Below are 60,948 nucleotides of genomic sequence, written 5' to 3'. Positions count from 1 at the left end.
AATTATAGCTTCTCTGCCTCCAGCATGGGCCTCAGCCCTTCTACAGGGCTAGCTGCATTCTCCAAGCTCACCCCATCTCCTGCCCATATAAACCTGGACCTCTGGGCCAGGCAGCTGCTGAGAGGCTGCGCTACTCTATCAGCCTCCCTCCTACCCCAGCCAGGAACTACTACCTTACCATCCTCCCCGCCCCTATTCTGCGCATGCGCGTCCCTGCACCAGGCGCATGCGCACTACCAGCCAGGTGGCGGGAACACAGGAGCGCTTTTCCAACACCGGCTCTGTGAGAAAACGCATGCGCACTCCGCATCTCCTCCGGGGTGGCCCGTGCGGCTTGCGGCGCATGCGCGCTACCGCGCTGTCTGGCGCGGGGCACTGTGGGAAGGAGGCGGCTCTGTCCCGGCGGAGGGTGGCGGTGAATCCTCCCGGCCGCTCACAGCAGTGTAGAGCCGCTTCCCCCACCCACCCCCGCGGCCGGAGGGAGCGCGGATTTAAAGGGGCAGAGACCCCGGCACGGGGACCATGCCGAACTTCTGCGCGGCTCCCAACTGCACCCGCAAGAGCACCCAGTCCGACCTGGCCTTCTTCCGCTTCCCCCGGGACCCGGTCAGGTGAGACCCACGGGCGGCCCCGCTCCGGCCAGGCCGCGGCCCCCGCGTGCGGGCCCGGCCCGGCCCGGCCGGGAGGAGACCCCGGGAGCGCCCAGCCGGGGCTGCCGCCCTCCCGTTCTGGGGCCGCTCCTCACCTGGGCGCCGAGCCGGGCCGGGCCCTCCCCGCCAGGCCGCCGTGTGGGCAGGGACGGGCTGGCGCCTGCCCCGCTCGCCTGAGGACTCGGGAGGCCTCGCGCACTGCTCCCGGGGGGCGGGGCCCCAGGCCACCCTCCGCCGGCCCGTGGCTGGGAGGCGGACGGGCGGCTGCGCAGACCCGTCCTGGGGGCGGAGGGGGGGGTGTCTCGGGGCGCGCGGGGAGAGCGCGTGTCTGAAGGAGCCTGGGGGGGGCAGAGCCGGCGAGCGGGGGAGCGCTGGGGGTGGATGGAGGGGTGAGGCGGGCAGAGGCCCGGCGTGGGAGTGTGAGGCGGGGGCATGAGAAGTGAGATAAAAACAAGGAGGAGTCCGGTGACGCCTTAAAGACTAACAGACTTACTTGGGCACAAGCTTTCGTGGGTGAAAACCCCACTTCTTTAGCTGCTTGGCGTCAGATCGGAGGGGGAAGGTGATAGTCATGAGCTCCCACGCAAGAGCTCCCGTGTGACAGAGGTAGACACAGGCTCCTTTGTGAAACACAGATACAGGCTCCCCGGAAGCATTTAACTTCATTTAACTCCATAGTCGTGGATCTTGGTACACGTGGGCTGTGCACTTCAAAGGCCGATGTTCTGTTTTCTCTAGTCTAAATTTTCACTGATTTGGGTTCTCTCTCTCTCTTCTTGGTTGCTTGCTTGAAGCCTCATTTTCAGAGGAGTTGCAATTCTAGATGATTTCAGTGGGAATTATGGATGCTCAGCACTTCTGAAAATCGGTCCCAGACTGTCCCAAGTTGAGCACTCCATAACTCAAGCACTCGAAGGCAATGGTCACTTTTGAAAATGTGGTTCTAAGGGAGGTTGTCAAACTTGCCCAGTTGAATATGATGCTGTCTATTTAAACTAGGGTGGTCAAAGTGCATTCCACTTGTCATATACAGACTGCAGAATTCTGTAATGCAATCTGGCAAATCTACCCTTTAATATACTGGAAGAGTTGTCTCCTTGAATCAACAGTCCTCTGCCTGCTGAGCGTGCATCATCTCTACAGTCTGCCCCTTGACTCAAGATGGAATAGTGCTTGCTGAGACCCATCATCTCTGCGGACTACACTTTCCTACTAAATTACAAAGCTGGCTGCAATTTCTGCAAAATGGAGGAGATTTGGTGCTGTCTGTTGAGTTGCACTGTTAATTTGCCAGGAGCCATTGTTGCAAGGTCTGGATGATGACAGGTTGAAAAAGCACATGTGCCATACAGCTTTTATATATACATACATATATAGTGTGTGTGTATATCTTCCCCAAATTCACTAACTCATACACATTTTTTGATTGCTGGCTATTGAGTGGCAGTTCGATATGGATACGCTCTGTGTGGCAGTATAGACATTTTTGAAAAACATACAGTTTACCCTGGATAGTATGCCTGTTAGAAAGTAGTATATGTTAATGTGTTTGAATATATTTCAAATTAACAACACTACCCTTTGCAGTTTTTTTTCACGTGAAAGTTATCAGTTGTTTGAAGTCCCTTAGAAAAATAAACTATATTGTATCTCAACTGTAATGTGTCACATATCTGTTCCTGTTTAAAGCAGACACATGTATATAAATGCATTAGTTTGCTTTTAAGTTGAAAACGTTATGTGTATCTTGGTTGCTGCACTTACATCCTTTTTGTACTCAGGTGTAGTGTAGTCATTATAGATATGAACATAGCTGTAGGTGTTTTGGCACATTCTGTCTTCAGTGCCATAAACTCAGTACTAACTACATTTTATTGCAAATCTGTTTGTTCTAAAATAGCTGATCTTCATGATTTGTGCCTTTTCATCTTGGGTTGTTGTACTGTGCCTAGAAGAAAGAATAATGAGGACAGCTGTCCTCCCATTATGCACAATTATAAGAAAAGGGGCTAAATATTATCGTGATGGGGGGGATTTCCTTTGAGAACTGTGCTCTTTGGAAACAAATGTAGTATTATAGGCCCCAAATATGCAAAAACTCAGGCATGTGCTTAACTTGACATACTGTGCGTAATCCCACTGAGGTCACAAAGCAAGTCGTCTTCTTGTAAAATTAAGCAAATATATAAGTTTTTTGCATCATTAGGATAATAAGTATTTGAGCTGAGTCTTGATAGTCTAATTGAAAAGTGATAGGAAGAGGCTGGAAAAGGATTTTAGTCTAATACGTTAAAATGACACTGAGTTTTACCATATTTTTAGTGGAGTGTCTAATTATCCCCTTCATAAGAATATTTGTTTCGTGCTTCACATTTTCCTCTTCTCTTCCACTCAATACTTTAGCACTTAAGAAAGGCTTACAACAATTACGTGACCCACTCAGAAAACTGGGAGGTAGGTAGTGTGTCATGCAAGTATTACATAGAAGTAGCTCTCAACAGTTTCTGTTTTTTCTGAAACCTATGCAGTTCTGCTTTGGTCACATTTTTCATTTTAATTATATTTAATATTTATATAGTGCTTCCAAGTCATAGAATCATAGAAATGTAGGGCTGGAAGGGACCTTAAGAGGTCATCTATAGCCCTCTTCCTGAGGCAGGGCTAGGTATATCCAGACCATTCCTCCCTTGGAAGTCCTTTTTATAATTATCAAGTAATTAGAATAAATTCATTTTGTTTTATCACTCTCTCTTTTTATTGCTAAAGCAGCTTTGTTCAGAGGTTCCCAGATTGGTCTTTAGAGTAGTGGTTTTCAAACTTTTTTGGGGGGGACCCAGTTGAAGAAAATTGTTGATGCCCGTGACCCAACTGAGCTGGGGATGAGAGGTTTGGAGTGTGGGAGGGGCTCAGGGCTGGAGCAGAGGGTTGGGGTGTGGGGATGAGGGCTGCGGGGTGGAGCTGGGAATGAGGGGTTCGGGGTGTGGGAGGGAGCTTTGGGCTGGGGTAGGGGGTCTGGGCTTGGGGTACAGGCTCTGGGGGGAGGCTGGGGATGAGGGGTTTAGGATGCAGGAAGGGGTTCTGGGTTTGGGGGGAGCTCAGGGCTGGGACAGAGGATTGGGGCACAGACTTACCTCTGGTGGCTTCCAGTCAGTGGTGCAGCTGAGGTGCAGAAGCAGGCTTCCCGCCTGTCTTGGCACCGCAAACCGCACTGCACCCCGGAAGCAGCCAGCAACAGGTCCTACTCCTAGGCAGAGGCTCACGAGCGGCTCCGTGCGGCTCTCGCCTGCAGGCACCACCACCCCCAGCTCCCATTGGCCGATTCCCAGCCAGTGGGAGTGCGGATCTGGTGCTCGGAGCGGGGGCAGTGCATGGAACCCTGTGGCCCCCCTGCCTAGAAGCCGGCCCCCCTGCCTAGAAGCCAGACCTGCTGCTGGCTGCTTCCGGGGCTCAGCGCGGTGTCAGAACAGGTAGGCACTAGCCTGCCTTAGCAGAGCAGCACCACTGATGGGACTTCTAACGTCCCAGTTGGCGCTGCTGACCAGAGCTGCTAGGGTCCCTGGGTGCTGAGCAAGGCGACCCAGTGCCTTACATGCAACGACCCAGTACTGAATCGCCACCCGAACTTTGAAAAACAGTGCTTTAGAGCACTTGTTGGCCTCTGGCAGGATGGTTAAAAATCAATGATTTTTCTTTAAAAAACAAAACTTTTTTTTTTTTAGTTTAAATTTATAATTTATTCCTTTAAAACTGTTCAAAATGAAATCTGAATTTAATACAAAATACATTAAGGCCTAGACTTGTATTCTCTCAAAACATTTAAATAAAAAATAAATAGGCTGAATCCATGAACCTCTATCAAAAACTTTGAGTTAACAGGTGCTTTTCTATATAAAGAAAGAATTGGGGAAAAACATTTAACAGTAGGTCATGCATTCTATTAAGGGCTTGTTTTGTTTTAATAAAAAACACAAAATAGCATATCAGATTATTTAAATTTCAGTTACCATCCTAAAGCAGTTTGATGCAAATTGTGAGTAATGCTGCAAGTTTGTCACGGACTCTGTGACTTCTGCAGTGGCCACTGTGATTGGCTTTGGGGCTGCCCAAGAAGCTCAGACAGCCCCTGGGCCAGTCGCACTGGCCACTGCCTACCCCACCCCAACAGCAGCAGGATGAGTTTGGGTGTGGGAGGAGGTTGAATTTGGGTGTGGGGGTTGAGGTGTGGGCAGGGGTAAAGGCTCTGGGTGGTGCTTACCTCTGGGGGGCTCCCCTGAAGCAGCAATGTGTCCCTCCTTCAGCTCCTAGCTCTGTGTGCTGCCTCCACCTGCAGGCCCAGCTCCTGTTGGCTGTTGTTCCCGGCCAGTGGGAGCTGGCAGAGTTAGGAGCTTAGGGAGGGACATGTTGCCGCTTCCGAGAAGCTGGATAGTGAGCCTGCCAACCCCCACCCCCGAGACTGCCCCCTCCCAGCACCTGTGCTTCCCCTTGGGCCACCCCAGCACCCATGGCACTCCCAAGATTTAGTCAGGGATATGGTACAAGTCATGGTCAGGTCACAGTAACAGGCCGTGAATTTGTTTACTGCCCGTGACCTGTCCATGACTTTTACTAAAAATACCCATGACTAAAACGTAGCCTTAATTATGAGTAGAAGTATAAGTAAGCAATTTATTATTCGCCATTTTCTAAGGTACTAAAAATCTACAGTTAATAAGAATCTGAAAATATTAAGTGATATCATTTTTTAAATGTGTATATAGTTATAGTGTATCCTCTTATGTTGCAAAAAGATGTACTAAAACTAATGTAAAGGTTGTAAATGAACTTGTATTAATGGTTATATCAACCAGTGCGAATGCAACTTTTTTTAGAAAATAACTGAAGTACAAATGGAAAAGATGATTTAAATTGAGGCTTCCACTTGGTGATTTCAATCAATGATGCACCTTGTCTGTGGAGAGCTGACTTGGCAGTTACGACTAGCTGTACTCCATCTTTCCACCTGCGAGAAACAGAACAGGTGGAAAAGGGAGAAGGAATGAAAAGTGAAAGTGGACAGTGTCCTTAATTAAAAAACCTAAGACACTTGCTACTTTAAGACATTTAAAATACATATGTACTTGCTTAACATATATGTAAGCAATGGCTGTAGTTGCTTCAGTAAGGATATTTATGTGATTCCAAATGAGATGGTAGATGATCCATGGGGACAATCTTTCTGATTGTGACTCCTTACTGTTCTTCATAGCAGACACGCTATGGCTTTAGATGAGGTGTAAGCAATAGGAAAAGAAGAACTCCTAAATAAAGGCTCCTGTTTTCATGCTAATAAGGCAAGAGAAGCAGAACGGATTGATGTAAGTAAATCAGTTATTTGAATAATTGGCTTTAATCTTGTTTTTGAATTTTGTATTCTTTTTAGTTATTTTTCTAAAGCAAGGTTGATTCTCGGTGGTTGGTAACTGTTAAAACACATTGTCTTGCTTCTAAACATAGCCTTTATACTAAATTTGGTACTACCACCAGTTAACCAGGAGAATAAACTATAGCTGTACATTTAAGCAATTGTATATCTTCACATAAATTTAGTCAAATTAATTCCTCAGAAAATGGCGAATAATACACTTATTTACTAGATAATTATTCTTATAATTTGTGTCAAGCTCTATTTGGATGGAAATTTGGAATTCGGTTGCAAACGCACACAACAAAAATTTGAAAATTGTTTTAGTTTAAATTAAAACTACCTGGGATGTGCTGGATACTTTTTTCTTATTGATCAAAACATGTTTTACATTTAAAATGTATCTGTTTATTAAACAAAGAAAGTAGGCAGTGACTTTAACTGATCGTATCCTCTTACCGCTTGTTCTTAGCTTGTATCCTCTCACAACTAGTTCTTATTTGAAGATTGGAATTGGGGAAAACCAAGCTTTCCTGATCTTTCAACTTCCAATCAGCTTCTTAACTTTCAATGACTTGGTCATTGAATTGAATTAGTTGTGTAAACTGAAATGAAGAAAATATTCTCTCTGCACCCGCAGAAGAGGCTGCTGTCAAAACCTGATTGAGCGCTTCCACAAAATTTGATACCAAGTGCTTTAGGCAAATATGTATAACTTAACACCATTTTTATTTAATTTAAATGGTTTTAATAGATTATGGTAAATTAAGACATAAACAGGTTATTAAAATTTAATTTTAAATCATTTTAAAAAGAAAATTGTTTTAATCTGATTTTTTTATCATTGATTTTTATCCACCCTGTAGAGAAATAATTTATACTTCATCCGTCAATAGAACGTTTCCTAAATAAAATGGTCTTTCACTCTTATGAGATGTCATCAGATACTTAAAAACAATCCTTTTAAAGATCCATGACTGAAGAAGAGGTTCTCAAATCTTAGAGCTAAAAAGACTGGTAATCAAAACAGCAGTGCAAACTCTTGTGGTAGGACTGGTCTTGTTCTGTGCCAATGAAGCACTTACAGAACAAATGCTGCATGATTACAGGTGTACCAGTGACCATCTACGTTTATTTGCTACATGAATTGTCTAGTACCACTTGGTTTAACAGATTTCTGTACTAAGTTACTGATTGCGTTCTTTTGAACTTGAAAGAAAGTTTTGCATTTTCTGGCATCACCTAAAATGTGTGGGTTTTGCCATGTTTCCACAGTGGTATATAAATGAGCTACTTACTGAAAGTATCAGTACGAAATTTCTCCATTCTGCTAAAATAAGCACTTTTTAAAATTAATTGCTGTTTGGGAGATACACTGTCACAGGTATGCTGTGTAGTTACTGGGTGTTTGAGTTCTAGGCTTCTGCTGTGTATTTTTCCTGTTTTGGTTCCTCAGAGTTAGCCTGTTCTATTTGAGACTAAGGTTTTCTCTCCACGGAATAGAGAATGCATCCTTTAAACCTCTTATATCTGAACCAAAAGTTACTGCAGAAGACTGACGACATTCTTCTGACTGAATACAGGATGGGAACAGGATACATTAGTGCTGAAGTGGAAGTAGGCAGTGACTGTAGGATCTGCCACTTCTGCTTCTCTTCACCCCCATACCTCCTGCAAGTCAGTTTATTAAAAGTAATCTGTGTATAACCCCACAGATTGCACATAACATTCCTTTCACATTCTTTACACCTTCCACTGGTATGTCACCAATCTGTTGCACCTACAGCATGTATGAAACTTGAAACTGCTACAGACATTGTGGTCCAAAAAGAGTGCAAGCCTAATTGTCTTTCTCATTCAGCCTAATAAATCTAAGTCTCTGGGGCTCAGTGACAGAAACTTCAAATTTCACATGCACCAAACAGCCAAACTTTTGGACCTCTCGTTCTGTAGTTTATAAAGTAGGGTGAGGGTGAAAGGATGAATTAATTGAATCTGGGAGGGTCCTGAGGATAAGAAAAGTCAGCAGAGATAAGGATATTTCTCATTACACTTTGAACTAAAGATCCTTAGCTTGTATGTCATTTTTTTATTAGTTATCTTGCAACATGTTTGTTAATATTTTCCCCTCCTTTCCCCCAGTTTTGCAAAAAGTACACTTTTCTTAACAAGGACTCTGTATTTACTTTTTGAAATTGTCAATTGTAAGTGCAAAGCAGGGATCTGAGGGGTTTTTGTTTTGTTTTTTTTACAGTGGACTGAAGATTTTATTTTTAATAGCTGAATGGATTTCAGTAGTGAATAGACTGAGGTAGGATGCAGTGAATTTTAGTAAAATTGTATATATTTTGTTTGTAAATCTCTACACACTCTTCCTATAACTTTTTGGAGAAGGGAATGTGTCTTCTGTGTTTGTGGGAAGGACAGTCCCATGACCACTGGGGACCAGAATACAAGCAATAACTTTTAAAAAGAGCTCTAGACTAAGTGTGAAATTTTGAGCTCCGCTTAACTTGTGGGGAGTGGCTAGAAGTTGGATCAGTTGAAGTAAAATTGTCACTGAAAATGAGAGTTGTAATGAAAATTCCTTCTGAGTTACTGCTCTGGTGTCCGCCATAATGCTGTAATTCTATATAGTCATCTGTGGTCCTCTTTGATTTTGTTTAGGTTGGAGCATACATCAGGGAGGAGCTGGTGGATATAGAACAGCTAATTATAGGATTATGATAGTGACCCAGTCATTACTCTTGTTTGGGAGTTGTGTAGGTTTTCAGGCATCATATTGTATCTCAAAGGCTGAACATAAGAATGGCCATACTGGGTCAGACCAGTGGTCCATTTAGCCCAGTATCCTGTCTTCCGATAGTGGCCAATGCCAGGTGCTTCAGAGGGAATGAACAGAACAGGTAATCATCAAGTGATTCATCCCCCGTCACCCATTCCCAGGTTCTGGCAAACAGAGGCCAGGGACACTTCAGAGCAGGGGTGGCCAACCTGAGCCTGAGAAGGAGCCAGAATTTACCAGTGTACATGGCCAGAGAGCCACAGTAATACATCAGCAGCCTGCCATCACCTCTCCCACCCGCCAGCAGCCCTGCTGATCAGCACCTCCCTGCGCCTCCTGCCCACTGTGATCAACTGTTTCATGGCATCCAGGAGGCTGGGGGTGGCGAGGGGGGAGGGGACAAGGACCTGTCAGGCTTGGGGGAGGTGGCAGGAGCCTTTGGGGAAGGGGTGGAATGGGGGCAGAGCCGGGGGTTGAGCAGTGAGTACTTCCCGGCACACTGGAAAGTTGGCGCCTGCAGCTCCAGCCCCAGAGTTGGCACCTGTGCAAGGAGCCGCCTATTAACTTCTGAAGAGCCGCACGTGGGCCACCGCTGCTTCAGAAAAGCATGGTTTGCATGCCTGCCTAAACTGGCTAATAGCCATTGGTGGACCTATCCTCCAGGAACTTACTTAGTTCTATTTTGAATCCTATTATAGTCTTAACCTTCACAGCATCCCCTGGCAAAGAGTTCCACAAGTTGACTGTGTGTTGGATGAAAAAATACTTCCTTTTGTTTGTTTTAAACCTGCTGCCTATTAATTTTATTTGGTGACCCCTAGTTCTTGTGTTAGGAGAAGGAGTAAATAACACTTCCTTATTTACTTTCTCCACACCAATCATGATTTTATAGACCTCTATCATATCCCCCCCCCTTAGTCGTCTCTTTTCCAAGCTGAAAAGTTCCAGTCTTCTGATATGGAAACTGTTCCATAGCCCTAATTTTTGTTGCCCTTCTCTGTACTTTTTCCAGTACATCTTTTTTGAGATGGAGCGACCAAATCTGCACACAGTATTCAAAATGTGGGCGTACCATGGATTTATATAGAGCAGTAGTTCTCAACCAGGGGTCTGGAGCCCACTAGGGGGCCTCAAGCAGATTTCAAGGAGGCCTCCAAGCAGGGCCAGCATTAGACTTGCTGGGGCCCAGGGCAGAAAGCTGAAGTCCCACTGCATGGGGCTGAAGCCCAGGTCCCGGAGCCCCGCCACTTCGCGTTGAAGATGAAGCCTGAGTAATGTAGCTTCATGGGGGCCCCTGTGGCATGGGGCCCCAGGCAATTGCCTGGCTTGCTATCCCGTAATGCCACCCTGGCTTTTATATACAGAAAACCACGTATTGCGGCACAGGTGGGCTGTGGAGTTTTTATGGCATGTTGGGGTAGCCTCAGAAAGAAAAAGGTTGAGAACCCCTGATACCGAGGCAATATGATAGTTGATGTCTTCTTATCCGTCCCTTTCCTCATGATTCCCAACGTTCTGTTAGATTTTTGACGGCTGCTGCACGTTGACTGAGTGTTTTCAGAGGACTATCCACAGTGACTCCAAGCTCTTTCTTGAGTGGTAACAGCTAATTAGATCCCCATTATTTTATATGTTTAGTTGGGATTATGTTTTCAAATGTGCATTACTTTGCATTTATCAACATTGAATTCCGTCTGCCATTTTGTTGCCCGCTCACCCAGTTTTGTGAGATCCCTTTGTATCTTCGCCATCTGCTTTGGACTTAACTATCTAGAGTAGTTTTGTATCATTTGCAAATTTTGCCACCTCACTGTTTATCCCTTTTTCCAGATCACTTATGAATATGTTGAACAGCACTGATCCCAGTACAGACCCCTGGGGGACACCACTATTTACCTCTCTCCATTCTGAAAACTGACGATTTATTCCTACCCTTTGTTTCCTATCTTTTAAGCAGTTACTGATCCATGAGCAGACCTTCCCGCTTATCCCATGACAACTTATCTTGCTGAAGAGCCTTTGGTGAGGCACCTTTGTCAAAGGCCTTCTGAAAATCTAAGTACACTATACCCACTGGATCACCCTTGTCCAGATGCTTGTTGACCCCTCAAAGAATTCTAGTAGATCGGCAAGGCATGATTTCCCTTTACAAAAAGCATGTTGACTCTTCCCCAACAAATTATGTTCATCTATGTGCCTGACAATTCTGTTCTTTACTATAGTTTCAACCAATTTGCCTGGTACTGATAATTGGCTTCTGTGGTGTCATGCAGTGAAGACTTCATAATACCAATAAGCATATATCTATAGATTATACTCCTTCCATAGAATTCTATTTGTTGGTAGTCAATTTTTTAGAAAATAATAAGATATAATAGCTGCCAGAAATTGTTGATTTAATGACATTTTTCTGAGGGACATGCACAAATGAAATAGCAGATGAGCTTCATTATAGTAATTTTGCACTCAGTCTTGTGCATGTGCTGGTTCAAAAAGTCCTTGGCAAAGACTTGATTAAATATATCCGTTGGGATAAATGGAAAGCCAACTAATACGTTTATATCATTTGCTCCTTGACATGTCTTATGCACAAGAGAAAATACTGTCTTCCAGATTTAAAAGGGGTCTTATTAAGAGCAAGACTTCTTCCAAGCCCTATGATGTGTGGCACAAAAGTAAGCAAGGTTCTTGAGATGGCACAAAACCAAACATTTTATAATTACACTATATATAGTGTATGTCTATTGAATATTTATTTCAAACTGAGATGATTCTCTGGATTTCCTGTCTTCTACTTTAGTGTTCAAAGATCCATTGTAAATGTATAGCTTTGCCCTTGGAGATCACCAACAAGAAAAATACTCTCAATTGTATTTTGTGTCAAAAAATCTACTTTTTAAAAACTTGTCAGATTTATTAAGAGAGGAGGGAAATGGTTTTTCTTCAGGAATAAAATTTTTGCATGTCTTCACTCATGAACAACTGCACAACAAATCATTGTGTTTCTGAGGTGTAGTTAGAAAAATATTGCTTAGAGGAAAAGATTGAAATATTTAAGCATCTGAGGTGGCGTTAAAAGTGAATAAAAAGAGAAAATCAAATTTTTACAATGGTTCAAACAGGAACATGTTTGGGGTTCCCCCCCCTTCCTTGTAATTTGACTATAATCCCAAAACCCCACCTGAAAATGAATAAAAAGGCTAATTTCAAACATTAATGTAAAAAAATGTTGTTTATGGTGATTGTTTTAGAAATTATAGGGGGCTTTTTTGTTTAAACTTAAACTATTAAAGTAACTAAAGTTTGGTGTTTCACATGCAGATGTCAGAGGTGGGTGGAGAACTGTCGAAGGGCAGATTTAGAAGATAAAACTCCAGATCAGCTGAACAAGCACTACAGATTATGTGCCAAACACTTTGAGACCTCTATGATATGTAGAAGCGTAAGTAAAGGCAACTAAACCTCTATTTCACATTGTGTAAAATGTACCTAAGTTCATTTTCCTGCTTTAAACATTAACCTTAGGATCAAGAAGTCTTTCTACTTTTTTTTTTTTTTAAATAGAGATTCATGTCTTATCAAAGAGAAATTTTTAAAGTGAAGATAACTGTTTCACTCCTAATTTTATGTAGTATCTTTAGCTAACGGAGTGACATCTAAACTGTTCCCATGACCGTGGGAAATAGGATCATGGGTTTCGCAGCAAACTTAAATCTGTGGGCAGAATTCTATTTCTTGATTTTTAGTGCATGACTCATAGAATCATAGGAAAGTAGGGTTGGAAGAGACCTCAGGAGGTCATCTAGTCCAATCCCCTGGTCAAAGCAGGACCAACACCAACTAAATCATCCCAGCCAGGGCTTTGTCAAGTTGGGCCTTAAAAACCTCTAAGGATGGAGATTCCACCACCTCCCTAGGTAAGCCATTCTAGTGCTTCACCACCCTCCTAGTGAAATAGAGTTTCCTAATATCCAACCTAAACCTCCCCCACTGCACTTGAGACCATTGCTTCTTGTTCTGTCATCTGCCACCACTGAGAACAGCCAAGCTCCATCCTCTTTGAAACCCCCCTTCAGGTAGTTGAAGGCTGCTATCAAATCCCTCCCTCACTCTTCTCTTCTGCAGACTAAATAAGCCCAGTTCCCTCAGCCTCTCCTCATAGGTCATGCCCCAGCCCCCTAATCATTTTTGTTGCTCTCCGCTGGACTCATTCCAATTTGTCCACATCCCATCTGAAGTGGTGGGACCAAAACTGGATGCAATACTCCAGATGTGGCCTCGCCAGTGCCAAATAGAGGGGAATAATTACTTCCCTCGATCTGCTGGCAATGCTCCTATTAATACAGCCCAATATGCTGTTGGCCTGCTTGGCAACGAGGGCACACTGCTGACTCATATCCAGCTTCTCATCCACTGTAATCCCCAAGTCCTTTTCTGCAGAACTGCGGCTTAGCCAGTTGATCCCCAGCCTGTAGCAGTGCATGGGATTCTTCCTTCCTAAGTGCAGGACTCTGCACTTGTCCTTGTTGAACCTCATCAGATTTCTTTTGGCCCAATCCTCCAATTTGTCTAGGTCACCCTGGACTCTATCCTTACCCTCCAGCGTATCTACCTCACCCCACAGCTTAGTGTCATCTGCAGACTTGCTGAGGGTGCAATTAATCCCATCATCCAGATCATTGATAAAGATGTTGAACAAAATCAGCCCCAGGACCGACCCCTGGGGCACTCTGCTTGATATCAGCTGCCAACTAGACATCGAGCCATTGATCTCTACCCGTTGAGCCCAACAATCTAGCCAGCTTTCTGTCCACCTTATAGTCCATTCATCCAATCCATACTTTTAATTTGCTGGCAAGAATACTGTGGGAGATGGTACCAAAAGCTTTGCTAAAGTCAAGATATATCACGTCCACCGCTTTCCCCATATCCACAGAGTCAGTTATCTCATCATAGAGGGCAATCGGGTTGATCAGGCATGACTTACCCTTGGTGAATCCATGTTGACTGTGCCTGATCACCTTCCTCGCCTCCAAGTGTTTCAAAATGGATTCCTTCAGGACCTGCTCCATGATTTTGCCAGGGGCTGAAGTGAGGCTGACCCATCTGTAGTTCCTCACGTTCTCTTTCTTCTGTTTTTTAAATATGGGCACTATATTTGCCTTTTTCCAATAGTCTGGGACCTCCCCCGATAGCCACGAATTTTCAAGAATAATGGCTAGTGGCTCTGCAATCACAGCAGCCAACTCCCTCAGCACCCTTGGATGCATTAGATCTGGACCCATGGACTTCTGCATGTCCAGCTTTTCTAGATAGTCCTTAACCTGTTCTTTCACCACTGAGGGCTGCTTACCTCCTCTCCATACTGTGTTGCCCAGTGCAGCAGTCTGGGAGCTGACCTTGTCTGTGAAGACCGAGGCAAAAAAAGCTTTGAGTACTTCAGCTTTTTCCACATCATCTGTCATTATGTTGCCTCCCCCATTCAGTAAGGGTCCCACACTTTCTCTGACCACCTTTGTGTTGCTAACATACCTGTAGAAACCCTTCTTGTTACCCTTCGCATCCCTTGCTAGCTGCAACTCCAATTGTGCCTTGGCCTTCCTGATTACACCCCTGCATGTTCTAGCAATATTTTTATACTCCTCCCTAGTCATCTGTCCAAATTTCCACTTCTTGTAAGCTTCCTTTTTGAGTTTAAGCTCACCGAAGATTTCACTGTTAAGCCAAGCTGGTGGCCTGCCATATGTGCTATTCTATGTTTTAAATGGGCTTTCAACCACATAATGTTACTTAATATAAAAATATGCAGGGCAGAGTTTTAGCTCTGGGAGTCAAAGCAGCCAGTGTCCGAGAAAAAACTATTTTAGGGACTAATATGTAATCAAACTTTGGAATTTCCTGAAGTTTAGTTTGGATGATTTTTTTTAAGCAGTAATACATATTTGAGCGTGATCATCTGAATCCAGTTGCTAGCAAAATATAATCAGTTTTGCTAGCTTATGTTTTCTCTGTATAGAATACTGTACTTAAAGAGCATCTGATGCCTTATGCAAAACTATGAAAATATATTCTGTACAGGAAATGTGAGCAGAAAGTTTTTCTTAGTAGAGACATTTGTATGAAAAAACTATGTAGAAGACTTCTGCTACAACTTATTCTGCAATTAAAATCATTTTTTGTTAAAATATTCCACTACAGCATCAAACAATCAAAGCGAAACTATCTGGAAACAGACCAGCCTAGCTTTAATGCCCAAGTAAAGTTCAGAATGACAGACTTCCAAATATAAATGGTAAAATGTAAGCCTAATCTTTGAAATTGTTATTTTTAATAATTTTTGTACTGAGACAGAACATTTTTAAAGGAAATTTCTGATCTAGACATCTTTCTCTTTACAGAGTCCTTACAGAACAGTTTTACGAGATAATGCTGTGCCAACTATATTTGACCTTACAAGTCACTTGAACAATCCACACAGCAGGCACAGAAAGAGAATAAAAGAGTTGGTATGTTTAAATTGAATCTTCTTGTACTAAAGCAGTAAAAGCAAGCAAGTGCAAATAAGAGATGCCCAAATAACAGCAATACCTTGCACTTGTGTACCCTTCTGAGTGTCATTATGAAGACAATATCGTAGTGGGCATTATTGGAAAATTTAAATACTAAAATCTTAAGCTAATATTATAACTACTTATAGAATTAGGGAAAATGTAAGGAAATGAAAATAATAAAACAAAGAAGTGTTGCTCAGAGCTGGTTTAGAAGAAACTTGATACCGATTATGGGTGTATTTCATAGATTTTTCCACTGAAAATCTTGCAGTATGTGGATTTGCATGATCACCATTTTACCTTCTAACATTTTGAACTAGGCAGAATTCCAGAGTTATGGGTTTATGGTTTTTTTAAGTTCATTTTTGAACAATAGTGTCCACCTTTTTAAATGCTTGAAATCAGAAGTAAGCAGCTTCTGCTGAAATAGCAGATTGCCAATGGCTCCATCGTATGTTTCACAGAGACCTTGTCTGCAGGTTTTGTGTGGCCTAAATGTTTGTGTAACGGAAATTAAGAGCTATAACATTTCTTAATTATAGTGGCATTTGCAAAACATTACAGCTGATTTCTAAAAATTTCTTTATAGTTTTGATAAGCCTACGTAATGATGATCAAATAAATCCTAGCAATTAGAATTGAAAAAGTTCTGCTAGTTAGTACATCTCCCTGCCAGAACAAAATTCTTCCATAAAATTTTCTGGTTCTTTCGAAATTACAACTGTACAATCTTTTTAATGACAGGGCTCTCTCCCACTTACTTTGGGGTACTGTTCCACTATGTGATAGATCAGCACATCTTCAGATAGACTTGACATTATTGCTGTCCCCTCACTGAGATATCTGAAAACATTCAGATTCTTATGAATGCATAGTAGCTGTCTACTAAGTATTAGGACTCTGAAAACAGCTTTATTTAAAATTTTAGTAGCTAGTCTTGAAGTTCTTCAGCAATTTGAGACCATATGCCAGACAGTATCGTAACTTTTTTTTCTTCCCCAAGAGTGAAGATGAAATAAGAACACTGAAGCAGCAAAAGAGTAAGTGGCCAATATATTTAAGTTTGAGTTCGTAGTGATGAATAGACTTTTAGGTATAGCACTAGCTTAGGCAAATAAGGTAGTGTGAAATAAATTATTGTTACCTTGTACAGTAAGGATAGGTAAAACACTTTAATTCTGTTCAAAAATATTACAAATAGTGTCCCACACTGACACTGCTTAATTAAAATGTAAATACTATGGATTTTCCAGTCAGCAATTGTTTAAATATAGTTGTTGTGGGGGAAGTAAATGCTGCAAACTTTCTATATGAAGAAGTCTTAGGCTTGTGATGTCTTTCATTTTGTAGTTGATGAAGCCTTTGAACGGGAACAGGCAAATCAAGAGTTGAATGAGAGCAGTGCTCAGAATACTGTTTCAGAAGAAGGAGGAGAAGAGCAAGAAGAGGAAGTTGTTCCTCTAACGCTGGAAGAGAGGGAAAACAAAGATTACCTTAAATCTTTATTTGAAATTTTGATCCTCATGGGCAAACAAAATATTCCTTTGGATGGCCATAATGCTAATGAACTTCCAGAAGGTATCTTCACCCCAGATAACTTTCAAGCTCTGTTGGAATGCAGAATAAATGCTGGAGATGAAGTTCTGAGAAAACGATTTGAGATGGCTGCAGTAAATCTGGAGTATTGTTCTAAAACTCAACAGAAACAGATGCTTGAGATCTGTGAGAGCTGTGTAAGAGAAGAGACGCTCAGGGAAGTAAGAGACTCCCACTTCTTTTCCATTGTCACTGATGAGGTAGTAGATATAGCAGGTGAGGAACATTTACCGGTGTTGGTGAGGTTTGTTGATGAGTCCCACAATCTGAGAGAAGAATTTGTAGGGTTTTTGCCTTATGAGGCAGATGCTGAAATTTTAGCTGTTAAGTTCCATACAACTATTATTGAAAAATGGGGTCTAAACATGGAGTACTGTCGAGGTCAAGCCTATATTGTCTCCAGTGGATTTGCTTCAAAAATGAAAATTGTAGCTACAAGACTCTTGGAAAAGTATCCACAGGCTGTGTACACGCTCTGTTCCTCTTGTGCTCTAAATGTATGGTTGGCAAAATCAGTCCCTGTTGTTGGAGTTTCTATTGCTCTAGGGATGATAGAAGAAGTTTGTTCGTTTTTTAATCAGTCACCACAGTTGTTAGTAGAACTGGACAATATAATCTCTGTTCTTTTTCAGAACAATGAGGAAAAGAGTAATGAACTGAAAGAGATTTGCCATTCTCAGTGGACAGGTAGACACGATACTTTTGAGATTTTAGTGGACCTAATGCAAGCACTCGTACTGTGCTTGGATGGTATAAGCAGTGATGTGTCTGTCAAGTGGAGTAACTTCGTTGTTGGTCGAGCATTTGTACTTTCAAGTGCATTAACAGATTTTGACTTCATCGTCACTGTTGTGGTTCTGAAAAACATTCTGTCTTTTACAAGAGCCTTTGGAAAAAATCTCCAAGGCCAAACATCGGATGTGTTCTTTGCAGCCAGCAGCTTAACAGCAGTGTTGCATTCGCTGAATGAAGTGATGGAGAATATTGAAGTTTATCATGAATTTTGGTTTGAAGAAGCAACAAATTTGGCCACAAAGCTGGATGTACAAATTAAACTCCCTGGAAAATTTCGCAGGGCACAGCAAGGTAATTTGGACTCTGATGTAACATCAGAAAATTACTACAAAGAAGCACTTAGTGTTCCAACTGTAGAGCACATTATTCAGGAATTAAAAGATATATTCTCAGAACAACACCTAAGAGCTCTTAAATGTTTATCTTTAGTGCCCTCAGTCATGGGACAACTAAAATTTAATACATCTGAGGAACATCATGCTGATATGTATAAAAATGACCTACCTAATCCAGATACACTTTGTGCAGAACTTCATTGTTGGAGAATCAAATGGAAGCATAGAGGAAAAGATATAGAGCTTCCAGCTACCATTTATGAAGCGCTTCATTTGCCTGACATAAAGTTTTTCCCTAATGTGTATGCATTGCTTAAAGTTCTGTGCATACTTCCAGTGATGAAAGTGGAGAATGAGAAATATGAAGTAGGACGAAAGCGCTTGAAGGCATACCTGAAGAACACCTTGACAGAACAGAGGTCAAGCAACTTAGCTTTGCTTAACATAAACTTTGATATAAAACATGACTTGGATTTAATGGTGGACACCTACATCAAACTCTATCCAGACAAAGTAGAATTTCAAGAAGACTTTCTTCCCGCAAACAATTCAGAAGTAACTGAAGATGCTTAGAAAAAAAAATCTTTAATCAGTTTGTTGAAACAGTTTTTCTGTTTAGACTTTAACATCAAGAGGAAAAACTATAAAATGTATGTAACCTACTTAATCATTGCAATTGTATTTCCATTTTAGACCTCAGATTGAACAAGCAGTGGCCAGTGACACAAGTTATGTTCTGTTGATCCACATTAAAGTACTATTATGTGAACAAAAACACCTTTGAAAATAAACCAGTGTGCTTCACAAAGACAGTACTCAAACTCTTCGTCTGATTTGACATGACTAGGTGCTCATTTTTGTTGTCATTTTGGAAAAGTAATTTGTGATCACTGTGGATCCTATGGGGTTGTTTCATACTTATGCATAAAAAATGCAGGAAAACAAGGTAGAATGAAATCCATTGCTTACCAGTTACTAGGGTTTTTGGTTTATTTGGAAACTGTTTAAAAATATGGAAATGGTATATTTGAATAACTTAGCGGAGAGTGAATTCTTCTATCACAGTCATCACACTGTGGACTGTGTTCTGCACATCAAGTGAATATTAATGAGTGTGAAGGTACGTTAAGGTTTCTGTGGAAGAGCTAGCCTTTCGCAATCACCTGGTTGTATTGTTTACATTCCTTTGTGTGAGCCACACAACTATTTTTTCTTTTTAAGCTTTTAACAAGTATGAATTGAATATTAAATCTAAAATCCTGAAAGATGCTGACTGTAAAAATTATTCCATAAGCATCTATACTTATTTGTTTTTGTCCTTACTGTTACACACAAGTGTATCTATTGCCTCCATCGTTATTTGTAAACATACCCTGGAAAAATTAGAAATAAGTTTGTTTGTCAAGAAGTGACTTGGAAAATATTGCTGTTATTTTTGGCACAAAGTAAACAATTTTGTATAGTTTTATTTCAATCTGAAATAAAATGTGAATTTGCTTTTTTTTTCTTTTTTTTAAAGTAGTCCTGATATTTATTAGTAAAGCAATGTTTCCTGAGGGGGGAGAGTGTTTGTTTTTTATAAAGTAATTTTTGTCTTATATTGTTCATACAGTTCCATCCAGTGGCATTACATTTAAAATGTTAGATGGGAGTAAATTTCAATTTCTCGTTAGTTTGGGAATGATACATGTGGTATCACTTTTCATGTATACGGTACTCTTACATTGTGTAAGAGTTTTTAAAAATTTCTTGTAGCATAGCTTTAAATATAACATTCTTCAGTATAAAAATACTTTATTTGAATGGGACATGTAGTCATTTTTAAAAATTACTAAAATGTAACTTTAGTTACTACACCTGAGTTTCCCCTGGCCAGTTTTTGTAGGTTTTTTTTTTTTACTTACGGTCACACTTAATTTCTTTTTAAAAAGAAATAAAAATGTTTCTCTCCCAAATTGCAGTGGGAAAGATTCCCACAAACAGGGAAAACTAACTATACATGAAAAAGTGTGACACAATGTACATAGTGCTATAAAACATACAAAGTGGAAAAACATGGAGAAAGTAGCATTTTCCAATCTTAATCATTGTCATAGGAATCTTAAATCTCTCAAATCAGTGCCAATACCATTGTTCCCAGTTTTGGCAGGCATTGCACCTGCCAACATCAGGTGAGACGCTGCTGTGATCTGGGAGTACAAGAAGATCCTGGCTGCTACACCAAGACCTCAATTCACTGCCACTCTTGCATCTCAAATCCAGGAAGCCTTTCTGGCTCCATGTGTCAATGCAACTGGTCAACGTAAAGGATGCTAGCACTTGCTGGCTTGAATCATGGGCCGTTTGTGATGTCCCAAACGAAGACTTGTTTGAAGATCCAGTGAGAAGTCCCAGGATTCTGCCTTCCTCATAGGCAGTGGGCTGAACTCAATCACAGTCAGACAACCTATGGGAAGGTGTAGATCTCTCCTCCGCAAATGGAAAATTAGAGAATCACTAAATTGTGACTGGTGAGGTACAAACCATGCGACACATCACGTACAACTGCCCCCGTTCACACTTACAGTGGTGGCACAGGGGCCTTTTTGTTTGGTTGTTTTGTCTGTATTTTGTAACTGATACTACTTTATGAATTGGAACCTGCACAGAAAATCATGACACATTTTTGAAAACCTGTTGAACTTGGACCATCTCTGGTCTGACCCTTCCTCATTTTTATTAATATGGGAAGGGCAAAATGATCATGTCCCGCAGGATGAACTCCCCAAACTGACTTATCTTAATCTCCTTTAAAGTGCATTCCCAATTATAGTTATTTGGTAAAAACTTATGAGCATTTTCATTTGTTTTTCAGTGTTGAAATGTAGCTATCTAACAAACTGAAGAGCAATTCTGGTGACGTTTATTGAGTTTCCTGATGCACAACATCAGGCAAAGTTGTTTTGGTGGGATACTTTTTAATGCACTGTATGTATGTTAATAGAATGCTGCTAACACCATATAATTTATGACCAATAGTGAGCTGGAGACAGCAACTTACAGGCCCCTTAAAAAAAGAATTTTAGCAGGCAAGCTGAGACGAAGGATTAGTGAGCAGAAGGGGGAAACAAGTGGCCTGCTCACTCTGAGCCGCTGAAATAGTTTATATACAGTAATGGCAAAAGACAAGAGGTAGAGGAATGAGGGAATGGCAAATCGCCATAGTAGGCCTCCTAACTTGGAAGACTTGGGTGGAAATCTATATAGTAACTTAATGGAAGTAGGAGTAACTTCCAACTCACCTCTGTGCCTTCTGGAGAAAGGGAGTTAAGATGCAACTTCAGTGAAATTGGTCAGTGATACCATAGCTTCAAAGAGAGCTTTACTGCCACCATAAGGTAGATAGTAGCAGAGGGGAAAAGTAATGGACTAGGTTTGTGCCCTCCTTTTCCCATGGACCTTTGGGATCCATGCTGTTTGCAATTCTGCAGACTTCCCCTACTTCGGGGAGTATGCATTTCCAAAGTAAATCTGAATTTTGTTTTTTTGTTTTCTGCATGATCAAATAACTTACCCATTTAAACCAATTTAAATATAATTACTCTGATAGTCTGCTTTCACTGAAATATAGAGGATGAATGTCCTAACTCACTAGTTGATTCTAACTTAGCTAGTCCTAGCTGGTTGACTTCTGTTAATGACAATAATTCTTGTTTTAAGAATATGCTGCTTTTATTTCCTTTTCCTATATCCGTATCAAATACTTCACCACAGCAGAGAACTCCCATTACAATTCACTGTTCTTTGAAAAATAGCACAGAGATTTTTATCTCCTGGAACACACTTTCGAACACTGACTGTAGAAAACCTTTCACTTCTTGTTTGGCTGCTAGAGCACGGCTGTAAAGGAACAGAGAACCAGAACCACTTAATGATTCTAGATGCAGCTATCTGGCTGTCAGTGCACTCAAAAGTTGCTGTGAATACCAGACCAGAGTTGCCAGAAACAGCCAAATTACTTTAATATAGACGAAAATAAATCTCTTTACTGGATCAGTTTCAAGAAGCAATTACTAACTTAAAAATAAGTGTGATCCCAAAGTAGGCTTAACGTTGGATAATGTCCAGACCTTTAATACTCCCTCCTTCCCCCTCAAGGAAAGAGGTCTTACAGTATGCACATTATAATTCCATATGTCTTGCCTGTAAAAGTAGCAAGACATCAGAAAGAATTAGTAGGTATATTTATAATTTTTAAAAATTATTTTAAAGTATTTGATACAGCTTTTTAAAAAGCTTCTAGATACAGTATTTAAGAGAGCATACATATTGCATGGTTAAGCACTCAGTACAATAATGCAACCTGAATGCTGTCCTGTTTTGTATATTCATTACAACAGTCTTTAATTATGTGATTACATTATTATCAAGTAGAAAAATTTGTATAATACTCTTATAATAAATATACATGTATCCTAATGAAATATTTTGGTTTTTATACTTGTTAATTGTATTGCCATAAGGGTCCAGTATATCTTTGAATTAGACTTTTTGTGGTAAGTTCTCTTCTTTAAGATTGGTGTCACATTTCCCCTTTTAATTCAGCAGCACAGTGGTCTTAAAATGTAATGCAGGGGATGAGGCCGGTAATTGTGAAACTCATTAACTAGACTGAGGAGGAGGAAAGCTATGGAGATACCTATTTCTTCTGTCCCCAGTATTTGCAGCAGCCATTGGGAGGTAGGAGGGGGAGTGCTGGACCCCATGCCTAACCCTGTTAGGATTTGTTGTGCAGGTGTATGCAACTTTTGTGGGGTACTTTTTGAGCTGTGGGGAAAAAATTCTACTTTATACTGAGTATGAGATTTTCAATGGCAAATACTTTGGACAAATTGAGCCAGTTTATTACAGAACAAGCATTGCTTCTTAGTAAAGGGTCAGGGCTATTTTTTCCCATGCTGTATTTCACCTTCCACACTTCAGCCATTTTGGCCACGTAGTGCTCATCCTAAAAATAAAATAAATGGGAAAACTTGGATTTCTTTTGCTTTCTCCTTCCCCACTGTCTTAGCACTCCATAATTGCTATACCATTTTTGTTCAGACCCCCCACCCCTCCCACCCACACACACACACTTTTATATATAAATTCACCTAGGGGCAGAGGTCAAGCCTGGAAAAATTTAGCTCAGTAGTTGAAAAGCTTTAGAAAGTTATGAATGACTGAGAACCAGAGGCTAGAAGATAAATTGTTATGCAACCTTAACTACAGGGGTTACAGCAAACTAATAAGGGACAGAAATTTGCCATAATTCTGAAATCAGAAATGTTTGAAGCTATTTCAAAACTGTCATCTGAATGGTTGCTGTTGGATTTCTTCCAAATGTAATAATATTTTCATTTTAATGAGCTGTTTTATTATGGGCACCCCTTCTGACTAGTACAAGTGGTTGTACTGATATAGCAGTATGGGTGAAAACCGAACAGTCCCACCTATCTGCCCAAATTTGAACCTTCCCTTCTAACATAACATTAGAAATGGCAGACTTAATATAGCTTTTATCTAATTTGGGTAATTTTAGGCCAAATCAGTGGGATTTTCATTAATCTGACAGAATTGAAGATACTGGTGTTTGTTAATACAATTTTATTATAGTAGCACCTAGCTAAGATTGGGTCCTTATCATGCTAGACGCTATACAAACATGCTAATGGACAGTCCATATCCTGAAGAGCATCTTCCTAGAAATCAAACAAAAAACCCAACAACACAGGATAAATTCCTGCAAACTGATTATCATGGGCAGATCCCTACAGCCAGAGAGAACCCCAGACAAGTATAGACTCAGATGTCTGCACACACATATTGGCTTACAGGATTTGGCAAGAGTTCATTTATCAAGCGTTTTAGATATGCAAGAGACCTATACAAGGTACAGTGTTCTGTCACCTAGGTTGCGATATCTGTAATTAAACAATTATAAGTATTTTATCCCACAGTGAGTTCCATTGACTTCACGGTGATTGCTTGTTTTCTAAGGGTATGTCTATGCTACAGTTAGATGCTTGGGGCTGGCCCATGCCAGCTGACTTGGACTTGCAGGGCTCGGGCAAAGGGGCTATTTAACTGCAGTTCAGATGTTTGGGCTTGGGCTGCAGCCTGGGATCTAGGACGTTCCCACCTCACAGGATCCCAGAGCCCAGGCTGCTGCCTGAGCCTAAATGTCTACATAGCAATTAAACAGCCCTTAGCCCGAGTCAGCTGACTTGAGGCAGCCACGGGTTTTTAATTGCAGTGTAGACATACTCTTGCTCACATTGAAGAGTATATTAGGGTATCACAGACTGGCCTATATATATATTTTTTTCTCTTGAGGAAATACAGGCTGATGATACAGTTGTAGGAGTTGTTTGGAACACTGGACATTATAAAGGAATCTACCAAAAAGGGAGAAAGTAGTTTTATAATAAAACTAATGGAAAGCCATCAGAGCCAGGAACTTTACTGAGAAAAGAGGTTTTATAGACTAAAGTGTTTCTCCCGCTGTGTAATAAGCTCTGAAAGTGAACTTTCAGTAAATTGATATTTGGACGGTATCTGAAATAACTAGTACTTTGACTGCTTGCTCATGTCCATTCCATGGTAGATGTGTGCATACTGCTTGCACTGTTGCCAGAGATTTTTTCCCCTCAGTGGTATCCATCAGGCTGGCTCTGGTACTGCATGCTTATGTGCTGGTATAAGGGGTGCCACCAGCTCCGCACCCTCTCCTTTCCTTCTTGCCGCCTGTGACAGTTGCTGTAACATCTCCTCTTGCGTTAGCAGAGCGATTACCCGTGGTTTCTTTCTGTTTAATAGTTTAGTGTATATATTGTAAGTAGTTTTACTGTAGATTAGTACTTCTTCCCCTATTACTAAGGGGCTCCCTTCGCCCCTGGGGCAAGCCTTCTGTGGCAAGCCTATGCCCATGAACAACCCACACTCTAGTTGTCTGAAGTGTCTGGGAGACTCTTACATGAAAAACTATTGCCAAATTTGTTGGGACTTTAAACTTCGTACAAATGACAAAGTAGTCAGACTTAAGGCTATCTTAATGGGAGCTGCTCTTAGACTGGCTTCGGAAGCAAGCCACTTCGCTTCAACACCGGGCACTTAAGCCTTAGTGTGAAGCATGCCTCTGGTGCCGAGAGAGAAGTATAAAAAGCAGCACACCAACAGGGCTCTCGCCGGTGCTGAAGAAAGGCAAGCCAGGAGAAAGCAGTGGAATACAACCTGCACTGGGTCACTCCTCCACCCTGGTCTCATGATGGCACCATCTACTCCATTGAGATCGTTGAGTCCAGCATGGGACCCAACACCGGGAAGTCATGGTGGTATCAGTGGAATTGTGATGCCTTCAACCTAAGAGGCCTTTGCAACAGCCAGACACTTGTCATTCTCAGTCCCACTGACCATGATAGGTCAGCCACTGGCTTCATCATCCTCAAGCAGGAGAGAGCCTGGTGCCCTGAGCTCCTTCCTGGCATCAGGCCTACCAGCTCCTTCTAGTAGCAAGCCGACTCTTCTGTCCTCTGTGAGGTCAATCACTGGCCTGCTATCTGTCACAGGACCCTCAGCAATGATCAGAGGCAGTGAGAGGTACTGCTCTTCTGTGGTCACCTAGGGAGGATTCTGAGTCTGATGCGGAGCCCTGTGTTCAACTTAAGGGTCACTGGTACCCATCCTACATGCCACTAGACCTTGGTGCGGATCCCCCGCTGGTACCTGGACAAGAGGACAGTAGCCTATGCAATAGCCATTCTGGAACCTTTGGGGGTTTCCCCCAGAACCAGGTCCACCCTCTCATTGTTCATACTTGGTTGCTTCCAAGAGGCGGGTTCAGCACCAAACCCTGATTCCAGTACCAACCCTGCTACTGAGTTGCAGGACGTGGCGCCTATGAAGGTTATTGAGCCTGAAGAAGAGGAAGAAGCTCCTCCTCCTCCTCTTCCCCAGACGAGGCTGTCTTGGGGCCAAGCAGCTTGTTTCCCCAAGATGACTTTCGGGCTCATCAAGAGCTTCTAAAGCAGATACAGCTAACCTGGGGCTTGAGATTGAGGAGCTCAAAGAATCATTTCACAGCCTCACTGACATTCTGGCTGCAACCAGCTCCATATAAAGTGGCCTGACCCATTAATGAGGTGGTAATGGGTCTGGTCAGAGCCTTGGCTGACCCCATCTTGCCTCCTCCCTACTTTGAAGAGGGCAGGGAAGAAATGTTATGTGCAAGCCTGTGGGTACGGGTATCTGTGCTCTCACCATCCTCCGGGGTCGCTTGTGTATCAGCAGCTAATGAAAGGGACATACCGTGTCAGTCTGAGCACCCCCAAACAGGGATGCAAAGAAACATGTTCTGTTTGGGAGTCAAGGTTATTTGACAGTGATCTACAGCTAATTATCTCAAACCAGCAAGCCTTATTGGGGAGATAAGATACAATTTGTGGGACTCCTTGGCCAAATTAAAGGACTCCAGGCCCCAAAACTTACGGCAGGAATTCTCAGCCCTCCTTCTGTCTCCAGGCAGCACTGGACGCAACAGCCACGGTGGCCTCCACTGTCACCATGAGACAATGCTGTTAGCTGCAGTTCTTGGGACTCCCTCAGGAGGTCCAGCAGTCTATCCAGGACCTCCCTTTTGAAGGCTCCTCGCTATTTTCAGAACAGACGGACATGAGGCTACATGGCCTTAAGGATTCAAGGGTTACTCTCAGGTCCCTGGGCCTCTATGCTCAGTCCACTTTGAGGAAGCACTTCAGGCCCCAATAGCTGCCACGCTTCTCAGCTCTGACTCCAAGACAGGACCCCTATAAGAGAAAAAGGAGAGGTTACAAGCACCGTCAACCACTTCTGTCCACCTCAACCTCCCAGCGGTGGTCACATAGGTGCTATGGTGGGCCCAAGCAGGCCTTTTTGAAGGTGCACCTGAGGGTACTGTACCAGTTCTTGCTTCAAATCCTGCCTCCCCTTTTATTTTTTCACTGACTGTCCCACTTCAGCCTGGCATGGTCTTGCATAACCCTTAAGTTTTCATCCATATCTCCCTCCTACCCCATCCCTCTTCAGGGACCCTTCTCACAAGTCACTCCTTGCTCAGGAGGTGCAGACCCCCCTACGGTTGGGGGCTGTGGAGGAGGTGCCTTGCAATTTGAGAAGGAAGGGGTTTTACTCTTGTTGTTTCCTAATCCCAAAGGCCAGAGGGTGCCTTCGTTCTCTCCTGGAGCTGTCACCTGAACAGGAAACTGAGGTGCCATATGGTCTCCCTGTCTTCCATCATTCCCTCCCTGGATCCAGGGAACTGGTATGCCGCCCTAGATTTGAAGGATGCTTACTTTCACATTTCTATCTTCCATGGCTGCAGAAGATTTCTCAGGTTTATTGTAAACCAGACTCATTACCAATTCACTGATCTTCCCTTCAGCTTGTCTGCAGCCCCCCAGGGTTTTCATGAAGTGCATGATGGTGGTAGCTGCCTGCCTCTGACCGCGAGACATTCAGGTCTACCCATATCTTGAAGACTGGCTGATCAAGGGTCGTTCAGAGGCTCAAGTAAAGAACAGCATTAATCTGGTCCAAGCCACCTTTCAAGCACTGGGGCCTGTTGATAAATCTGCAAAAGTCAGCTCTTAAACTCTATTCTCCGAATTGGAGTATTGGGACAGGGCTCGATTCAATCCAAGCCAGAGCCATCCTTCCTTCCGGAGGCCCGGTTCCAGACTGTCAGATTTGATATCCAAGGTCATGGTGCACTCAATCATGACAGCCCGGATTTGACTCAAGCTAGCGGGACACATGGCCACCAGCATGTACATGGTCCAGCATGCAAGGCTACGCCTCAGGTCCCTGCAGACATGGATAGTTTCAGTTCACTCTCCGAATAGACACCACTTGGACTCTGCGCTTACTGTTCCAATCCCAGTCCTCACCTCCCTCAGCTGGTGGAAGGACCCATGGTCGATGATGATGAGGGGTTTGTTGCTGCCCCTCCTCTTGCCCCCCAACCTCCAAGCCATCAATGTCCCTAGTCTCAGATGCATTGGACCTAGGTTGGGGAGTGCACCTCAACAGCCTCTAGACTTGAGGCCCGTGGTTCTAGGGAAAAAAACTCCCTGCATAAAGACATCAGGGAGCTCAGAGTGGTCTGCTTAGCTTGCCAAGTGTTCCTTCCCCGGATCGCAAGCAAGGTTGTGCAAGTTCTGATGGACAATACCACAGCCATCTTCTACATCAACAAGCAGGGAAGTGCTCACTCCTCCACCCTCTGTCAGGAGGCCGTCCATCTATGGGACTTGTGCATGAAGGTTTCAGACTTTCTGGGAACCTAGAATGCACTGGCAGATCACCTCTGCAGATTCTACTCCTCTCACCATGAGTGGTGCCTTTGTTACCCCTCTTTGTTTAATATGCGGGTGGAAGAGGTTGATCAGGTCTGAGGCCTACACCTTCACCCAGAGGTCACCAAGGTTATCTTCCAAAGGGGGAGTCTCCCCAGGTGGACCTGTTTGCAGAACAGGAAGTGCCATCAGTTTTGCTCACTGAGCGGGCACAGCCTGGCCTTCCTCTCCAATGCCTTCCTGCTTCCTTGGATAGAATTCCTATTGTACACATTCTCCCCGGTTCCTCTGGTTCACAGGGTCCTTCTGAAAATCAAACGCAAGAAAGCGAGAGTTATTTGTAGAGCCCCGACATGGCCGCACCAATACTGGTTCGACATACTGCTAGATCTACCAGTAGCAACCCCATTTCCACTCCTGCTCCATCCAGATTTGATCTCTCAAGACCACAGTCGGTTACTGCACCCAAACCTCTGCTCCCTTCACCTAACTGCCTGGATGTTATATGGCTGAACCTGGAGTAGCAAGCTTGTTCAGAACAAGTTTGACAGGTCTTGCTGGGCAGTAGGTAGCCCTAATGGATGGCTTCCTACCTCACTAAATGGAAGTGTTTTTTGATAGAGGCATCCTAACAAGACCTCTCTCTGACTTAGTCTTCCCTTCAATCTATCATGGATTACTTGCTCCATCTTAAGCAACAAGGTCTGGCCCTTGCATCTATCAAGGTGCATTTAGCAGCAATTTCAGCTTTTCACCCACAGGTGAACAGCAGGTCAGTGTTCTCTGATGAAATTACAGTCCGCTTTCTTAAAGTCCTGGAGAGATTTTTATCCTCAGGTTCGTGAGCCAATCTCTTCTTCCCCTCTCCGGAAATGTGTTGAAGTTCATGGGTCCTCCCCAGATGTTGGTATCGTGCACTCTACTGCTTCTCTCTTGGAAGGTCGCCTTCCTGGTAGCAATCACCTCAGCCAGAAAGGTCTCTGAAATCAAGGCCATTACACCAGAGTCACCGTACCCGGTGTACTTCAAGGACAAGGTCCAACTGCGCCCCAACCAGACCTTCCTACCAAAGGTGGTTTCTCAGTTCCATAGCAACCAGGACATTTTCCTGCCAGTCTTCTTCCCGAAGCCTCACAAGAATTCAGAACAGTGGTGGCTTCACTCATTGGATGCTAGGTGTGCCCTCACCCTCTGCCCTCTTTCGCAGATCTACAGAACTCTTTGTGGCAGTAGCAGAAAGGATGTCAGCCCAGAGAATCTCATCCTGGATAATGTCCTGTATTCAGGCATGCTATGAGCAGGTGAATGTCCCACCTCTAGCTATTATGATGGCTCACTCTACGAGAGCTCAGGCCTCTTCAGTAGTGTTCCTCACCCAGATTCTGATCCAAGACATCCGCAGGGCCGCAACCTGGTCGTCAGTGCATAACCTGTCATCCCGCTATGCCATCACCTAACAGGCTTGAGACTGATGCTAGGTTCAGGAGAGCTGGTTTGCAGTCCCCATGTTCATGAACTCTGATCCCATCTCTGGCTACTGCTTGTGAGTCACTTAACATGGAAAAAATGGTTACTAACCTTTCTGTAACTGTTGTTCTTTGAGATGTGTTCCTTATGTCCGTTTCAAAACCCATCCTCCTACCCCTCTGTGGGAGTTGACTGGCAAGAAGGAACTGAGAGGGTGCGGGGCTGGTGGCGCCCTTTATACCCGCATATAAGCGCAGGGCACCAGAGGACGCTAGAGCCAGCCCAATGAATAGTACTGGTAGAAAAATCTCCGGCAACAGTGTACGTGGCACACACAGACACCTAACGTGGAATGGACATGAGCAACACGTCTCAAAGAACAGTAGTTTAGGAAAGGTTAGTAATCCATTTTATTTAAGGAAGTTACATATTTGTCTTGCAAAAGTCAACTTTGGTTAGTGACTCTAATTAAAAAGTAGGTTTATGTGGAATCTACACAGCTTGTTTCTAAGAAATTTAAAGCACACTATGCAAGCCCTTCTGTACCCTTTTACTGAAGATCTGAGATCTCAGCATTGTTATGCTAGCAAAACACATGAGTAGAAAAACATGGAATTTATTAGATTGTTTCTGTTTCATAGTACTGAAAGATTGTGTAAGTATGCAGTCGAGCATTGCTTTTAAGACTTTCACCAAGTACATGATACAGAACTATAGATCCCACATCAGTGTCATACATAATACAGGGTACCCTGGTCAGTATCAGAAATTATTGTGGAAAGCTTGAAAGAATTACTACTTAGCAGGTGAGCAGAGTTCTCCCCATTTAGCTGTTGTTGTAAATTTTAATCTCCATAAGTAGATCAGCTTTATAGAAGACATATTTACTGAGAAATCTGTGGTTAGGGTAGAGACCTTGGCATTTGGTAAAGTGCCATTTCCTGTTACTGTAAAAGCTTGGTTTGGCAAGTACTTGGTATGTGTACAATTTAACTTAATGTATTCTAGTTTTTCCATAGTTTTTCACATCTCATACAAACAAAATGGCTGTTAAGTCAGATTTACCAGTACGATCCAACCTCTATACCTCGCAGGCAGCAAGAAAAAGCAGAGTCTGGATGTAGCTGGCTGGTTGAGATTTCCCCTATCAATGGGGAGCTCTCAGCAGGAATAAAGCCTGCAGAGCCAGCTCTGGCTTTCCATTGGGACGTTTGGATGTTGATCCTCAGCTGTCATATGGTCCTTGAGGGCTGACTATTGCTCCATCGAGCTTGGTAGCATGTTCCAAAAACAGTGCCCTCTATCTTCAAAGAAGGTGAATTTTCCTCAATGTATCGGGCCCATTTTGTAGGAGTGGGTGGAACTTTCCTGAGCCTCGTTGACTTATGCCTACAGTAATGTCCTGTAAGGTCAAGATTTTGGAAAGTGGCTAATAATGATTTTGGGGTGCCTAACTTGAGACTCTGTAAAGGGGCCTGACTTTCAGAAAGTGCTAAGTACCCTCCCTTAAAGATGTGTCAAACTGGCCATCCAAAATCCGAGACACTGAAATCACTAGTCACTTTCTAAAATCTTGGCCTAAATTGTTAATTCAGCTAGTGAAGTTGTAAATGTTTTCCCTATTCATTTAAAATGTTAAATATTTTTAGCACCCAATCTTGCAAACCTCAACATGTGCCTAACTTTACTTTGACAAACGGGACTACTCATGGTAAGTAAAGCTAAATGTGTGTAAATCTTTGCAGGATCAGGGCTGTATTTTGCTTAACTACCTGAATATTATTTGAATTGCACAGGTTGATTATAGTATGTATTTTGATGATGAAATCTCTTTAATCTTTTTTAAACTTGCTGCCTTGAATGTCAAATGTCTCCTTTTATTCTCTTTTTAATCTCTTTATATGTAAAACCGTATCTTCTGTTCCCTTCCTCATAATACTCTAATCCAGGGGTTCTCAAACTCGGGGTTGGGACCTCTCAGGGGGTCGTGAGGTTATTACATGTGGGGTTGCGAGCTGTCAGCCTCCTCCCCAAACCCCACTTTACCTCCAGCATTTATAATGGTATTAAATATTTTAAAAAGTGTTTTTAATTTATAAGGGGGGGAGGTCGGATTCAGGGCCTTGCTATGTGAAAGAGGTCACCAGTTCAAAAGTTTGAGAACCACTGCTCTATCCTGTTAGCCTTCACTGAAGCTTTCCTATTTTGACTGACCAGTTTGAGAGACGGTGATCACTGTAGCAACGGTAGGAAGTGTGGATGGGCATGAATTCTATAATACAATTATAATTGTTTCTGCATAGATAGCCTTTATTTTCTTCGCGTAACAGTCATATTTCTGGCTGCTAAAAACAGATGCTACATAAGCCTGAAGAAATTCATGGGATCAGTGGCTAATAGGAAGAGAGGTGTAGTAACCCACCTCCTGGCACTTCCATGTGCTGCAGCAGGGATGCTGTCCTGGGGAGAGAGAGGGCCAATGAGAGGGGAGCTTGAGCTGGGGCCACGGGCTTGGAATCCGCCCGAAGGGGCAGTTGGAAAAAGCCATTGGAGGAGGTGAAGAATTGAGTTGCTGAGCTAGTGGATGAACCAGAGCCTGGCTAGGCGGTCGGGGATACAAGAAAAGAAGAACAGGAGAATAAAAGTAGGGGACTGGGAAGTGAGGAGGAGGAAAGAAGGAAAATAGGAAAGATTTCAGGTCAGGAGAAGCGCAAAAAAAAAAAAAACCCAAAAACAAAACCTGGATACGTGAGCAGACACTTAAAGAAGAAGAGGGAAATAAGCTCTTAAGACTTACCAGAGAGTGAGCCTCAAAGGGAAAAAACTGAAGGGAAACAGAATTGGTGAAAAAGGTAATTGATCAAAAAGTTGGGTTAGATGCAAACATCCTGGAAGCAATAATGAGAGCCTCCCCTCCGCCCCCCCCCCCACCCCTAAAGTACATGAACAGAGAGAATTACTGAACCTCTGATGGAATACAGTTCAAAGGTGACTAATGGACAAGTGAGAACCCAAGAGGTGAAGAAACCCCGCTTGTGGATAAACTCGGTGACAAAGATTCAGTGTTCATGTGGCTGTACCTCTAAGGAGCAATCTGAAGAGAAGCAAAGAACAGGACAGCAAGAGTGGAGTTGGACTTACTCAAGGGGAGGAAAAGTTGGTTCTTTGAAGTGACATAGTATATTGTAATCTCTTTTGTTCTTGTTAGTAACAATGCATTTGGTATTAACTGCCCACCAGGTAAAAGCTCATAAAGGTTAATGAGTTGGTAACCTATAGTTTATTACTATAAATAGTAAGTCTTTTGGTAACGTTCTATATTTTTGATGCTTCTGGTACAGTTTTGGGGTTTTCCTTTATAAAAGTTCTAAAAATTTAAAATGATCCCTTTGTCTTGGTTTGCCCCTTTTCACAGCCTAGCCTAGCCAGGTCACCACAAATTGACACACAACCCTACAACCTCTAGTCCTCCCATCAAAGAAATAGTAACCTTTTAAAAAAAAAAAAAAAGAAGAAACTCTGCAAGACCTTACTAACAAAAGCAACAATATCCATGTAATCCTCATAGTTTCTTTCCCCATAACAGCTCTTTGCTTTTCATGGTTAAGCCTTAATATACAATGTGAGCTCTTTAGGGTGGAAATTATGTCTTCTGTTTCTCAAGTGTCATGTACATTTGTGGTATGAGGTTTCACCATACAGTAATTGCCCTTTTGAACTTTGCTTTATAAAATATTGCAACCTCCCCAGAGGAGAGAGTGCTACATTTCAGAATGAATTTTCCCTGCTTTTTAAGTTTGCAGTGGGTCTTACCATTGTGCATGAATAATCTCTGACCTTTATGCTGAGACTTAACACCTATTCAAAGCACACACAAAAAATTGTCCATACTGTCTAAGCTGGATGTTTTGTGTAACATTCCTTTTAGCAACTGCAATTGTAGAAGATCATAGAATACTCCACAGGCTAAACTCTTCAAAGTTTCTTCAAGAACCATCATCAGAGGTGAGACAACTTTTCGCTGTAATGGACTTTGATTCTTACATAATGAAGCAAATTCTGTTGGAGGGCACTCCTCCACAATGAAACATAAAACTCTCTTTACCATCAGCTTTTTCCTGATAATAGGTGCATTTGCAATAACAAACAAAAGTTAGAATCCATAAAAAATTCCCAGGCTTGACATTGGATTGTCCCTTAAGTAAATCCTCTGCTGCAAGTACAGGAAACCGTCTATAGTATGCAATTATATCCTGTGCATCACTTCTCCCAGAGGACACTGTTTGCCAAGTATATGAACCCACACCATTAGGATTAAGTTGGAACAGCTAGTTCTCTTCCTTACTCAGGTTGCTTTACTTGGTTGATTGGCCTGTTTTTTCCATAGAAATGCATTGCCTATTATTTAAATTAAATACATGGAAAACCGTCCTGAATGGCTGAAAAGTAATTAAGTTTCTACTTGTTGTTATCTCCACAGCAGTCAACAATATTATGAGGCCTGGGACAGTATCAGCCACTGAGGTCATATAGGCAATCAACTGCAGCATGAGTTCATGGAAAAGCATTAGAGTGATGTGGAGCTGGGTCAGGTATTTTAACATTCAAACCTAAGTTTCATTAATGCGATCTACTTCACCTCTCCACATCCCCCAAATTTCTAACCTATTCTCCCCTTTTAAAATACTGATTTTTATTAGCACTCTTTAACCTCCTATACCCCTGCATAAATTTACAAGCGTTGTCATGCATTATCTGTCTATGGCCTTGATTACTATAGTATCTGAACACATCACAATCTTTGATGAATTTATTCTCACAACACCCCTGTGGTGTACAGCAGTCTTGTTATCCCCAATGTGCAAACAGCAGAGTGAGGCACAGAGAGGCTAAGGCCCAGGTTGTCAAAGGTATTTCAGTGCCTAACTTCCACTGGTTTCAGTAGAAGTTAGGGGCCCAAGGACCTTTGGAGGACCTGAGCCTTAAAGTGACTTGTCCAGACACACAGGAAATCAGTGATGGAGCATGGAATTGAATTCTAGTCCCAGGCCAGCACCCTAACTTCTGGACCATTCTTCTTATTGTAACAATGCAGTTGCTCTAAACATCAGGTTTCTGTGGTTCCCCTTGCTCCAGTAATTCCTTAATAACATAAGAATGGCCATACTGGGTCAGACCAAAGGTCCATCTAGCCCAGTATACTCTCTTCTGACAGTGGCCAATGCCAGGTGCCCCAGAGGGAATTAACAGAACAGGTAAGCATCAAGTGATCCATTCCCTGTTGCCCATTCCCAGCTTCTGGCAAACAGAGGCTAGGGGTAACATCCATGCTCATCCTGGCTAATAGCCATTGATGGACCTATCCTCCATGAATTTATCTAGTTCTTTTTTGAATCCTGTTACAGCCTTGGCCTTCACAACATCCTCTGGCAAAGAGTTCCACAGGTTGACTGTGCATTGTGTGAAAAAATACTTCCTTTTATTTGTTTTAAACCTGCTACCTATTAATTTCATTTGGTGACTCCTAGTTCTTGTGTTATGAGAAGGAGTAAATAATACTTTTTCTCCACACCAGTCATGATTTTATAGACCTCTATCATATCCCCCCTTATTCATCTCTTTTCCAAGCTGAAAAGTCCCAGCCTTATTAATCTCTCCTCATACGGAAGCCGTTCTATAATCATTTTTGTTGCCCTTTTCTGAACCTTTTCCAATTCCAATATACCTGGCATTGGCCACTCTCAGAAGAGAGTGTACTGGGCTAGATGGACCTTTGGTCTGACCCAGTATGGCTGTTTTAATGTTACCAACTTAAATTAGAACATAAGTTTAGGATATTAAATCCTGACCACTAAATCAGAAACCCATCCTCCTATATTTATCCAGTTACAAACTGTAATACAGTCACTTCATAATTTTCAACAAATCAGTATTTCCTGCAGGATCATGACATTTTCCCTGAGCATTTTAATTTACAGACATTCTTAAAACCAAACTGGTAATATCTTATTACATATAAGGATTGTCCTAGCTTAGATAAAAATGTGTCTTGGATTTTTCTAGCTATGCTCAGAGATCTTACACAGTACACTGAATATGCCACTGTGTCAAGGAACTGTGAGGAAACTAGCATCAAAAAGAAGCTTACTAAATTTTTTTAAAGATCTCTGATTATAACGTAAGTAGTGATATAGTAACAGCAAGTAGCCAATCCTAGGGCTTTCTGGCAGAGAACGTGGGAATTGTTCGGCTGCTCAAAGCTAACAAAATCCTGCCTGTTTCCTTAGCATGCAAAAGCAGATCTAATCTTCCTTCAGCTTTTTAAAATCTAATTAGAGTGTTGTTTGTGTGTAATGAGTAAGTCTGTTGGGCTCAGGATTTTTATTTGGTTGACACAATTTTTACAACAATGTGCGTTGCTCAGGTGGAAGGACATTTTTAGTGTTTTTCTTTTAACTCCAGGAGAGAGATCTTTGTGATGGAGCAGGGAAGGATCAGGATGGTCTGTCTTTCTTTCTGAAGAGGCTGCATCAGTTCCATAGAAATAAATGTGGCAGCAGCATTCCTCTCACCAGTAATGTAATGCAGGTGGATAGTTCTGTTTCCAGCTCAGGTGAAGCTTTGTGTTGCAAGATCTTGAAATGCATTTGAGAAATACTTTCTGATTATCTGTGTGTGCAAATTTCCTGGCATTTCTGAGCTCAATTCTGTAAAGGACTTTCCAGATGCTATAGTTGAACCCTGAGGAACTGTAACTGTAAGGTTTCAGAGTAGCAGCCATGTTGGTCTGTATCCGCAAAAAGAAAAGCTCACTTCAGCTGTAGCTCATGAAAGCTTATGCTCAAATAAATTTGTTAGTTTCTAAGGTGCCACAAGTACTCCTTTTCTTGTAACTGTAAGGTTATTCTATATTTAAGATTCTGAATGGAATGCAACACATGCAGACCTGATTAAGGAATTTCAGCCGTCTATAAACCCATCAGTAATTTATTTTCCAAGCTTCCATCAAACCGATTATTGAAAAGCAGCTCACTATAGTTGTGCATAATATGTGCATTTGATGTTAATTTGTTGGATTACTTCATTATCATTTACCAGTTCACTTCAGTGATGTCATTCGGCTTATATTTAGCTAACTGCATGTCTGAATATGTAGATTCATGTGATGTTGGCCGCTATTTAAATGAAAGCATCTGTGTTAGAGAAGAAAAATCTAATGACCAAGAATAGTAAATCACTAATTGCCTTTGAAAGGTCTTACCCTTATTTTGCAGCAGTGCCCAAAATGTGCCAGACACTATACAGTACAAACATACGGCAACAGAAAGGCAAAGTGACCAATGTTAGGTTAGGCACACGTCTTTTTAGTTCCCATTTGGTTTTTATGACTTTTCTTGTGGTTTTGTTGCTTTTATGTATAAACTATCTCCAATTATGTATGAGATAATGCCCCTGAACCTAATCATAGCTAACATGTGTGAGCTATCCTGCGGTAAAAACACAGAGAAGACAAAGCATTTTAGTTTCATGAGCTAAACTTGTCAAGATCAGCTCCAGGTGGGGGAATAGGACTGACCATGGTGAGTTTACTTCGTGGTAAAACGAAAGCGCCCTGTCTTCACTTATCCCGAGGTAAAAAACTTCTTTTTTAACAGTGAAGACAAGCCCTTTCTGGGATGTGTCTCTCTGCAGAGATTGGTTCTCACTACCTGGGCCAGCAGAGGGTTGTCAAATGTTTCATGTTCTTCTCAAGCTATCCCCATCCCTGTCCAGCACTTGGGGAAACACTCATAAGCTTCAAAGGGAACAACAATTCTTCCTTGACAAATAAGAGAATTGGTCTGAAATCAACACGATGAAATTCAATAAAGTGTAAGCTATACTTAAGAAGGAAAAATCAAATGCACAACTACAAAATGGGGAATAATTGGCTAGGCAATAGTACTGCTGAAAAGGATCTGAGGGTTCTAGTGGATTACAAATTGAATATGAGCCAACAGTGTGGTGCAGTTGTGAAAAAACTAAGATTCTGACACCCATTAGTAGGAATGTCGTATGTCAGAGGTAGGTATGGGAGGTAATTGTTCTGCTACCCTCAGCACTGGTGAGGCCTCAGCTGGAGCCTTGTGTCCAGTTTTGGAAGCCATGCTTTAAGAAAGATGACAAATTGGAGAGAGTCCAGACTAGAGAAACAAAAATGATTAAAAGGTTTACAAAACCTGACCTATGAAGAAAGAATCTGGGCATGCTTAGTCTTTATAAAAGAAGACTGAGTAGGGTCTTGATAAGTCTTCAAATATGTTAAGGCTGTTATAAGAGAACATTTTGATAAGTATATGAAGCATCTAATGCTGTTTCTGGATTGCAACCTAGTTTTATGGTAACACTACTGGGTTGCATAGAAATATATATATATATAATATAAAAACTGGTATATGAATATTCTTTTCATTTTTAAATGTAATACCCATACCTGCATTGGAAAACCCAGTAGGAGCTATATGTAAAATTGATTATTCCCAGTAGGCCGCTCAAATTGAATTAGTACATCTATTCTAAAGGACTAAGACTTACAATCAAGTTGTGCAGGATTCTCTTCAGCATGATTGAATTATTCTGGCATATTGGTGTTTGTCTCTGATTGCTTCAAATTCATCCTTGACAACAATATCCCAGAAAAAGCCACAGAATGCTGACAGCGCTTATCAACCCCAGCTGCTGAGGAAGAACATTGAGTGTAGCCAGCCTACAGTATGTCATGGAGAAAACATTTCCTTATTCTGTGCTTTCCAAGTCACTGATGCTGCTTCTATAAAAAACAGACAATGGTTACTTCATGTTTGGCAGCCTCAGACGTGACAAAAGAGAGTACTCTGTAAATCAGCTTCATAAGGTTGTTGCCCTTCTCTAAGTATATTACCCTTCCTTTCCTTTATACAGTTAATTTCAAACACTACAGAAATGAGGTTTCTTTTCTCTTAAGTCAAGAAGCAAAGCTTTGATCACAGATTAACTTGCCTCAGTTTAAACACCAAGATTTTCACAAGTAACTAGTGATTATGGGTCCTCCATTTTTGACTGCTAAATTTGATTCCTGAAAGGAGCCTGATTTTCAGCAGTTGAATGCTTTGCTCTTCCTGAAAATTGGTCCCCTTTAAAGTGTCTCATTTTGGGCACTCAGAAATGTAGGCACCCCCAGCACTGGTCACTTTTGAAAATATCACTAATGCGAGAATGCACTTAGCTAAAGGTGCCTTGAAGTCTTTATAGTGAGGTGCTTTGATCAACTAAAAAACAACAACAAAAAAAGGCAAAATAATAATAAACACCCAGCCTCACATTTAAGAGCCTAAAGTTATGCACTTAAATTCATATTTAAGCACCTAAATAAGTGGCCTGGTTTTTGGAGGTGCTGAGAAAATTAGGGGCCTATGGATTAAGATGCACAACTTTAGGCGCTCAAGTGTGAAACTCTGGGCCTAAATCAATACATTATGAGTGGCTTAATGGCCTTAAACTTGTATCTCAAATTCCTTGAGTTTAAAGAAACACTGGGAAATGTATCCTTGTTTTAGCTCAATACTGTAGTTTATTATTTGTATTTTTGGTAGAGGTCCCAATCAGGGAGTAGGGCTCCATTGTTCTAGGTGCTGTATGCAAACATTGCAAATAGATGATCCTTGTCCCAAACAGCTTACAATCTAAGTATATGAAGAGATGCATCAAATGGAGGCAGCAGAGAGGAACAGCAAGATGATGATTATTGGCATAATAAGAAGCAGTCGTTGTGGTTAAGTGGGCTTGTGCTGAAGGCCTTCGGTTTTATCCTTTACTTATGGGCCTGATGGATTCCTGGCTTTCTTGCAGAACAGCACTCCAGATAGGACTTGAGCTCTGTGAGCCTCAGAAATAGTCCTCCTGTCTAGCTTCTTTACTGAGTTTTCAGAATGACATACTTTATTATAAAAATAATGCTAATAAATTGAAAGAATAGATTCAAAGACAACCTCGTAAATATGGGAGGCTCCCACACTTTAGCCAAGAGTTTCCCAGCATCTCATGGATCTACACCACAAGAACATGTTCAATAACAAGTGAGAGAAGGAAGAGGAGGGTTCGGGGAACAGTGGCTGGGGTTGTCCATTGAACGCCTTTATTTAGGGCCTGATCCTGTGAGGCATTGAGATCCCTGAACTCCTATTGAAATAATGATTTTAATGACAAGCACTGCATTTGCTGGGAGTTGATGATGCTCAATAACTCACTAAATCAAGCCCTTACGCACATGATCCAAAGACAATTCTGAAAAAGTATAATCTGCCCTCTTCTCTCCAGACTGATAGTTACAATTAGAAATAGACCTGAACCAAGAGCCCAGATTTGACAATATCCGACTCTGAGGGAGACTGGCTCAAGAGCTTAGCTTGGTGGCTGGTCTTTCTCCCTATAATGGGCCCAAACAAAACCCTGCCTGTGGACGTGCTGATTTTATTTATTTTAAGTTCAGTTCCACACTTTGTATCTCAGGTCCAGCTCTGTTTCCAGGCTTTTGTTGCCTCGTTTCTTCTTGGCTTTCCTGCTCTTCCCCCCTCTTTTCCACATGCCATGCTAGCTGTCAAGCAGTTGCAAGGTGAAATATATTGGGAGCAGAGGGAAACCTCCTTGGGATTTTCTTAGCTGAAGGTTCCCACCTCCAGCGTTTTGAAGCTGAAATACTTGACAGGTGGGAGAGGAATATTTTGCTATATCGAGACTGCATTCAGAATGCACAAAGCCTGTCTTAGCCCTGAACAAAGGGTCCCTAGCTCATACTTGTTTTATCTGAGTAAGGCTGCAGGATTTCTCCCTTCATTTGGGATTCCCCTCAATGTCCCAACCAAAGGCAAGTATGTAGCTGGAGCATCCATCCAAATCCTTTCACTGTCACTGCACAAAGGACAGAAAACTGCAGTGTGGAGACAATATTAAGGTGTGCTCGGACTGTGACCCCCTTGATGCTGGAAGTGTTGATGGTGGCTTTGCGTTGCCATGTCTATTGCCCTGCTGTGGCAGGACATCTTCCGTACTCCCCTTCCCTGAAGGCATTTAAACATATTTATAGACAATTATTACCTCATCCATGGAAGAAGTATTAAAAGCCTAGTCAATCTATAAAATACAATACAGCTTTAAGGCCCAGTATTGGGGGGATTTGATAGCTGCTTTCAACTACCTGAAAGGGGGTTCCAAAGAGTATGGCTCTAGACTGTTCTCAATGGTAGCAGATGACAGAACGAGGAGTAATGGTCTCAAGTTGCAGTGGGGGAGGTTTAGATTGGATATTAGGAAAAACTTTTTCACTAAGAGGGTGGTGAAACACTGGAATGCGTTACCTAGGGAGGTGGTAGAATCTCCTTCCTTAGAGGTTTTTAAGGTCAGGCTTGACAAAGCCCTGGCTGGGATGATTTAACTGGGAATTGGTCCTGCTTCGAGCAGGGGGTTGGACTAGATGACCTTCTGGGGTCCCTTCCAACCCTGATATTCTATGATTCTACTGTAAGCCATAACTGAATAGTCCTTATTCATGTGAGTAGTCTTACTGAAGTCATTACTCATGAAAGTCAGAGCTATGAGTAAGGACTCTCAGAACTGGGCCCATATTTAATGCAAACCCCCCTGTAACTAGGAACTTTAACTGAGAAAGGTGCTAATTTTGTATCAGGGCACAGAGGGTAAGTCTGATCTATCTGCATAGCATATGTCATCTGTAGCTATGCTCAGCCCGCTGCAAAGTGAGGGGGTCTTCAGCCTGATTCCACCTTTACCTGTCTTGTCTGACACTCATCTAGATTTATTTTGTGGAGGGAAATTAAATTTTTGGGTCAAGCCCACTTTTGCTTACTCTTGGATTCTGTTCTCCATATAGAATCCACTCAACCACTTCCCTCTTAGGTATCTGGCAGTGGTGCCTGGTGCAGTGGCACATGCTTGCATTGATTCTCTGCACTGTTGTATGACACTTTGTACTGTTGTTTATTTGTTCTTTCCTAATCACTTCTTAGCATCATTTCATCCAATATCCTTTGTTAGGTACATTTCGGTTAAATTCAAGGCTTTGCTGTGTAGGTCACGTGTCTTGTCTAGGCTGGTCATTGAAAGCTCGGGTGATGAAGACATTGTAAAGCAAAAATAGGTAAGGGAACATTGTAGAAATCAGATTAGATCCAGTCCTGCTATTTTCCTGTGCTAAGAGAATAAGTTTACTGGACCACTGACACTTATTTTTTTTTTAAGGAAGGGGGTGTTGATTAGTTTTTAAAGCACTTCTAGTTTCTTTTCCCAACTCCAGCATTGGGTCATATGTGACTTTGGGCAAGTTACTTAAGCTCAAATTTTCATTGGGTAGAGGTCTACTTGAGTGTAATTGCATGTCTACATTTGTGGGGACAATTGCACACAAAAATGAGTAATAGAAGAGCCGACTTCCCTTTGCATGTACATTTGCAGTAATTGTGCACACAATTACGGCAGCTACATACAGAAATATTGGCTTTTGCATAATGGCATTACACTGTGGGCTAAATGTTTAGTTTTCGAGACTGTTTGTTTGTTTTCCACATCCCAAGATATTTAAAACATTAAATATGAATGGATTTATATCTGTGGTTGTCTACAAACCATTTACAGTTCAATTGAAGACAAGAAGGAAAGAGGAATTAACACACTAGGTCAGACCCATGCCCAGTATTCTGCATTAGAGAGTGGCCAGCACTAGTTGCTTCAGAAGAAATTGCAAAAAAAAAAAAAAAACTCTGTAGCAGGCAGTTATGAGAGAACCTGCCTGAACAGAAAGTTTCATCCTGACCTGCAGGATTGAGAGATTGGCTCATGTCCTGCAGCATGAGGATTTATAGCCTTCCCTGAATTTAATATTGACTGTAATAACTCTGGATATTTTTGTTATCTGTATACATATCTAATCTTTTTTGACTCCTGCTAAGCTCTTGTCCTCAGTGATATCCTGCGGCAATGAGTTTCAGTTTCACTGTATGGCCCCTTAATTACCCACATAGGGAGAAGATACTTGATATTAGAGGGCTCTTTAACAGAAAAAATGCACAACAAGATCCAGTGGCTGGAATTTTGAAGTCAGCAAAGTTCAAGATGGAAATTTTTTAACGGTGAGGGTAATTAACTTTTGGAACAGATCAGCAAGGGGTGTGGTGGATTCTTCATCACTTGGCTCCTTAAAATCTAGATTGGATGTGTTCCTAAAAGATATGTTCTACATCAATCACAGTTTGCAGAGCTAGCTGCAGGAATCACTGGGTAAAATTCTATGTCCCATGACATACAAGAGGTCAGGACAGATGATCATAATGGCCCCTTCTGGCCATCTTAAAATCTATGAATAAATTTAATTGCATGTCCTTTTCTTTTTGTCATCTGAGAGGTGAATAGAAATTCTTCTTCGAGTGCTTGCTTATGTCAATTCCATTCTAGGTGTGCGCACGCCCACGTACATGGCCGTTGGAGATTTTTGCCTTAGCGGTACCCGTAGGGCCAGCTGTGGCGCCCCCTAGAATGCTGCACTCATGGCGCAGTATTTCAGGCGCCACCAGCACAGGTCCTCTCCGTTCCTTCTTACCGCCCAAGGTGGTCAGTCGGAGCGCCTCTCTTGCTTGGCAAGAGCTAACGTTTTTTTCTTCCTTGGACTTCGGGCCTTCAGGCCTTTTGTGCATCACTGATAGTGTTAAGTAGTTGTTAAGAGTTCGTTAGTTAATAATTAAGGTCCCAGCAGAAACTTTGCCCCAGGTTGGGCATGCCCTGGGCTCCCAGATTTAAGCCCTGCTTGGACTGCAGCAGTCCAGTGCCTGTGAGTGACCCCCATAACAGCTGCCTTAAGTGCTTGGGGGACTCATACGTCAAGGAGCGTTGCTGGATCTGCAAGAACTTTTGGCCCTGCACCCAAAAGGAGAGGGATATTCACCTCAGAGCTCTCCTGATGGAGTCCACCCTCTGCCCAGCTTCTGAGCCTTCCATACAGGCTGCACTGAGCGCCTTGGCCTCTCACAGCACGCCACTGGCACCTGGCTCTTCCCAGCGCTGGTAGCCGTCGCCGGTACCGAAGAAGAAGGCTAAAAAGCACTCTCCGGCACTGAGCAAGAAGGCCCAGGGGTCATCCAGCAAGGACCCAGGCCTGTCTGCCAGCCTTCTCCAGAGCTGCATGAACGTGCCTCCATGTTTGAGGGGTTCTTACCCCCTTAAAGTTCCACCAACTCCTGGGAGCAGTATGGGACCTGCAACCCTTCCTGCACCGTTGTCATCCCAAGCCCAGGTGCAGGGTGAGTACAGTTCTTCACCTGCTCCTATGATGTCTTTGGTGTCGCAGGAGTAGGCTAAGGCTCCCAGAGAGGGCAAGCCCACCGTTAAGGCCCCTCAGGGGGCAAGAGAGCACTGCTGGTCGCCAGACAAGAAATGCCGATCTCCACTGTGCATACATTCCCAAGGCAGGTCCCAATTATGTTGTCAGTCACCCGGGCACTCCTCCTGATCTCCTCGGCGCTACTTTCTGGCACGGGGTCGACGCTTCCCATACTATGAACGGTGTCGTTCACCCTCTCGCTGTTCTACCTCCAGTCGTCAGTCCCGATCTCTGGCACCATGGGAAAGTGCCGCATCTTACCACTGTTCTCCATGGCACCAGTCCCCCTGGCACTCTCCCCCCCCCCCCGGACGCTGGTCTCCCCAGCACCGGGACCACTCTCCCCGGTAAAGTCACTGATCAGTTACGCCTGGCCAGCAATCACCGGTAGCCAAGACCAGTAAACAGACTCAAGCATTGATGGCTTCTCCCTGGTTGCCAGAAAGTGGTTCCTCTGGCACGGAGGCCCAGTCTCAGCGACGGGATTTGGCACTGAAGCTTGCTCAGTTATCCATGGCACCACAGTGGCAGAACGGCCAGTGGCCAAAGCAATGGCCGTATTGGGGAGCATGCGGCGTTCTGGTGATGACGATGCCCCCTTCACATTGCTCCTTGGTGGCTGCGTCGGAGCAACGGTCAGCAGCCCCACCAGCACTGGGCCCGGTACCAGAAGCCCATTCCAAGATCGGGGTAGAGATCCTGTACCCACCCACCCCTAAACCTCTCTCTCCAGCGGCAGCCAAACCCTCAGTGCCTCCACCAGTGGCCAAGTCTTCCTCATCTTTCCCGGATGAGGGGGTCGCAGGACCTTTCAGGACTAGTCCCCCCGGAGGACTTTAGGGAGCATCAAGCCCTTCTCTGGCGGGTGGCTGAGAACTTGGGGCTCGAGGTGCAGGAGATGGCAGAGCAGGAAGACACCCTCTTCAATGTCCTCTTGGACTCCACAGCCGTCCATGTCGCCCTGCCCATACACAATGGGGTCCTCAAGATTGCCAGGTCACTATGGCAGACCCCATCCTCCATCCCATCCACCTCAAAATGGGCCAAGAAAAAAATACATTGTGCCAGCCAAAGGTTTTCAGTACCCACCCACCCCCAGCTCACTGGTTGTGTCTGCGGCCAATTGAAAGGATAAGCAGGTCCCCACCGCCTTCGCTCCCAAAAATAAAGAAGCCAAAAACACTCAATTTATGTGGCAGAAAAATTTATTCAACAGCCAAACTATAATTCCAGGTGGCGGACCATCCTGCTGGGCCGATATAATTTTAATCTTAGGGACGGTCTTAAAAAGTTCCAGGATTCCCTTCCTCAGGGTCAGGCTCAACAGTTTGGCACCCTGGGGGAGGAAGGTACTGTGGCAGCCAGATGCTCCCTGCAAATGGCATGGGACTTGGCAGCGAGGGTGGTCGCATCGGCTGTGGTCATGCAACACAACTCCTGGCTCCAGACAGCGGGCCTCTCCCAGGTGATGCAGGCCTCAATTCAGGTCCTAGCCTTTGATGGAGTTGGGTTCTTCTCCGATCAGACTGACACCAGGCTACATGGGTTGAAGGACACTAAGGCTACCCTTCACTCATTGGGCATGCATTCCCCCCAGGCGGCCAGAAAGCCATTCCGGCCTCCACTGCCATCAAGGCCTTGGCAACCCCAGCAGGGATCTGTGAGGAGAAGGGACACTGGGTTTAGCCATCACTGCCCTTCTTCCTCCCGCTCGCCAGCACAGCTCGGACCCATTAAGTACCTGGAGGCCCAAAAGTGATCATTTTGAGGGTGCGTTCAAGAGCGATGCCCCAGTCATCCTGCTGAATCCTGCACATCCTTTCCTCAACCGCCTTTCTTCCTACTGCTCGGCCTGGTCATGGGTTATGCTGGACTGCTGGGTCCTGGACATAGTAGCTTGAGGCTATACCCTGCAGTTTGTGGATACTGCTCCTTCCCGCCCTACCACTTCCCTCTCCCTCTTCAGGGACTCCTCTCATGAGTAACTCCTGGTTCAGGAGGTCAACAAGCTCCTCCAGTTGGGGGCTGTGGAGGCAGTTCCTCAGCAAATGGAAGGAAGAGGATTCTATTCCTGATACTTCCTAATCCCGAAGGCCAAGCGGGGCCTCAGATCCATCCTGGACCTCCATGGCCTCAACAAGTCTCTCAAGAAGTTGAAGTTCCGCATGGTCTCCCTGGCCTCCATTATCCCTTCCCTGGATCCGGGGGACTGGTATGCCGCTCTTGATTTAAAGGATGTTTACTTCCATGACTCCATTTTCCCAGGGCGCAGACTTTTTCTGCATTTCATAGTGGCCGAGTGCCACTTCCAATTCATGGTGCTATCCTTTGGCCTGTCCCTGGCCCCCAGGGTATTCATGAAATGCGTGGTGCTGGTAGCACTTACCTCAGGCATTGGGGGATGCAGATCTTTCCATATCTCGATGACTGGCTCATCAAGGGCAAGTCTCCGGAACAGGTGCACAGAATCCTTGATCTGGTGTGCTCCACCTGCAGCAATCTGGGCCTGTTGATAAATATAGAAAAGTCCACGTTAATGCCATTCCAGCGCATAGTTTATTGGAGCAGTTCTTGACTCCACGCAAGCCAGGGCCTTCCTTCCGGAAGCGCGCTTTCAGGCCATGTCGGATCTCATTGCCCACATAAAGAGGCATCCGATCACCACGGCACACACGTGCCTGTGGCTGATGGGGCCACATGGCAGCATGCACGTACGTGGTCAATCACACTCGGCTTCAACTGCTACCCCTGCAGATGTGGCTGGCAATGGTCTGCATTCCCAGCAGGCACCCCTGGACCATGTGGTCACGGTACCAGACTACGTCCTCTCATCCATGGACTGGTGCCTAGACCCCAAGTCAGTGCTGCAGGGAGTTCCCTTTGTGGCCCCATCACCATTGCTCACCCTGGTCTCAGACGTGTCAGAACTGGGCTGTGGGGCCCGCCTGGGTGAGCTCAACACTCAGGGCCACTGGCTGCAGCACAATCTAGCCCTTCATATCGGCGTCAGTGAGCTCAAGGCAGCGTGCCTAGCCAGTCAAGCGTCCTTGCCCCACCTGACAGAAAAACTGGTGCAGGTTCTCATGGACAATACGGCCATGATGTATTACATCAACAGGCAGGGTGGTGCCAAGTCTTCGGCCCTATGTTTGGGAAGCACTCAGGCTCTGGAACTTTTGCTTGCAGCGTGCAATCCAGCTGGTGGCTGCCTACCTACCTGGAACAAAGAATATCCTGGCAGATCACCTCAGCAGCACCTTCTTGTCTCGCCACCAATGGTCCCTCCATCCAGAGGTGGTCTGCCTGATCTTCCAAAAGTGGGGGACTCCCTATTCCACCTGGACAAAAACAGGTCCACCTGGGAAGTGCCACATCTTCTGTTCTCTGCATGGCAGAGACAAAGGATCCCTGTCGGATGCCTTCCTGATTCTGTGGTCAGGAACGCTGATGTATGCCTTTATGCCAGTGCTACTTATCCACAGGGTCCTACTAAAAGTGAAGCAAGACAGAGCATGGTTCATTTTCATTGCCCCGGTGTGGCCTCACCAGTACTGGTTCGGCATGCTGCTGAGTCTTTGGGTGACTGACCCGCTGCAGTTACCTCTCCGGCCAGGTCTGCTGTCCCAGAACCATGGCAATCTGCTGCCCCTGACGGCGTGGCTGCTGTGTGGCTATGTATGAATGAGTGGGAGTGCTCCGCTGTGGTCCAACAGGTCCTGCTGGGCAGCAGGAAGCCTTCCGCCAGGGCTACCTAGGTGGCAAAGTGGAAGCGCTTTGCAGGTTGGGCCTCAGACCAGCACATTGGTCCAGAGGAGGCCTTTCTGCAGGGCATCCTTGACTACTTGTTGCATCTTAAATTCCAGGGCTTGTCATTGTCTTCGGTCAAAAGGCACCTGGCAGCCATTTCGGCGTTCCACCCTCCACTCCAGGACAGGTCTCTCTTCACCCATCCCATGACAGCACGATTCCTGAAAGGTCTAGAGGCCTGTACCCACATGTCCGGGACCCGGTTCCCGGTTCCCCCAGGGGGCCTGAATCTTGTACTGTGGAAGCTCATGGCCGCCTCTTCGAACCCTTAGCTTCCTGCTCCCTTCTGCTGCCCTCCTGGAAGGTCTCCTTCTTGGTCACCATAACTTTGGCCTGGCGGGTATTCGAGATCAGGGTGCTCATGTTGGAGCCACCTTCTATGGTCTTCTACAAAGACAAAGTCCATCTGCGTCCACACCCGGCTTTTCTGCCCAAGCTCATTTCCCAGTTCCACGCTGGCCAAGACATTTACTTACTGGTCCTCTGTCCTAAGCCTCATGTAACAGATGAGGAGCGCAGGTTGCATTCCCTAGACGTCAGGCGGGTGCTGCCCTTCTACATAGATAGAATGCGGCCGTTCCATAAGTCAATGCAATTGTTCGTTGCTGTCACGGACGGGATGAAATGTTGCCCGGTCTCTGCCCAGAGAATCTTATCTTGGATCACGGCCTGCATCTGCTACTGCTACGAGCTGGCGAAGGTGCCCCTGCCAACAACCGTGACAGCTCATTCCACTCGAGCGCAGGCGCCCTTCCTCACTTAGGTGCTGATCCAAGAGATTTGTTGGGCCGCCACCTGGTCGCCTGTTCATATGTTTGCGTCGCACTACACACTGACCCAATCTACCATCTCCAGACCAGTTGTTTTGTACACTTTTCTCATGTTCCCTTGCATGCGTCTCCTCTTTAAGGTAAACTGTCTCAATCTTTTCAGTCAGCTGAGAGTTTTTCTGTGCTCTTAATTATTCTCATCAACAAAAGCACGTAACCAAAGGAAGGAAAGGAGCAAAGAGGATGAGGATAACAGTGAGAGGAACACAGTGCTCCAAAGATTAGCTACATACACATCTTAATGGTTTCAAGTCCGTTTAGAACTGTTTTTCCCATTATTATTAGCTAAACAAATCTGTTTAATGTCCATGGGCCTCACCTGTAAAGAAAGTTTATTTTACTAACAACTTAATATTAGTTGGAGTGAGGAAACATGCTACCACAATAGAAGAGAAAACTTTGAGAACCATAAATAGGACTTAAAAAACCCCTAATTTTGCCTCTATTCTCCATCGAATCCTTTATCTTCCTAATATTTTACAGCAGTCACAGCTATCAAATAACCTGTCTGGTCAGGACTTATTTAAAGACTTATAACTGACTCTTAGCTTTTTCTTGCCTGTGCCACTTCCATGCTGATATAGCAACTGTGCCATTGTGGGCCAAATCCTCAGCTGGCATGAACTGGCATAGCTGCACTGACTTCAAGGGAGTTATGCCAGTTTACACCAGCTGAGGATCTGGCCCTTAGTTCAATAGACAGAGACACCGCTTTATTTTATTTTATCATAGCAATAATAAGAAAGCTGTACTTAGAGCAGGCTCACAATGAATTGTTGCACCATTAATTTTGCAATGTTAAACATCTTGGGCCAAATTTTGTCACTAATGTTGGTGTAAATCCAGGGCACTCACGCTGAATCTAATGGAGATATTCCGGATTTACACCAGTGTAATTGGCAATAGAACCTGGTTCTCTCTGAGGTTCCATTTTGTAGTTTTGTTGAGTTCTTAAGAAGATTATTTTTTAATAGCTACTAAAGCCAAATAGTGATTGGTTTGGTTTGTATCCTGTAAAGAATAGAAATAAATGGAACAAGCTGCATAAAGATGTTCAGCATAACAGGTAACTTGAGTCCTGCAGACAAAAATTCAATGCCATCAAAGCCAAATCTGAAAAGGTCTTAACAGAAACCATATTTGTGAAGAACAGATGGGGAAAAATGGTGTTCTGAGCTGTATAACAGTATCCCATCAATCAGCTCAACAGCAATAGCATCTATGAACCATCATGCATATCCAAAAGCATAACCAGAACCAGGCATAATACAGACAGCTACGAACTCCTCAGTATGAGATCTAGGAGACATATTGGTAGGAGGTGTGGTGGTGTTTATCTCCAGCCTCAGGGTATGTGAGAACTAGAAATGCATCATGGTAGCAGAACTGTTCTTAAGAGTAAATGGGAATTATAATGATATGTTTGTTGGCAGTATATTATTTTGCCACTAGATGTCTCTGTTTGCTAAGTAGTGTTCCCTGGTAAACAAGGGAGACAAAGCTGGAACGTAAGTTGTGAGGAAGCCTGGTTGTGCCTGTGGTTAGTAGTAGTTTTCTTCAGTAATATACACCTCCTGTATAAGACAGACTGTGATTCAATATATCATTATAGGTGCTTTCCCTGTGCATCCCTGTGGTCATTCACCAACATTCCAGTCCCAAATCACTCATCACCAGCTGTGTAGTTTCAGTGCACCCAGTTCTCCATTCCAAAAAGGTGTCTCTGCTTATTTTTGGGTAATAGACCTATTTATATACAGGATGCACCCCAGCATCCTTTGCACTAACCGTTGTAGCAGTTCCTTTAAATCAGCAGCGCTGCAGCTGCAAAGCATTCTGGGATATCTTGAGTAGCTAAAGGTGCCCAGTCTCTATGGCTAGGCAGAAACTGGCCCCATTCTGGGGGGAAGCAATGACACAGAAAAGGGACTGGGTGGCAGGAATGCCACAGTAAGTGAGTTAATGATGGGAGGGTCCCAAATCCCATTTTTATCAATGTCAGCAATACAACAGTTCTTCAGCCAATTTATTGCCATGTGTGAACGGCACAATTTGTTGAAAGTAACTGATACATGGTGCTGCTAGAATTTTCATAAGAATTCTCTAAAGTAACGAACTAACTCCAAGTTAATGAGCTCATTCATTCTGGGGGATGGTAGATGAAGGGTTTTCCATGTTGTGTGCTGACTTTCCAGCTGTAAGCACTGGAAGTCATGCAGCTCAGTTTTGCTTCACCTGAATGGTAATGCAGATTATAGTATATCCGGGTATGTTTTCCTAAGGTGTCTTGGTGGTGGTAGTAGTCAATATTCCTTTCCTCCTGAAGATCGCCTTTCAGTGACTCCTTTTATTTCTTCCTCAGAACAAGCACATTTGGCCTTAGGGCTTAAAAATGCCAAACAATACTGAGCATAATTTCACTGCTTCCAGAAGCCTTCTGATAGTGACCTGCAATGCCCTTTCTTTGTGTTCCCACGACAGTTTGGGGCAGCTGCCAATACATAAGGAAATGCCAAAAACATTCTGAGGCATATCTCAGAACCTGAGCATGGTATCAAGTACCGGAGAGTCCATGTTTTAACAGGGCAGCTCTCAGATAACTGTGAGAGTTTGAAAGTCTTTTCCACTTTCCATTATATAGCTCAGTATCGCCCTGGAAATTATCAGAAAGGAAGTACTGCAAGGGATAGGTGGGGCCTCAGTAAACAGCATTAGGATATGAATCCTGTGACTAGAAAATGTTCTCACTATATCTGCTAAAATCCAAACTGACAATGCACTTGATCCTTAGTTAGAATCAGGGAACTTACTTACCTGGACAAACTGTAGTAGAACCACTTGCTTCTCTCTCTCATGCTCCATATTGCTCACATTTCTTGTAAATGAAAACATGTTGTCCTGTGGATCTCTTATCTCTTTACCTATTTATGATGATAAAAAAAAAAACTGCAAATGTTATGTACATTTAAAAATGGTGTATATTTGACTCTGTCCTTCACCCCTCCCCCAGGTATGATACTTGTCATCTTAGGCCCTAATTTAAGAAATAAATTCCATCCCAGTTCAGGTCAGCACTTAAACATGTGCTTTAAACCAGTGGCTCTCAATGCAGCCCACAATGTGTTACCAGGGCTGCAGGGGCCGGGTGGCAGGACAGTGGCTGCCCCAGACCCCCACCATGCGGCTGCCCCAGCCCCTGGAGCTCTCGGGGCTGGGTGGCTGCCCCTGACCCCGTGAGGCCAGCCGGGACCCCCTGACCCTTCCCGACCCAACCCCGCCAGGCAGCCCAGCCTCCTCTGCACCGGGCAGCTGGGAACTTGGCAACCCTGGCACACTGGCAGCCTTTAGCACACAGGAGAGCTGGGCTGCAGCTGTGTGCTAATTGGGCCGTGGGTTGAGAACCGCTGCTTTAAACACATGCTTAAAGATAAGCAACCATTTGTGCTGGCCTGAATTGCAAGGGATCTTTCTTCTTCGAGTAGTCCTTATGGGTGCTGTACTGGAGGTATATGTGTGACCCTGTGCTTCTGATCAGAGATCTTTGGTAGTGTGTTGGTTCAGCCTGCATATGTGCTTTCCCCTCCTGTGTTCTGCCATGAGGCTAATTAGTGCTGCCCAGGTGAACCACCCTTAGTTCCTTCTCAACTTCCCCTGGCTAGAGACAGAGAGCAATTAGCAGTCTTCTCACTATTTTACTTTTTTAGAAATGTGTTCTTAGCTGGTTTTTAGTGCTTTATTTTTTTCTTAGTCTCAGAGTTCCCTTGGTTTTTTCTTCCCCTGTTTTTTAAAAAAAATAAAAAAAATTATTTTCTTTAACCCTTCCCCCTGCCTATCCTGAGGATTGCCCCCAGTCAGAGGCATGCCTGCTTTGACCAAGTTTAAGAGGTGCCTCTCCTGCAGGGAGGCCATTCCAATGTCAGAAGGGCATTCCCACTGTGTCTGTTGCCTTGGCGATGGCCACATTCCACAGAAATGTACCTTCTGTCAGCAGCTGAAGGCCAGATCCCGAAAAAAAATGAGAACTGAAACTGAAATCCTTCCTTAGGGAGGGAATTCTTCAGCCTGCAACTGACCTGTGGCCCGAGTCTCCCAGGTGATGTGGGTCATCTCCGCAGCCTTCCACCTCCAAGGATGGTGAACCGAGGAAGAAACCCTCAGATTCCCCATACTTAGATGACTGTCTCCTCATTGCCTGCTCCTTCGAAGAAGCCCTGCATGGCCACCCACTGAATTATGGACGTATTCACGAAACTAGGGTTGGGGCTGAGGGCTGGGGCAGAGGGTTGGGTGCAGGGGGCGAGGGCTCTGGCTGGGGTTGTGGGCTATGGGGCTGGACCGGAGATGAGGAGTTTGGAGTGCAGAAGGGTGCTCCAGGACTATGGTGGGAGGACTCCCCCCACCTCTCTCTCCCTACAGCAGCACCTGGACTGCAGGGGTGAGGCACTTGTCCCTGCTGCGGCAGCTCTGGGGTTGGGGCCACAGGATAGGCACCCCTCCCCCGGCCTTGGCAGGTCCGGGCCAGGGCTGGGTTCAGGACACTCCTCCCGGACAGGTCCAGGACTGAATTGAGTCTGTGGGAGGGGCACCCTGCCGCGGCAGGTCTGGGGCTGAGTTGGGGCCAGGGGAGGGCAAGGGCTTGGTTCAGGCCACCCCTCCCCTGGCCACAGCAGGTCTCAGCCAGGTGGGTTCCCTAAGCCCCTGCCTGGTGCTAAATAGGCTGCTGCATGGCCGCACTACTTACAGGGAACTTAGGGGGTGGGCACATTAGCAATATCTCATGCCAGGCTTCACATAAGCTGCCTGCAGATGTGGTTCAGCTCGGTTTACAGGCCAAACAGAGACATGTAAGACAAACCTCGCTTGATGCCTTCCCAGGTCAACTACTCCTTATTTGGTGGAAAGACCCAACCAACGTTTGCATGGGGGCCCTGTTCGCCCTCCCCCTCTGACACCACTTCTCACTATGGCCTCATCCCTCCTAGTTTGGGGTGCTGCACATTTCAACAACTTCATGGCTCAGGGCAAATGGTCATCCACAGAGCCAACTGTGCACATCAACTTCTTTGAATTCAGAGTGGTCAGAAACACTTGCACTCACTTTCTTCCACTGAGCAAAGGTACCCACACAGAAGGCATGACAGACAGCACTGCGTGCATGTACTACATAAATCATCAGGGGGGTGCCAGATCGTCCTCTCTCTGTGCAGAAGTGCTAAAGCTCTGAAACTGGTTCATTACCCACAATGTTCTCATATCAGAGGCCAACCTACCAGGAGTGCAGAACACAACAGTGGACAGTCTCAGTCACAAGTTCTCACACGAGTGGGAAATGAACCCTGCAGTACTTCACAGCATATTTTGTGATCTTCACCACTTACCTGAACAAGAAATGGCTATGCTACTGCTCCAGGGCAGGCCTTGGACAGCGCTCATTAGGTCACGCTCGCCTTCCATGGGACGTAGGCCTGCTCTATGCCTCCCCCCATTCCCTCTCCTGTTTGAAGGTCCTGTTAAAAATAGAGAGAGAAAGCAAATGTCATACTGATTGCTCCCACCTGGTTGAGAGAGATGTGGTACCTAAACCTGTCACAGTTGGTGGTATGTCCACTGATCCCTCTTCAACCCACTTCTTATCTCCTCTCGCAGAACAAAGGACACACATACCATCCCAACCCGTGCATACTCCGGCTCAAGGTCTGGCTCCTTCATGGTTTCAACACACAGAGAGCTTCTGCTTGGAGGAGTACAGGAAGTGTTACTACCAGAGACGACATGTAGGGGTGGGGAAGACATAGGGAGTCACATGCCCTCCCAGATTTCTGCAAGTGCCAAGCTGCCCTTGCAGGTCTTGCTTTGCTTGGCCTGCTGGGACAGGGTCGGGCTCTGTCCTTCTCGCACTGTCCTTCTCCCCCCACACCCCCGCAAGTTTCTGGCTCACTTGGCCCCTGTCCTGGAAACCGAGTCTGTGTGGGGAGTGGATGGGGTGGGACGGAACTGCTTTTCCTGCCAAGTGGGGGTGGCCAGTCCAGGTTACTGCCTCTGTGCAGCATGGTGGCCTGCCTGTTGGGGAGGTGGTGGCAGCCCACCCACTCTACTCCCCACCTGGACCCAGCTGCCAGGGAGAGGGGCCAAGCGAGCCAGAAACATGCCAAGGGGGAGGCACAGTGTGAGGATAGAGTCCACCTTCCTCCAGCAGGTAACTCTGGTGGGATGGGGAGAATGCGTTGGCCCAGGACCAGGTGCAGGGTGAGGGGGTCACTGGGGAAGGCACTGGGAACAAGTTCCTTCCATTCATTCTGAATTAGGGGTATTGCCCATGCTCCTCCCCCACTGCCCAGCCCAGCCCAGAGGCACATGCTCCCAACTCCTGCAGCCCCAGCCCCTAGGAGCTGGCAGGATTGGTTGTCCTGGCCCAGGGAGGTGGGGATGGAAGGTTCCTCCTAGAGGCAATGCGTGGGGCAGTCATATGTCCCCCCCAACCTTTGGTTTGTGCTCCCCTACTATTGCTGGGTACAAGTCATCACTGGTTACTATACAGTAGGAAATCGGCTACCTGTCATACTTACCTACAAAAGTGGACCAGGTTTCAAGTTTGGTGCAATTCCAGGCAAATTACCCTGGCATCTGCTACTCTCCCTGTGGTGTTTAGACTACATACTGACTCTTAAGAAGTCAGGGTTATCTCTCAGTTTGCTCAAAATACACCTAGTGGCCATAGCGACTTTCCATCAACAAAGAGAGGGATATTCTGTTTTCTCACACCCAAGTGCATAGCGATCCTCTTTCCCCAACCCAGACATCCCAACCCAACATGGGACCTGTACTTAGTTTTAGAGAGTCTGACTAGACTGCCCTTTGAACCTATGGCCACTTGTTCCTTCACACACATGCCAATGAAGACAGCATTTGTGGTTGCCATCACCTTGCTGAGGAGAATAGGGGAGGTAGCAGCACTTATGGTGCACCCCCCTTTTGCAGTCTTCTTTCACAACGAAGTTACTCTCAGGCCGCACCGAAAGTTCATACCCAAAGTGACCTCATCTTTTCACATGAACCACCCAATTCACCTCCTGACTTTTTATCCTAAGCCTCATGGTGATAAGAGAGAGGCCATACTTCACACGCTAGATGTTAGGAGAGCTCTGGCCTTCTACCTAGACAGGATGAAGGCTTTTAGGACATCTCCTGAGATCTTCCTTTCCATTGCAGATAGTTCTAAAGGCGCGGCAGTACTGGCTCAAAGGCTCTCCAAATGGGTCTTGAACTATATCAAACACTGCTAACCAATTCACAGTATAGTACCTCTATCCGGAATCTGCACACACTCCACAAGGTTGGTTTCCTCCTCGGTCACCTTCCTCAAGAATGCCTGCCTCGGAAATCTGCAAAGGAGCCACCTGGGTGTCCGTGCATGTCTTTGCAGAACACTGTGATTGCTGGGCACTCTGCTTCCAATGATAACTTCAGCCATACAGTATTATCATCCATAACAGACTCAACTCTGAAGCCCCAACCTCCCATCCGGGATACTGCTTGAGAGTCACCTACAGAGGAACACCCACAGGGACGCTACTCAAAGAAGAAGAGGAAGTTACTCACCTTGTGCAGTAACAATGGTTCTTCGAGATGTGTGTCCATATGGGTGTTTCACGACCCACTCACTTCCCCTCTATTTCACAGTTCTTGATAAGGACTCTGCGGTAGAGAAGGAAGTGAGGGTGGTTTGCCTGTGCAGCACTAATTAGCGTCAGGGCAGAGTACGATGGAGGAGAGCATGTCTGCAGGCCAAACAGACACTACTACCAAAGATCTACGATCAGTCGCACAGGGACGCGCAAACACCTACAGTGGAGCACCCATAGGGGGACACATCTTGAAGAACCATCATTACTGCACATGGTGAATAATTTCCTCTTTCCTGGCCTGGGGTCTTAGATAATAAGCTCTTCAGAGCAGGGAGCGTAACTTCAGATGTGTGTGTACGGCACCTGGCACAGCCAGGGATCCTGTCTGGGGCCTCTGGGCAGTACTCCAGTATAAGTGTTTGATATTAATAACTGGAAGTTAGGATTCCTGGGCTCTTTCTCAGCTCTGACACTGACTTGCTGCAGGACGTTGGGTAAGTCATTTAATCTCTCTGTTCCTCAGTTTGACTATAATTATCTTCCTTTTAGAGATACTTACCATGAGGGATGCTGAGATTCAGAATACTTAACTAGCATTGATGGACTGAGATTGGAAGGTGCTATAGAAGCACATAGCATTTTCATTTCTGATACTTGAAGTTGGGGCTCTTTCCTATAATGTGGTTGCATTTGGGGGAAGTTTGCCAGTTACATGAGTATTTGTGATATCGGTTGAAAAGGGGAGGGCTGGGAACATGTAACAGGTCACATGCCACAAAGAGAAATTTATACCTAGGCTTGGCAAAATTTGGTTTTTATAATTTCAGTGGACATCAGTGTTTATTTGTATGCATTTTTCTATTTTTATCTATTTAAATTTTTGCAGTTCTGGGAAATTATGGCGGTGTGTGTCAGATCATAATTATTTAATGATAGATGTTGAGATTCAAAAAGTTAAAGCTCTAGAACCGTTAAAACACAAATTGTCAACATCAGTGTCAAAATATACAAATTAAATATCCTTAAATCAAACTCTAATTTCCCAAGCAGTGTTTTTCTTACTTTGCTTAGCTGTTAATTTTTATTGTTATCGTTGGAAATATCTTTCCGTCAGTTTGTGTGTATACGGTGAAATTGCCATTTACTGATATTTAAAGATAAAAATCTAATCCTTCCAAGCCTAGATATACACATTGATCTCTCTCCAGCATGGGAACTATTTCCAACAACCTCATGTCAAATTTTGCTGTCAGCTGTACTACTGTAAATCTACAGAAATTCCATTGAAAGCGGAGTATGGACCTAAGTGTGCCCAATTAAAAGGTGCTATTCAGAGCTTTCTTCACCAAATGTAAGGCCAGAAGGTACCATTATGATCATCTAGTCTGACCTCCTGCATTACGCAGGTCATTGAGTTTCACCCAGTGATTTCTACAATATGCTCAATAAATTGTGGTTGAATTGTAGCATTCTTTTAGCCCTGGTCTACACTAGGACTTTAGGTCGAATTTAGCAGCGTTAAATTGATGTAAACCTGCACCGGTCCACACAATGAAGCCCTTTATTTCGACTTAAAGGGCTCTTAAAATCGATTTCCTTACTCCACCCCTGACAAGTGGATTAGCGCTTATATTGACGTTGCCGGCTCGAATTTGGGGTACTGTGGACACAATTCGATGGTATTGGCCTCTGGGAGCTATCCCAGAATGCTCCATTATGACCGCTCTGGACAGCACTCTCAACTCAGATGCACTGGCCAGGTAGACAGGAAAAGAATCGCGAACTTTTGAATCTCATTTCCTGTTTGGCCAGCGTGGCAAGCTGCAGGTGACCATGCAGAGCTCATCAGCACAGGTGACCATGATGGAGTCCCAGAATCGCAAAAGAGCTCCAGCATGGACCGAACGGGAGGTACGGGATCTGATCGCTGTTTGAGGAGAGGAATCCGTGCTATCAGAACTCCGTTCCAGTTTTCGAAATGCCAAAACCTTTGTCAAAATCTCCCAGGGCATGAAGGACAGAGGCCATAACAGGGACCCGAAGCAGTGCCGCATGAAACTGAAGGAGCTGAGGCAAGCCTACCAGAAAACCAGAGAGGCAAACAGCCGCTCTGGGTCAGAGCCCCAAACATGCCGCTTCTATGATGAGCTGCATGCCATTTTAGGGGGTTCAGCCACCACTACCCCAGCCGTGTTGTTTGACTCCTTCAATGGAGATGGAGGCAATACGGAAGCAGGTTTTGGGGACGAAGAAGATGATGATGAGGAGGAGGTTGTAGATAGCTCACAGCAAGCAAGCGGAGAAACCGGTTTTCCCGACAGCCAGGAACTGTTTCTCACCCTAGACCTGGAGCCAGTACCCCCCGAACCCACCCAAGGCTGCCTCCTGGACCCAGCAGGCGGAGAAGGGACCTCTGGTGAGTGTACCTTTTAAAGTACTATACATGGTTTAAAAGCAAGCATGTGAAAGGATTACTTTGCCCTGGCATTTGCGGTTCTTCTAGATGTACTCCCAAAGCCTTTGCAAAAGGTTTCTGGGGAGGGCAGCCTTATTGCGTCCTTCATGGTAGGACACTTTACCATTCCAGGCCAGTAACACGTACTCGGGAATCATTGTAGAACAAAGCATTGCAGTGTATGTTTGCTGGCATTCAAACAACATCCGTTCTTTATCTCTCTGTGTTATCCTCAGGAGAGTGAGATATAATTCATGGTTACCTGGTTGAAATAGAGTGCTTTTCTTCAGGGGACACTCAGAGGAGCCCATTCCTGCTGGGCTGTTTGCCTGTGGCTAAACAGAAATGTTCCCCGCTGTTAGCCACAGGGAGGGGGGAAGGTTGAGGGGGTAGTCACGCGGTGGGAGGAGGCAAAATGCGACCTTGTGACGAAAGCACATGTGCTATGTATGTAATGTTAACAGCAAGGTTTACCCTGAAAGAGTGTAGCCACTGTTTTATAAAATGTGTCTTTTTAAATACCGCTGTCCCTTTTTTTTTCTCCACCAGCTGCATGTGTTTCAATGATCACAGGATCTTCTCCTTCCCAGAGGCTAGTGAAGCTTAGAAAGAAAAAAAAAAACATGTTCTCCGAGCTCATGCTGTCCTCCCACACTGACAGAGCACAGACGAATGCGTGGAGGCAAATAATGTCAGAGTGCAGGAAAGCACAAAATGACCGGGAGGAGAGGTGGCGGGCTGAAGAGAGTAAGTGGCGGGCTGAAGAGAGTAAGTGGTGGGCTGAAGACAGGGCTGAAGCTCAAATGTGGCGGCAGCGTGATGAGAGGAGGCAGGATTCAATGCTGAGGCTGCTGCAGGACCAAACCAGTATGCTCCACTGTATGGTTGAGCTGCAGCAAAGGCAGCTGGAGCACAGACTGCCACTGCAGCCCCTCTGTAACCAACCGCCCTCCTCCCCAAGTTCCATAGCCTCCATACCCAGACGCCCAAGAACGCGGTGGGGGGGCCTCCGGCCAACCAGCCACTCCACCACAGAGGATTGCCCCAAAAAAAGAAGGCTGTCATTCAATAAATTTTAAAGTTGTAAACTTTTAAAGTGCTGTGATTAAAGTGCTGTGTGGCATTTTCCTTCCCTCCTCCACCACCCCTCCTGGGCTACCTTGGTAGTCATCCCCCTATTTGTGTGATGAATGAATAAAGAATGCATGAATGTGAAGCAACAATGACTTCATTGCCTCTGCAAGCGGTGACTGAAGGGAGGAGGGGCGGGTGGTTAGCTTTCAGGGAAGTAGAGTGAACCAAGGGGCGGGGGGCTTCATCAAGGAGAAACAAACAGAACTTTCACACCGTAGCCTGGCCAGTCATGAAACTGGTTTTCAAAGCTTCTCTGATGCGTACCGCGCCCTCCTGTGCTCTTCTAACCGCCCTGGTGTCTGGCTGCGCGTAACCAGCAGCCAGGCGATTTGCCTCAACCTCCCACCCCGCCATAAACGTCTCCCCCTTACTCTCACAGATATTGTGGAGCACACAGCAAGCAGTAATAACAGTGGGAATATTGGTTTCGCTGAGGTCTAAGCGAGTCAGTAAACTGCGCCAGCGCGCCTTTAAACGTCCAAATGCACATTCTACCACCATTCTGCACTTGCTCAGCCTGTAGTTGAAGAGCTCCTGCCTACTGTGCAGGCTGCCTGTGTACGGCTTCATGAGCCATGGCATTAAGGGGTAGGCTGGGTCCCCAAGGATACATATAGGCATTTCAACATCCCCAACAGTTATTTTCTGGTCTGGGAATAAAGTCCCTTCCTGCAGCTTTTGAAACAGACCAGAGTTCCTGAAGATGCGAGCATCATGCACCTTTCCCGGCCATCCCACGTTGATGTTGGTGAAACGTCCCTTGT

The 60,948-nt window shown here is 44.4% G+C and overlaps 1 protein-coding gene across 5 annotated transcripts; it reads left to right on the top strand.

Moving 5' to 3' along the window:
• The first annotated feature begins 386 nt into the window (after nt 1-386).
• Nucleotides 387-36,427, top strand: THAP12 (THAP domain containing 12). 5 transcript variants are annotated; one of them, XR_013344608.1, is made up of 7 exons: nt 387-611; nt 12,158-12,278; nt 15,235-15,342; nt 16,391-16,427; nt 33,858-33,934; nt 34,410-34,521; nt 36,392-36,427. XR_013344608.1 is itself a non-coding variant. In XM_077806111.1 (6 exons), exons 1-6 carry the CDS (start codon nt 523-525, stop codon nt 34,425-34,427), a joined length of 450 nt encoding a protein of 149 aa, XP_077662237.1. In that variant the 5' UTR covers nt 387-522; the 3' UTR covers nt 34,428-35,014. The 5 variants fall into 5 exon arrangements, 4 of the variants coding, with proteins under 4 accessions (XP_077662237.1, XP_077661944.1, XP_077662032.1 ...); XM_077806111.1 differs by lacking the exon at nt 36,392-36,427 and having other exon boundaries at nt 34,410-35,014; XM_077805906.1 differs by lacking the exons at nt 33,858-33,934; nt 34,410-34,521; nt 36,392-36,427 and adding exons at nt 1,760-1,960; nt 16,738-19,610 and having other exon boundaries at nt 412-611.
• The last annotated feature ends 24,521 nt before the right edge of the window (nt 36,428-60,948 follow it).

This window comes from Eretmochelys imbricata, chromosome 1, assembly GCF_965152235.1.
Source record: "Eretmochelys imbricata isolate rEreImb1 chromosome 1, rEreImb1.hap1, whole genome shotgun sequence".
In the NCBI taxonomy this organism is placed as follows: Eukaryota; Metazoa; Chordata; order Testudines; family Cheloniidae; genus Eretmochelys; species Eretmochelys imbricata.
Note: the sequence above shows the minus strand (reverse complement) of the source record. Positions and strands in the feature narration are given on the sequence as shown.

Coding starts and splice junctions, on each gene's coding strand:
- THAP12 (XM_077805818.1), top strand. CDS start 523: ATGCCGAACTTCTGCGCGGCTCCCAACTGCACCCGCAAGAGCACCCAG. Junction 612..12,157: donor TTCCCCCGGGACCCGGTCAG/GTGAGACCCACG, acceptor TTTCACATGCAG/ATGTCAGAGGTGGGTGGAGA. Junction 15,343..16,390: donor GAAAGAGAATAAAAGAGTTG/GTATGTTTAAAT, acceptor TTCTTCCCCAAG/AGTGAAGATGAAATAAGAAC.